The sequence below is a fragment of the Prunus persica genome, chromosome G1, assembly GCF_000346465.2.
Source record: "Prunus persica cultivar Lovell chromosome G1, Prunus_persica_NCBIv2, whole genome shotgun sequence".
Taxonomy (NCBI): Eukaryota; Viridiplantae; Streptophyta; class Magnoliopsida; order Rosales; family Rosaceae; genus Prunus; species Prunus persica.
In genome coordinates, this window is record NC_034009.1 from 21,200,033 (window position 1) to 21,272,121 (window position 72,089).

Sequence of the window (72,089 nt, forward strand, 5' to 3'; positions counted from 1 at the left end):
TTCAATATCAAGGCACAAGATGATGTACGGACAACTCAAAATAGTGGAGTTTATTTACTTGCACATACCATGCAAGTTGCTAGTGCCAAGGATAAAAACCCAATTCTCTCAAATATGGGTTTCTATGGTGTCATTCAAGAAATTTGGGACCTTGACTACCAAAAGTTTACAATCCCAGTCTTTAGGTGTGATTGGATAGATAGTTCTGGTCTTGTAGTCGACGAACTTGGATTTACCCTTGTAGATTTGAGTAAAATTGGACATAGGAATGACCAATTTGTTTTGGCTTCTCAAGTCAAACAAATATTTTTTGTTGACGACCCGATGCATCGTGGTTGGTCGGTAGTGTTATCAATGCCTAATAGAGAATATAATGATGTTATTGGTGATGAAGTCTTAGGTGATGTGATAATTGAGTGTGAGCCATTTACTAGAGGGATGCCAAATGTTGACACATTTGATGAACTGGTGGGTGAGTTAGGCGGTCAAAATATTCGAGATGGGTGTGAAGATATATGGATTGAATGATGCTTATGTAATTGGCAGTGTATGACATTAATTTTGTAATATATTGTAATGTGATTTCTTCACTTTCTACGTTCAAATAAAACACGACGTTATTGTGAACCAGTTATTCAGCATATTTACCGACGTCTTAAAACAACGTAACAATGAAGAACCACGACGCAATTGTGAAGCAATTATTCAGGATATCACGTCGGGGAAGGATTAAGAACCGCCATGTAATTCAAAATAACATGACTCCAATCCCATAATACCGACGTCTAAAAACGAGATATATAATCTGAACGTTAAAAAATACGACGTCATCATACATTTTCCACGTCGCAAGTTCTTTTATAAACGAAGAGGAACGAAATGAATTCCGACGGAAATTCATTATAACCGCCGTCTAATAACAATTAAACGACGTTATTTGTAATAGGCTCTCATCATAATCAACGCCGTCTATATGTTCTGTAATACGGCTCTCATTTATTTGGAACCGACGTTGTTTAGAAGTTCAACGTCGTCTATATTATTAAGTGCGTCGTGAGTAATGATGATAGATATAAATACAACGTCGACTATATAAATGCCACCGACGTTGTTTCGCATTTCAACGTCAACTGTATAAATACATACGTCGTAAATAATGACACTGACAACTATTTCCACGTCATCTTTTTTAGAAAAATCGAAGTGGAAAATTTATTTCACGACGGTTGTTTGTAAATAAGAGACGTAGTATATTTCAATAACGTCGTCTTCTCATGTATTTAAAGGCGTCATATTTTTTCTTGTCGTGTAAATTATATTTAACGGCGTAAAATTTTAGTTGTCGTCTTTGTATGTATATCTTGCGGCCTTGTTCTTTTATATTTTTCCTTTTTAACGACGGTGATTTGTTTGAGTTGGTCGTCTATTCTCATCCTCGACTATTTTCTAGAACTTTAGCAGACTAAACACGTCTGTTTTTATTGTTTTCCGACGTTGTTTTATTTAACAACGTCTAATATTTATCGTCGTTGTTTTTTTCTGAAAATATGACGTATAAATTTTGTAATACGACTCTCATATATTTGTAACCGACGTTGTTTCGTTTTTCAACGTTTACTCAATAAATACATACGTCGTAAATAATGACACTGACAACTATTTCCACGTCATCTTTTATCGAAAAATCGAAGTGGAAAATTAATTTTACGACGGCTGTTTTTATATATGCGACGTAGTAGGTATCAATAACGTCGTCTTCTAATGTATTTAAAGACGTCAAATTTTTTATTGTCGTGAAAATGATATTTAACGGCGTCGTTTTTTTATTTCCGTCGTTGTATGTCTATCTTGCGGCCTTGTTCTCTTAATATGTGTCATATTTTTCCTTTTTAACGACGGTTTTTTTAGAGAGTTGGTCGTCTATTCTCATCCTCGACTGCTTTTTTTGATCTTTTTGCAGTACAAAGACGTCGTTTTGTATTTGTGGATGACGTTGTATATTTTAACAACGACGGGGATTTAGCGTCGTGGTATATGAGGGAAAAGATGACGGTGGATTCCACGACCATTGAAAAATCGAATACACGACGGTGATTTACCGTCGTCTTTTTGCTTTTTTGTAGTAGTGGCACATCATCTTGTGCCTTGATATTGAATTTAATACCTTTAATAAGATAGCTCCTATATAATGGCACTGCCATGTTTGGACCAGCTGCTAGCCACCTTAAATTTTCTGATACGCCATTATTGTCTTCCTCAAGTTCACTTTGAACCTGCAAATTAATCAAATCTTAATTCAATCTAACATAGAAATAAGAATAAAATTAAAAGAGAAATATGTTATTCAACAACATATACCTTGAAGCGTAGCCATTGAATGAAAGTGCTATTGTGCTTATCCTGCAGCCACTTTGTTCTCTTTCTAAATTTTGGATAAGCAGTCTTGATGTGGATCATATGTTGCCTACATGACACGAAAAATTCAAGCATTACGGTCCCAAATATATAAGATAAACATAAGAAATAATTTTAAATGGAAACTTAAAGAATAAAACTCATACGTACTCGATATAAGGTAGGACTTCCTCCGTATTCTCCAAGACATATAGATGTGCTTGATTCAACAGGTCCTGATCAACTACGCTCACTGTGCAACCTGATAATGGCTTTGAAACTCCCATCTTTTGGCTTGAAGGCACTCCAACTGTACTAACATCAGATAAATGCTGAGTACAAAACTCTACCGATTCTTCAGCTATATACCGCTCAGCAATGCAACCTTCGGGACGAGTACGATTCTGAACATACCCCTTCAGCACTTTCATATATCTTTCAAACGGATACATCCACCTAAAATATACTGGCCCACATAGACGAACTTCTCTGACAAGATGTACTACTAGATGAACCATGATATCAAAGAATGAAGGGGGAAAGTACTTCTCAAGCAAACATAGAGTAACTACTACATCTTCTTCCAACTTATCTAGCTTGGAAACATCAACAGTCTTTGCACATATAGCATTGAGGAAGAAGCACAAACGAGTTATTGCATACCTTGCAGGCTTCTCCAAAACAGAACGAATTGCCACAGGGAGCAATTGTTGCATTAAGGTATGACAATCATGTGATTTAAGGCCAAGAAGTCTTGAATCTTGTAAAGATACAAGATTTTTAATATTTGAAGAATAACCTTCAGGGACCTTCATACCATAGAAAGAATTGCAAACCTCTCTCTTCTCTGCTCTTGACAAATTCCAAGGCCCAGGAGGCAAACGAGTACGTCTTTCTCCATACTCGGGTTGCAAATCAGTTTTGACCCCCATGTTCAATAAATCTAATCGAGCAGCAATCCCATCTTTATTTTTTCCAGGGATCTCCAGCAATGTACCAATGATACTATCGCAAACATTCTTCTCAATGTGCATAACATCTAGGGCATGCCTTACAGGAAGGTATTTCCAATACTCGAGATCAAAGAATATTGATTTCTTCTTCCAACAAACTCTGTCACCATTTTCAACCATATGCAGCACTTCTTCTCCGGTTAATGGCTCGGGAGGTATGCCATATTCAGGTTTCCCATTAAAAGCTGCACGTTGCCTCCTATATGGATGATTGATTGGTAACCATTTTCTATGCCCAATGTAACAAATTTTGTGGCCATTTTTCAACCTGTGACTAGGTGTATCATCGCCGCATATTGGACAAGCTTTATATCCTTTAACAACACAACCAGATAAGTTTCCATAGGCGGGGAAATCATTAATTGTCCACATTAATGCAGCTCTGAGTGTAAAGTATTCTCCATTATGTGCATCATACACTCCTCTAATCCCAACCCACAAGGATTTTAAATCATCAATCAAAGGCTCCAAGTAGACGTCTATATCATTTCCGGGTTGTTTAGGACCGGAAATCAATAAGGTTAACATCATGAACTTTCGTTTCATGCACAGCCATGGAGGGAGATTTTATGTAATTAAGATAACCGGCCAACAACTATATCTGCTACTTAGAGAACTGTGGGGATTGAATCCATCAGATGAAAGAGCCAATCTCAAGTTTCTCGGCTCATTACCAAACTCAGGCCATTTATCATCAAGAAGTTTCCAAGACGGGGAATCCGCCGGATGAGACATCTGACCGTCAATTGATTTTCTAGCAGCATGCCACCAAGTCAAACTCTTAGCTGTCTCATGTGATTGAAACATCCTTTTAAACCTTGGAATTGGGGGAAAATACCACACCACCTTCGCTGGCACACCCTCTTTCAAGATTGAATCTTTGCCTTCCTTCCACCTTGAGATACCACAAGTAGGACAATTAGTTGAATCCTCATACTCCTTCCTATACAAGATGCAATCATTGGGGCATGCGTGCATTTTCTCATAACTCAGCCCCAATGCACACAAAGTCTTTTTAGCCTCATACATGGAGGTTGGTATTGTATTTCCTTCTGGAAGCAAATCGCCTTGAAGTATCAATAATTCTGTAAAACAGACATCACTCATCCCATGTTTTGCCTTCAAATTATACAACTTCACTAATGCCGATAACTTCGTGTACTTTCTACAACCAGGGTACACTGGTTGATCTCCATCCCCAATCACATTGGCAAACTCATACGGATCCGAACCAAAATCACCAAAATCATTATCATCCATATCAATTTCTTCAGACACAAAACTGTACCTACTATGGCCATCATCTTCTTCAACATTTCTACTAGCATTAGTAGTTGCTTCCCAAGGTTCTCCGTGAAATGTCCAATTCTTATAGCTTTGGTCAATTCCATTAAAGTATAAGTGATCCCTTATAATTCCAACCCCAAACAACTTCAAATTAACACATTTAACACATGGACAACGGATATGTGTTGTAGTTAGAAGATTTTCTACAGCAAAGTTCAAAAATGCTTCCACCCCAAATTCATATGCCTTCGATCTTCTATCCGAGTGCATCCATGACTTATCCATCTCCGACACTATAACCTATTATCTATAATAAAGTGAAAATACAGGCAATGACCATCACTATAGCAGATTATACAATGATCTAATCGCAAGTAATACACAACAGAGACGACGGGTTTTAAACAAAAACAGACGTATTTGGCATATATAGACGACGGATTTTCAACAGACGTCGTCTATTATAAGTAATACAAACGACGGTTTATGAAAAAACCGTCGTGTATAAGTAATACAACGACGGTAGTTTAAAAAAACCGTCGTGTAATCGTCGTCGTATGCCTTAAAATTCGTCGTGTCTCAGTTTATTTTCAAGAACACAAAACCCATTAAGAACACAACATATATATGAATTTATTTTCAAGAACACAAAACCCATTAAGAACACAACATATATATGAAACCAAGCAAGAAACCAACATATACATGAAACCAAGCATGAAAACAATAAATCCATTCCCAATTCAACATAACAGATAATGTAATCCATGAACCCATTAAACAGAAAATCCATGAACCCATACCTATAAGCACATTATTAACAGATCGCAAAGCATACACATAAAACCCTTTAACAAAACAACCTAATATAACTCGAATCGTTACTAGAATCATCACTCGAATCCCCATCTTCATTATCAGTTTCTTCCTTCGTAGGTACTATTTGCTCCCCATCATTTTCTCCATAGCGGAAAATGACAAGATCAAATAAAGGTGTACTTTTGCTGGAAATCATTTGGAAGTTGGTGATCTGTGTCTTTTTGTGTTGATTTCCAGCAAAGTACACCTTTATTTGATCTTGTCATGAACCCATTAAACAGAAAATCCATGAAACCCATACCTATAAGCACATTATTAACAGATCGCAAAGCATACACATAACACCCGTTTGAACAAACATCCTATATCATTCAATGAATTTACAAGGGGAAGATTTGCTATCTAATTCCATGATCGAACGAGCTCACAGATTCGACGGAGCCTGGAGAGTGCAACTTTTAATTAGAGCAGAAGTGAGAGAGCGAAATGTTATGTCGCGCGAAATCTGAAAATTTTAGGTTTCAGGGTTCGAAGTATAAGAATAAGAGCCAAATCTTAAAAAAATTAGGTCGCGCGAAAATTTTTAGAGTTCGCGCGTTTTAAAACGTCGAAAGAAAAACCAAGGCGAAAGTTCTACACGTACCGACGTAAATTTAATATTCCACGACGGAAACTTCATTTTTCGGATTAAGAACGTAAGGCCGTTCATTTTGAAGCTTCATTTTTCGGATTAATTTTAAATTTATTTTGATTTTTTTATATAACGACGACTGAAAAACCACGTCGGTGTTAAGAAATTAAAGACGTTGTAAATTATATAAACTGACTTACATATTAAAATGACGTCGTTTAAAGAGTAAACCATGTCGTATGTTTTTCTGTACGACGTAAAATATGTATTCCACGACGCAACCACCGTCGTTAAAAATTAATACCCTAAACCCATAAAACTAAATTATACAATTTAAAAAATTAAGTTTATAAAAGGTTTTATGGTTTTAAAGCCTAACATATACCCTAGACTACCCAAAAATTATACTTTAAAAATAAACCCCAGTAAATAACAACCCTAATCTCTAAACCCTAGACTCTAAACCCTAAACCATAAAACTAGAAGTGATTTTATGACTCATCAAAACAATTTTGTTTTGGATGGTCATTTTAAATTTTTGTTATTCAAAATGAATTTTTTCAAGGTTTATGTGGAAGAAAATATATCAATGACTTCATAGGAGTTGACTTTTCAATTTTCTGATTTATTTTAAATTTATTTTGAATATTTTGATATAAAAATAATAAAATATTCTTACCACAACAACAAACCACGTCGGTGTTAATAAATTGTAGACGTTGTAAATTGTAATAGACTACTAAGTCGTTAAAATGACGTCGTTAAAATGAGAAACCGTGGCGGCTATTTACCTATACGACGTAAAATATATATATCAACGACTTAACCGCTGTCGTAACATAAACGTCGTCGATGATACCCTGAACCCTTAAGAAATTGAAGATGTTGTATACCATAAACGACTCAATTGTTCAAAGAACATCGTCTAACTATATTTTTACGTCGTATTTGTTTAAAACACGAAACAACAAAATACGACGGTTTGTGACTTTATTAGGTCGTTGGAAAAGTATTACACGTCGGTTAAGCAATTTGTATGTTTGTTTTTTTTTTAATTTAAGAAAACCTCAACAAATTTTTACATTACATATTATAGAGAAAATTTGTACATTATATATAAATATCAAGTGTTCAATAATTGCCCTGTTTAATAATTTGGAAAACAAACTCTGCCCATTCATTCCGGACTTCATCAATGGCTTCTTGGGGGTATGAAGCTTCCTGGTTTCCCTTGGCATACTGCATAAACAATGACTATTAGGGTTTATAAATAAAAAGAAATTCAATCACAGACGACGATATTTTTCATAACCGACGTAGTATATCCATTCAACGACGTTAATTTTACATGACCGTCGTTGATAATACAAAAAACGACGTGAAATGTATGAAGGTAATTTCTTCTTACCTTATTCTCAAACCCCAAGGAAGGATCCATGATGATGTCCCTCATGAAGCGCATCACATAATACCCGCATTCGACATTGCTGGGTTGCTTTGGTGTGCTTGAGAGAGTTTTCCAAATTACATTTTTACGTCCTGCTCGGCCTATGTGGGTATTATATATTTTTAAAGCACTGTTCACGATGTTTTTCGCCTCTTCGTCGACCACACGATGACCTGGCAGAGGATCCAGAAAATAGACGGTCTCCTTCTTTGCTCTTACAATCAGCAAGATCCAATGACGGCTGCACAAAATTAATATAAAAACGACGGTTATTTACAAAAACGACGTATTATAGTATTTCATACGACGAAATAAAGTAGATAACGACGACATTATATATTTATCACGACGACAAATAAATACCGACGTGGTTAGTAGTTTCAAACGACTAAATAAAATAAAACACCGACGTGGTTAGTTTATAAGCTGTCATTTATTGAAAATCATAAAAACAAAATCCTAAGGAGACTAACCCTGGATTGTAAGGCATCATGAAAAGCTGTTCACCGTCTGTCTTCTGAAGTCGAGCTGCTACCAGTCGTGATCTTTCAGTTATTGTGCCAGAGTTGGCACTAACTGTAGCAGGGTCAATAAAGCCAACCATGCTGCACATATTGGCTTGTTTCAAAACATCGTGTAAGTACCTAAATACATAAAATAATATAAACAAGTCAGCAAAAACAAACACGACGGTTATGTATAAAAAAACGACGTATTATAATATTTCACACGACGTACTGAAATAGATAAGGACGTTATAATATATTTATCACGACGGTAGTTAGTTAAGACGATGTGGTTAGTTAGTTAAGACGACGCAATATATAAACCAACGAGTTATTATCTTAGAAATACAAACCTCATATATACAGCCAATACAGTAGCTCCAATTTCTTCCATGCCTGCAAATTGTGTAATATCTTCAGGCAGGAGGAAGGTATCGCGCTCACCACCAAACACCTCCTTATCAATTGTAAATTGGAGTGTCTTATCCTCAGGCAGGAGTGTCGTTTCCACAAAACGACAAAGGGTTTTTAAAGAAGATGGCGCCTCCATATTTGAATAAGCACCAACTTCAATAACCTGTTTAAAGAAATAAAAAAAATGACGTGGTAATTCAATAAAGACGACGGTTTAAGGAATAAAACGTCGTCTTAAAAGGATTTAAACGACGGTGAAAAAACTGTCGTGGTAATTCAATAAAGACGACGGTTTTATTAATAAAGCGTCGTCTGAAACCATTTAAACGACGGTGCAAAAACCGTCGTTTAAATATTTTATTACGTCTTAAAAAAATTCCGCCGTCTAAGTTGTAAACAAACGACGGATTAAATAAAAATATCGACGTCTGAAATTTTGAAAAACAAATAAAAAAGGCAAAGTTATGTGAACATACCTTGTCGTCATGCTTTTCTTCATCTTCTTTCTCCTTTTCTTCTTCCTACTCTTCATCTCTTTTTTCTTCTTCCTTCTCTTCATCTGGCTGATGTTTCCCCATTTTGGCAGTATCATCCTCCAAATGTAGGGATCTCACATCACCTCCAGAGCAGCTAGCTTTGTCAGACATTGGATTTTTGGGGCTTTGGCTAATTCTTGGTTTAAGCATGCTTGGATCAAAAGTGGGAATTAATTGGGAAAGCTGACTCAGGAAATGCTCCCTCTCAGCCTCTACCAATTGTTTTGTCCTAGCCTCCATCCTTAAGGCCTCTTCCCTTGCCTTAGCCTCCATCTTTTTAGTCTCTTCTTGAAGGAGAACTCTTAAACTGTCCTTCAAACGGTCGTCAAAGCTCACCCTCTGTGGTTTGGGCAAATTGAAATATTGCCTTGGGGAAACACCAGCACCAACTCCCCTCACTCTGCCTGGATGCTCGGGGCCCAAAGCCATGGTCAGCACATCATTGCTGCCATCTACTCTGACTTTGCCTTCCGAGACTTGTTTCTGCAATTCATCCTAAAACAAAGATAAACAAAAAAACACACGACGGTTATTTATGTACAAACGACGTATTATATAATTTCACACGACGCAATAACGTATAAACCGACGTTATTATAACTTATCACGACGGTAGTTATACCGACGTGGTTATTTATTTAAAACGACGAAATGAATAAACAACCGACGTCTTATGCTATAATTAAAGAAAACAGAGTAGTGATTCCTATTTAGACCGCTAACGACGTTTTTAAAAAAGTTTCGACGTGGTAATATCATTCACACGACGCGAAAATGAACCACCGACGTCTTATGCTATAATTACAGAAAACATAGTAGTGATTCCTATTTAACATACGACGTAATAAGAATAATTCACAGTTTAATAAAAATTTAAAACAGAGTGATAGTAGGCTTACAATTAATTTTGCTTTCTCTGCCACCTTTGGATCAGGGATGTTACCATGTTTGTCCTGTCTAGCTCTCTTCCATAAGGTAGATCGATCAATTTCTACCCCAGGCATGGTTTCCTCCAATTGATCCTCCAATCCAGCATATCCTTTTCGAGACAATCGATGATTGTACTCGAGTTTCTCCCTAATCTGTGCATGTTGAGAATGCACAGACTCAAAATCTTTGGATAGCCTTGAAGCTACAAAGGCATCCCATTGTGCTTTCTCTATGAATTTATATGTTTCAGGGGGTTGGCTTAATTTCTCCCTGTCATTGGTGTATGGAAGGATATAATGCCTCGTTAGTGTAGACTTGAAATCCTTCCATTTCTTGGCAGCAGAAGCTAAAACAGAGGTCTTGCCCCCTTGGCCTACGACAAAAGCCATGTCAACTGCTTCCCAAATCTGCTCCTTTATATCCTTGGGGATTTGGGACCATTTCTTGTCCACAAGTGGGATCCTGGAGCGTGCCAACACACCAATATACGACTGCATCTCAATATGTGCTTGGCCAACACCTTTCCCCCTTTTATTGTACTCAACAATTGGCCTCAGTTTCTGAAGCTTTCTCTTCACAACACGAGGCATTGTGCTCATACCTCGACCAGTCTTTGAATCATCAGAGATTGTTGTCTGGCTGGTTGGTTCTGTCTCAGCAGATGATGAAGCAAACTTCATCTTCTTCGAAGACTTCATCTCCTTCGAAGACTTGTCTTGAGGAGCTACCATTCCAAGCTTCTTGGAGCCAGAATCCTTAGTTTGTTGTTGAGAAACCATTTTAACAGACAAAACTGCAAGTGAAAATATTTCAGGAAAACATTAAGAACACAAACGACGTATGATATGATTTTAGACGACGCAATGAAATAATCTCAGACGTAATAAATGTTTAAAACTATTATTTATATAACGTCGTGGTATATATGTTCACACGACGTCAATAGTAATACACCGTCGTGGTAAAACTATTATTTATATAACGTCGTGGTATTTATGTTCATACGACGTCAATAGTAATACACCGTCGTGGTATTAACATTCACACGACGTAAAACAATAAGATATTTTGTCGTCTATATTAGATACCAACCCTAGTTTCTTTTTCTTTATATTTTATCAAATAAGGGAAAAACAAAAACCATTGTTCAGAGAAATCAAACCTGCAATTAAACAAGCATATAAAAAAAGACTATTATTTTAAAAACAACTTTGTCAATTTTCAGACGACGCTAGAACAACTGACGAACCGTCGTGGTCTACCGTCGTCTTATTTAGTTGAGGTAGTTGTCTTCAAAGTTGGAAACTTTCCCTCTTTGTCTGTATATTTTATCAAACTTGGAAAGAAGTAAAATGATTTTGGCCAGAAAAAAGGTAAAAAGATTTTTCAAACAAAAAACGTATGAGCATGCAAAACAGTAACCAAAATAGTGAAAATGAAAGCTTACCTTTTGCGTGCAATGAAAGCAAGAGGAAGATGATCGATGTTTAAGTTCAGAGACGACGAAGAAGACGAGAGGAAGACGATGAGAAACTCTGACAATGCTCTGACAAGGAAAAAAGACGAAAAGGTTTCTCTGGGAGATTGAAATTTTTAATCGGGTTTGGAAACAGTGCATGTGTAAGTCGAAAAGTTGCTTACATATAAAACCATTTCAAAAAAATAATACGGCGGTTACATTTAACTACGTCGTTTTTAACTAACACGACGCAATATTTTTCGTTCGACGTGGAATCATTTCATTTAACGTCGTTAGGTTTAATATAACCGACGTGGATTTTAATTTTTAAATTATGAATAGAATTTTTTTTCCCGTGACCTTTCAGTTTATTTTTCAATTACAGTGCGTTATAAATAGAGTTTTTTTTCCGGAGGAAATTTAAAACGAAGGAAATTAATATTCTGCAATATGTAAAGTTTCTTTTTTGGATGACAGATTTAAATAAAATAAGAATATAAAAACAACGAATGTGTAAGTCAAGTAGACGAAAAGTTGCTTACATATAAAACCATTTCAAAAAAATAATACGGCGGTTACATATAACTACGACGTATAAAGTACAAAATACGACGGTAAATTTAACTTCGGACGTGGTAAATAAATACGACAGTAGTGTTGTAGGTACCGTCGTAGTAAACTCAAAAATTAAAGTACATAAGTAATAACTCGCGTCATGGTAGATTATTTAAGACGTCGTGATTATTAATGTACCGACGTGGAGTTCTGTAATATACGTCAGTAATACCGACGTTGATTTTACAATTTAAACGGCGGTTTTTTGGTAAGGACCGCCGTTGGTTTTAAAAATTTATTCTATAAATTTGTCGCTTTCATTCATTTTCGCGGTTTACATTTAGGGTTCCAAGTTCTTCCTCTCTCAGAGACACTGTCTCTCACATCTCAAAGACAATAATTTGGATGTCTTTCTCAAAGAGAAATTGAGCTTACATTTAGGCTAGTTGACAAGAAGAAGCTTGTCAACTAGCCTTCTCACTTCCTTGATCAAGTCTGATAGGACACTTAGTGCTTCTGAATACTCCTTGCTTTCCATCAAAAGAGATGCAAGCCTGGCCTCCACTCGCTGTCGAAGGAAAGTTCGCTTCTCAGGGAAATCTGAAGATCAGATGTGCCTGATCCTCTGCTTGATTTTTTTGACTAAGAAGATCCGTCAGATTTGTGATAGCCTCTTCCTTTATCCGTAGAGCTTCAGAAGAAGAAGATGGGTTTCAAGAATGCGATAAAGAATAGAAATGGCTTCAGATGGCCTCTAAAGCATGAGCAATCGAATCAGTAGTTGCTGGGAGATATGATGAAGACATTGTCAATGCTTTTCTCGTCGTCTATATTAAGGTAAGATGGCGGTAGATTTATAATTACCGACGTAGATTATTTTGTTAAACGTCGTTAAGTGTAATACAACCGACGTGGATTTTATTTTTAAATTATAAATAGAGTTTTTTTTCCAGAATTCTTTCAGTTTTAGTTTTCAATTACAAAGCGTGATAAATAGATTTTTCTTTCCCGAGGAAATTTAAAATGAGGGAAATTAATGTTCTAGAATTTGTAAACTAACACGACGCAATATTACTAACCCGAGGAAATTATAAATAGATTTTGCTTTCCTGAAGAAATTTTAAATTAATTCAGTTTGAAACAAAACGACGGTTTTTTGTTATGCCGTCGTTTTTAACTAACACGACAGATTTAAATAAAATAAGAATATAAAAACAACGACTGTTTTTGTACTACTGTCGTCGTTTTTCGTCGTCTTAAGTAAGACTAAGACAACGTAATATATTTGTTGAGCGACGTTGATTTGTTTTTAAACGTCGTTAGGTATAATATAACCGTCGTTGAAAATTGTCTCTCTGATTGCAAATTTGCAACGACGTTGATCAACTTCCAAAAAATTGTCTCTTTGATTGCAAATCTGTGTCATCTGTTAAGATTATTTTGTATTTTAAAGCCGTGGATTTGTTTGTAATTATACGGCGTCTTATACGAAAACCTCGTCGTGTTATTTTATGAGTAAAAACGGCGGCTTTTATTGAAATCGTCGTCTTTACTTTCTACGTCGGTCTATTCATAACTTCTGCCGTTCTTTGTTTGCTTTGATTTTACACTGCGGAAATCTGTTTCAAATAGACGTCGGTTGTTTAATTAGGTACGTCGTTGTTTTTGAACGGCCATTTGAATCTCCATTTTTAGTTGTCTAAGGTGGTATTACACGACGGTGTTTTTAGAACCGTCGTCTTTTTAAAAACCACGACGGTTTTCACTTAGACCGTCGTTGTTTTCTGGTCGTCTTTTTCGCTTTTTGTAGTAGTGCCTTTTTCCAACAAAGGTGTTCATTCTTGGCTTGTCCAAGAAATAGTCTTCAAGAGTAAAATCTTATCCTTTCTCTACTATTTTGTGCTCAAAGAGATTAGATCATAAGATACTTAAGTTAAAATGAAAAAGGCTTAGCTCAACTAGAATAAGCATAATTAATCTACCATTATAAATGTTTATATATTATATGTTGTGGCTAAATTTGTTTCCAAGAAAAGATATATAAGTTTCCTTCACTACCTTCACTAATGAGTTTCTTTTTACCTTTCATCACAAGTGCCTCGTACACTTGGTCATCTTCAATTGGGCCAGTTTCCTTCAAATCGCACATCTCCTCAATAATGGGCTTATTGAGTGGGGGAGAGGGGCCAGAATAGGCCTGATGGCTTGAGTTCCTCGAATCCTCCAATATTGCTACACAAGTGGCCTTGTTAAGTCCACAGAGGAATAGTATCCGGGTCAAACCAATTGTGATTAAGAGAGAGCCCCCCGATAGCAAGTCTAAGATACCCATTTCTATAATGAGTGCCAACACTTTCGGGGTCCCACATACTAATATATCTTGATTGTGTCGCTCCATTCTTAGGATTGGCAGCAATGTTTGTCCCAAGAACCACTGAGGCAAATTGAGACGAGGCATAGGTATGAGACATAGCAAGTGACACACGAAGCATGGAGCCTGTCTTTTGGGAGAGGGCAGAGGTGTCAGTTGTCTCATTAATTGGCAAGTTGACTGAGTCAGGACCATTGCTTTTCCGATTGCAATCCTCGTCAGAAAATACAAAGAGGTCGCCGTCCTCTTTCTCCAGCCTATGCCTCCAGTGGTTTTGTTCAAAAACTCCAGTTAATTCGCTACTCATTTTTGGTTTAAAGAGGAAGGTGGACCTTTTCGAAATCGGTGGAGCTCACATTCCATCATCATAATTCAAACCATCCATCTCCAATCTTGGATTAGGATTCAAAAGGCAGTCTCTGGAGTGTCCCAATCTACCACATCTTATGTAAAAGTCTTTTAAGCCTTCATAACTCAGCTGAATTTTCCTTCGCACCTTAACTTGACAAGACATAGATAAACCCCGGGGGAAGAGGTTTTGATGCATCAATGTCAATGTGCATTCTTAAAAATCCTCTAAAACCCACTTCTTCAACGATTTCAACTTCCAAAACAGAGCCAATCCATGTGCCCAGTTTTCTTGCATTTCCTAATGAGCACAAACTTCTTGGGAGACACAAAATAAAACTTATCCTCCTCCCATTTCCTCTGGTTTCTCTTCTCTAGCCTGCTTCCTACTGCTTGTGGATCTCCTTGTGGAGATTTGTGGCCTGTTTTCTCCCCTTCTTTATGGGTGTTTTTGCTTTCCCCTTTTGTGGGTGTTCTGCTCTCCCCTTCTATGGGTGTGTTGTTCTCCCCTTTTGTGGGTGTTTTGCTCAAGCTCTACTTGAACTCTTAAGGCTTTATGCCTTCGGTTTCCTTTATTTACCCAGATCCCCCCTTATTTCTCATCCCTTGTATTCAGTTGTCCCCTCCTCCATCCATTTCATCTTATCTCCCTCACACACTCCATTCAAATCCCTTCTCTATGGTCTTGGACCTTCCCACCAAAATTTTCTCCTCCTTTTTGATCTGACTTCACCTTGTGGTTGCTTCGGCTAGCCGAAAACGTGGTTTCTCGGGCACAACTTTGAAGATGTGTAGAGTTCGAGCTTTTGCTCTTTCTTGGGTGCCTACACCACCTCCTTCTACTGTGTTGATATTTGTTTGGTTTTTGTGTTTGTTCTGGTGCTTTGTCAGGTTTGATTTGGGAGGTGATGATCTTCTTGTGGCTGGCTTCTTTTTACTTGTTTGTGTCTTTGTAATATGTGAGATTTTAAGGTATTTGGGTGGATCTGTGGGTCATGCGATCTTTTCGTTTTGTGCCCCTTGGGTGTAGCAGCTCTTCCCCTCAACTTGTCCTGGTGATGTTGTCTCAGGCGGCGGCTCTGTTGAATTTTGGTTAGGGTTTGTTAGCTTTCTTGGCCTTGGTTTGGGCTTGTGTGGGCTTAATGCCTTCTAGGTTTTTAACTTCTTGTTGGTTCTTTTGCATTTTATTTGGGCCTCTGGCATTTTTGCTTTGTTGTTGAGCTCAGTTGGTTGGGTCTCACTTTTTGGTGTATTGTTATACCATTTTGTAGGTTTTTAATGAAATCCACTTCTGACCAAAAATAAAAAAATAAAACTTATAAGACACAATATTATTGTACAATTTAAGTAGGTAAGTTCTAGTAAACATCGGACAAGACATTTGTCCAATTTAATTTGGCGAATCCTAGTACGTATCGAACAAGACCGTAGTCCAATTTAATTAAAATTTTCCAATTCAATTCGAGCAACCATAGATTCAGATCTCACTACCTGGATACTAGTTAATGTATGTGTCTATGCAGCATTAATATTGTTTGGTCGTTACACATATTTTGACCTTAAATTCAGCAAATTCCATCACCGTATGACCACTGTCCATTTCCCCTTTTATAGTAAGCTCTTCATTCCAGTCCAAACTCCAAAGTGGACAAAATGATTTCCGTGGTCTGCATCATGAATGTACAAAAGCAAAAGATGATTGAAACCACCCTGGACACTTTTGACCCCAGAAAAAAGCATTTCTCAAATTATTTACTCTTTTGCCTACAGAGTTCATACTAAAAACCTCAAGAGTGCTGATTTCGAGCTCTAAAAATATACTACTCAAGTATTGTCATGAGAATATGAAGTATGAACACATATATGTCATGTGTACGAGTTAGGAATAGGATTGCAATTTACAAATATTGAACCCAACTTTATAGTAAGGGCTTATAACTCAAATAGTTAAAAGTATTTATTCATGTACCCGAGATTTTTGGTTCGATTCCCTCTTTCTAATACCATATGTATTAAAAATATAAAAATAAGAAAAAAAAAACCTCAGTTCTGTAAAAGTAGGTTGGAGCTATCCGAGTGACACAGATGAACAATTTTTCTCCCTAAAATTCATCGAACATTGATATTAACAGAGGATTTAATAGTAATCAAATGGGGGCAAATCCCAAATCCAACATCCCCAATCATCATGTCTTTTTCTCTATGCAGCAGCTTTTGGGTTCTGGATATAACACCACCCACAAATGAATCATGATGCCATCCATTGGCAAATTATTTATCAACACTCTGGATAATAAAAGTATGCCCCTCACATTGGATCATTTTGCTCTCTCTCTCTCTCTCTCTCTCTCTCTAAACAGACATACAAATTTTTTTTTTGAGGGAAAAAAAAGAGAGATATATATACAATTAAAATTAGGATTCAGTTGAGGATTTTCTTTGAAAAAATAAAATACCAATTGCATAGTACCATTATGAGCTCCAACTATACTAATTAACAATATCTAAAGTAATTATGAGCTCCAACTATAGTAATTAATAACATGTAAAGTAATTAATAATTTAATAATATCAAAAGGTTTTTGGTAGGGTTGAGTGATGCATATACATTAACCTGAAAGCATGAGGCATGCCAGAAGAGGTATGCTTTGATCCTCTATGATTCATGTGTCACAAAGGCAGGCCAGGCATGTTTAAACATATTAATGCTCTAACTATCCTCCATGCTAACAATCATAGATATTAGCAAGTAACCATGATGACTGACCAGCGTTTAGGTAGATAGATACTTTTCTATTCTATGCCATAGAAAGCAAGGGTATTTCATTTTTTATTTTTATTTTTTTATAAGTGATAGTTTAAATTAATTTAATTTACTAAAAAGAAGACTCCAACTTGGATAAAATACGACGAATTGACTGCCCCGACCAATTGTGCTAACTAGCCTCTGCTTAGAAAGCAAGTAGTTTGATAGAAGTTGTTTGCTCAAAAGTTGTCAAGGGCACTTTGGTAATTGCAACAAAAAGCAACAATGACTTTGCCTTTGAATTTTGAAACTCTCTCTCTCTTGCTCTGTTTTATTCTCTCTGTGAAAATGAAGAGGAATCGCGCATGCCAAGTGCCAAAGAAAAAGAGGGGGGGTTGGGTTGTAAATTGTAATAAATAAAGAATGGAGAAAAAGAAAAGAAGCACATTGCCAACCCCATCCCCATCTTTGAGTCAGAAGTTGCAGCAAAAGGCTTCTCATTCCTCTCAACCCAAATGAAACTTCCTCCTCCTCTTTCTTCACCTCTCTTCTCGTCCTACTCATACTTCACCTGGATTTGTTCATGCAAGATCCAAAGAAGTCACAAGCAAGGTATGCAAAACTAACACACACACTCTCTCTCTCTCTCTCTCTCTGTGTGTTCAATTATATTTACTTTACACAATATATATATATCCCATCATTCTATATACTTGCATATATGGAACAATTCAATATTGAGTTCAGAATATATATATATATATATATATATATATATATATATACATATTTGGTGGGTTAAATTGCTCCCTTATTTATATCAACCGGCCGCTAAGTTTGAGATTATTAAAGCCAGCTAAGATTATGTTGTGACAGGCTTTCCTGTAAGTTTGAGATCATTGTCAAGCTTAAGAACACCTTCTCTCATGAAATTCCAGTCTTCTCTTAGAAATGTGGTAACCAAACCAAAAAAAAAAAAAAAAGAAGAGAGAGAAAAAAGAAGAGAGAAAAGTTCAGTACTGCTTTGATCTTTAGGCCCAGTAGATGATTTGCCTTGGACTTAGGCCTTGTTGGGTTTGGGCTGTACTAATTCAAAACCCAATAACTTGCCAGGAGCCCACAATGGTGTGGTGTTCAAAACAAAACCCCTTAAATATAATATGCTATATTTAACACAATCATCCTTTTTCGTCAATAAAAATGTAAAATATCTGTTTTGTCATTAGGAGGTGTTTGGTTCGTTGAAATGAATTCATGGAAAACCAATTTCCATGTCTTTCTCTATGGGGTCGAAAATGGAAAATTCATTTCCCATTTTGATATGTATTTATTTTATTTCACATGTTTAATTTGTGGGGTATTGTAAACAAAATTTGTTTATGGGGGGGGTATTGTAAACAAAATTTGTTTGCTTTTCAGTTATATCTAGAAATATGCAAAAAAGAAAACGCTAAGAAGTATGACCAATAGACTTCATACTATTAATTATTAATGGTGGCAAATTGGTTATATAACAATATAACTGCAGACGTTGGTTAAGTCAGTTAGCGAAAGTAATGGATCCGTCCTCCTTACACCCACGTTCGAATCTTCCTTCCCATAATAATTGAGTATATTCGTAATGCTTGACCAAGGCCAGGTAAATTCGTAATGCTTAGAGAGTCTAAGATTTGACCTTTGAAATTTTAAGACTTTTACTTAGCCCTTGTACTTATCTGTTACGACAAATAAGTGACTCCTCTGGTTCAATTCGTTAAATCTATAAACATATTAAGACAATCAATGCTCGCTGAATATGTCAAAGATAAGTAGGTTTCAACTTTCAATCCAGACTTAGCAATTTCATCTTTGAAAAAACCCCCAAACTTAGCAAATGGGCAGTTGTCTTCGACAACATTAGAATTAAATTGGGTATAAATTAAATGAAGTAGTAGTCTTCAAGAGGAAATTAGAATCCACGTTCAACCAATCTTCTTCAAAATATGTACATCACATTGGCTCCATTTGTGCGTAATTATTATCCTTGTGATTTCTTGAAGCATGTAGAAAAGCAGAAGCAGAGCCATGACGTCATTATTGTTGACATGCACTTGTTTTTGCTTAGGAATAATAAGCCTTGGTATCAAAGAGCAAGAGAGATGGGCATGGGCAGTCTATGGAGAAGCATCAACAATAACAATTCAAAGTCCACACAAGTTCCAGCAGCAAATTCCACGCTATGGAAAACCCTAGTCAATGCCAAAAGCAGTCCCGGCACAAACCCTAATAATTTTCCTGCACCAAATTCCAACTCCAATTCCAATTCCAATAATGTTAGGCACAAACTGAGAAAATGTACCTCTCTAAAGGTTGCCACGTCATTTACAAGGGTGTGTCTTTGTGCACCAATATCTTCCTACAATGAGGTTTTTAGGGCTGAGCTTCCCCCAAGAAGAAGCAATAGCTACCCAAGAATGGGGTCCTATTCCAAGCCATTGGGCACAACAACTACTTCTAGTGCCAGCATTGCGCAAGCACGGCTTAGCACTGATCATCCAGGAATTAGAAGAGTGTTTCGGGGAAAGTCGCTGACCGACGACGTTTTGATGAGAAGGTTTGTGGTGGAAGAAGAAGCAATGATGCAGGTTAGAAGGAGAAATCAAATGGAAGTCATAAGGAGAAGAAGTGTGATGAGGAGGAAGAGGCTTGGGCCTAGTCCTCTTTGTAGAATGGTTTTGGCTGAGGAGGATTAATTAATTTTCAGCTTTTCCCTAAAATAATTTTCAGCTTTCCTCTCTCTGGTATATCTTTCCCATAAAATTAAATATTTTTTGATGGTGTAGCATTATTGGTTGGTGTACAAGTTTTATGGGAAATATTATGGTCTCTAAATTCTAAATGCTAACGAATGATTCAATTTTTGTTGTTGTATATAATTATATATATGCAACTGATTGACAGAATGGTGGAACTATTGCATTTTTTTGTACGAGACACATTCCATTTCAGAGTGCCATTTTTGTTTTTGTTTTTTTTTTATAATTTTTAACTGTAACTGAATGAAATAAATTATGTGGGAATTTTGTTTTTAGAAAAGTTGATATAGATCCAAATTCGCATTAAGGAGTTAGGTTTAATCATTAAATTTGGTGACTTTGATCCAAGTCCTTTACTCTTTTGCCACATATGATTACATTCCTTTTTTAATATTATCTGATGTAATCTTTTTAGTTTTTAATTTATAAAATTATTTTTTGTTCCAATGATGCCCCTTATGACTTGAATCGGGTAATAGTTATTTATGTCATAATAATTAGTCATTTACAATGTTTGGCATTGAATAGAAAAGGCAAATACAACAGACATATCACAAAAATCACGTTTTTACCTACAATCATGCTTCTTCCATCCCAATCTACTGATTTCTTGCTTCTCTCAGCTACCTATTCGACAAGTATCTCATCCTATCTTTACCTTATTGACTTATATGTCGTATTGGTACATATGAATTATCTGTTGTACAGTTATAATATGAGCTACCTAATCAACATGATGATATAGGTACAATATGATATGAATCAGCTACCTATTCGACAGGTATAATGAGATACACCTGTGCTATTGGTATAATATGACTCATCCTCGGCGTTAGGTATATATTTTATATAGGTATTTCTATGGGTAGAAAACACTTGTTATAGGTATATTATGAAATGCCAGGTAGGTGTTTATGACAACCCTTTTCTCATGAGAGGCTTCTGAGCCTTGTGGTTGGAAAAATTGTAACTTTTTCAATCATGGCATATGTGTATAGGCAACAGAGCTATAGGCTATAGATTAATCTGGTGCAAGTATTTCTCTGTGTGTTCACTTGTTTTTGGCTTTTTGGTTACTTTTTTCCAAGTTCAAGTCTTTCTTCTGAGAGCAATTCTTGCAAGAACATTTATGATGTTTTAAGCTTACTATGGTAATGCTACCAAGGCGATAGGTAGGTGTTTTCCACCAGGTTCTTATCATTTGTATACTAAAAAAACTCCATTACTGATGCAAGAAATCTGTAGAGCTTGGGAATGAGCATGATTTGTAGGAGTCGCCATGATTGCTGGGATGTGTTGCTTTGTTTTCCTTTTCTATTTAATGATACTGGAAGTAAATATGTTAAAAGGAAAGACAAATCAATTGCTTATCTATCCACACGCTGGCTTGAAGGACTTCTATTGAGGAGTTAATATTGATGTCTTGCATCCATTATATCTTAACAAAATTGGACCTACATCTTAGAAGTTCTTTTATTTTTCACATTAAGTATAATTATTTATGCACTTGTAGATTAGATCATCTATAATTGATTAACTCCTTTCTACACGAGTCTCTTCACTGTAGAAAGCAATTAATAAAAACATATATTTATTTTGCGAAGTATTTTAATTGGTTAAGAGTTTTTACCTCTATATCAAATCATTCATTCTCTGCATAGGTACAATATATAACTCATCCATGGTCACTGGTGGACCTAGTAAGGCGCAAGGAGGTGCAGATGCACCTCCCCTCGCTGGAAAAACCATTGTAGGTGCTTCAAATTACCCTTTTGCTCAACTGGTGTACAGATTACCTTATTTCCATTTTCAACATTTACGTAAATGGAGTAATATAAAAATAAATAAAAGTAAAAGGGTAAATGTCTTTAGTTTACAATGTAAATAAGGAAGTACCCTCCATTTGGATTCAAATAAAAATACTAGAAAATCAAATTCCCACCAAATCAAAATATGAAAATTCGGTTTGAGTGCAAAATATGATTTAGGCTAAAAATGATAGCTCATTATGTCAATATATACTTCATACTAAAATCCCATAAAATCAAGTTTTCTTATTTGATGTGTAAGGAATAAAAGCCGCCAAAAATTATCTTGAGAAAATGATTATTTCGAAAAACCATTTTTCATACCTAGTCAATATTGCACATCCGTTAAAAAATTTTTGTGTCCGCTGTCCATGATATAGGTATAATATGAATTAGCTACCTATTCGACATGTATAATGAGATACACCTGTGCTATTGGTATAATATGACTCATCCCCAGCCCTAGGTATATATTTTATATTGGAATTTTTATGGGTAGATAACACTTGTTATAGGTATAATATGAAAATGCCTTGTAGGTGTTTATGACGACCCTTTTCTCATGATAGGCTTTTGAGCCTTGTGGTTGGAAAAATCGCAACTTTTTCGATCATGGCGTATGTATATAGGCAACAGAGCTATAGATTAATCTGTGCAAGTCTTTCTATTTGTTTCACTTGTTTTTGGCTTTTTGGGTACTTTTTTCCAAGTTCAAGTCTTTCTTCTAAGAGCAATTCTTGCAAGGATATTTTTTCACGTTTTAAGCTTACTATGGTAATGCTACCTAGGCGACAGGTAGGGGTGTTTTCCACCAGGTATTACTGATGCAAGAAATCTGTAGAGGTTGGGAATGAGCATGATTGTTGTTTGTTTTCCTTTTCTATTTAATGGTACTGGAAGTAAATATGTTGAAAAGGAAAGACAAATCAATTGCTTATCTATCTACACGTTGGCTTGAAGGACTTCTATTCAGGAGTTAATATTGATGTCTTGCATCCATTATATTTTAACAAAATTGGACATGCATCTAAGAAGTCCTTCTGTTTTTCACATTAAATATAATTATTTACTACTTTCTACGACGAGTCCCTTCACTATAGAAAGCAGTTAATAAAAACATATATTTATTCCATTAAGTATCTTAATTGGTTAAAGAATTTTTACCTCTATATCAAATCATTCATTCTCTTCAAATATCGCTTAAAAATGGTAACATTTTGCAAAGAGACATAAATTTACTTTTTATTATTAACTTCCACCTACTTGACAGTTGGAACATAGACAAAGGTTGTAGAAACCCCAGCTGATAGCTAACTTACGGCCACATCAAAGAAAATCATTGGTTTGCTTATAAGCCACTCTAAAACAAATATATATATAAAAACTTACAAAGCAAGGATAGTGGTTATCTAATCTGTATCTCACTTATGCCTTTTCAGGCGAGTTAGGTTGTTCTATGACACTACTAATGTCAACTCCATACAAACGTAATATGACCCATCACTTATTTTTTTTCCTCATCTTTGCCAACCACCATATATACTTTTAATTATCTGCTTCAATTTTCTCTTCTGTAATCATGTCATTAAACGAATTTTTATTACACTCTATTTACAATCTGACAACGACCACAATTTAATCTTAACCGTCAGACTTAATTTTTCTTGAAAAAATAGACATTGACTCAGGTATACGTGTATGGCACCTCTTTTTGTAATTAAAAAAAGTGTTAAAATACAGTAATTGTTTTTAACTACTTGAGTTACAAGTTCCTTTTATTGATTATATTTTAACTCAAGCTTAATTAAGGGGAAATTTTTGTACACGACTGTACCACCACCATGTTAAAAGGGAAACCAGCTTATGAAAAATTGACTTAAAATTCTTATTTTCATTAGTAAACATTCTAGACATATATGCACTATCCTCCATATCTTTATTTGCATTCTTATTAGGCTTCAACAAATTTTTCAGTTGACTTGCTCCCAATTTGATATAATTCTCCTATTTATATATTAAGACATAAGTACTTTCATTGATTAGTATGTGGACACACGCGTCAATAGGTTTTTCTTCATTTTATTTTTTATGTATATAAATATTTTTAAATTATGTTATTCTTACATGTATATAGAATTTTTTAGACACGAAGTCTTATTATTATTATTGTTATTATTATTATTATTATTATTATTATTATTATTATTTCCGTATTTGTCTCTTTAAAATGAAGTAGATGTGTTTTAACATAATTTGTTAAATAAAAGCAGTTTTGAGTTATTTGATGAATAAGCAAGTGTGGTTCTATGGTAGCTTAACTATTTCACCCTTTTACTGATGAAAATTCAGCGCACCAAACATTAGCTGAAGTGGCTGGCCTCATTCATTTATGGCATCTTGACGCTTTATGCTTCACCATCTCAGGTTTGTTGAACAATATAGTTGCCCTAGGTAACAAAATTAATTTATACACTTAGAATATTTCTTTTGGTTATTTATTATTTAATTTAGATGAATAAATACAATATTGCTCTCTTAATTTTGTTAATAAGGAGATGTGAGAAACTCACACACACGGGTTTTATGGAGACTTGAACCTAAACCCATATTTAGGAGCACACAAAGACTTGTCACATGTGCCAGCCCAACTAACACCTTGTATTTTCATGTTTTATGTTTTTTTAAGAAGAATAAAAAATACTACGGAATAATTATTGCTTTCTCTAACTTATTATTATACACAAGAAAACAGAACAAAGCTTTATCTAATAAAATGTTTGTGACTTGTATTTAACTACAAAGTTTTGAAACACAATCATGTCCGCCCAACTGGAAGGCTGAGATCACATGGTCTGTCAAGTGTAGTTGGGTCCACATCCACCAATGTCCTATTATTGTTCTTTATCTTTTGCCTCATTCACAATGCTAGCAAGTGGCCACCGTGCTTCTGCTAATGCTATTGCTTTGTACACTTCAAATTTAAGGAAGGCGTGGCATTAAGAAGGGGTGCCACAAGTTCACAGCCGTCAAACTTGAAATTGCTTAAAACACCTGGTATATATATTATATTGTAAAATAAATAAATTTTTTTTTTCTTTCTAATTTCTACTTTGCGTTTTGAGTTTAATTAAGACCAGGTCAAACAATGGAATTTAGGGAATAAATAAAAATAAAGAAATGAATTATGCTGCAGATGCACTTGCTAATTGGAGTTATAACTTAGCTTTGGGAAGTTGCATACTCGATGAGACCTCTACCTGGATGGGAAACATCCTTCTTGATGATCGGGAATCGCTAGATCCCGTTTGATTCTTGTTGTTTAACTTTCTTTGTTGTGTTGGGGCGTTGAACCCCCATCTATCACTAAAAAGAAAAAGAAAAATTACTTTTAGAAACTTTATTTAATGTAATCGTTCACGTGTTATAAGATATGAAATATTTTTACTCACTACTTGAACACAAAGTGTATTCTCACCACTCTTCTTAATACTTGACACGTATTCATAAGTATAACCATTATTAATTTTTTTTACTTTATATTTATTGACTCTCTATGAAATAAAGTATATATATCAAATACTAGTATACCTTAAAAAGTGGAAAATCTAAACCTTGTACCCCACTTATATTTTTAACACATTGAAAAATTATATCGAGTGGCTGTATTCCAGTATCGCACTGTAATTTTTTTAAAAAATTGGTGATTAGTTGTGAATAGATAGACATTGTCTTGCAATCCAAAATTGCAGCGCAGTTTGAACAGTGTAGAGCTCCTTGACATGGGTTTCCAAATCGTACCTCTACAGCTACTTCTAACTTACTAACTTCTTCAGATTCAACCAACCCAATTCCTTCTAATATTAGACATTGCATGATATGTGGGCAGGTTGCAAGTCTTTCTAATTTCAACTTGGGTAAATAATTGGCAGATGCACATATGAGCAACTGGGTTCTGTCTCCACCAAACAAAATATTCCCCATTATTTTGGCTTAACAGCTCAGTTTATTCATTAATGCTTTCTTTAAGGCGAGGCTAAGGTTCTCGATTTGATGTTTCAAGGAGTTTGAGATAGGCAGATTTTCCATGGTAGAAAAAACATGTGCAATGATGGATAACTCAAAGCCACATTCTAGCAAAATATATGCATATTGAACACCAAAGGAAAAAAAAAAAGGTACATATATATGTTAGGAACTGTAATTTTTTTAAAAAGTGATTCGTAAATATGATACAAATAATATTAATTAAAAAAAAATATTTTAGTGGGGGAATTTCTACAAATGCTATTAAGTGGAAGATGATAAATATATAATTAATTAAGGCCAAAAACTAAAATAAGAAGATAAAAACAGAGTACCAAACTCAAGTACCCAAACGTGTAATAAGTGGGAAGATAGCTGCTGCACAAATAGTCTTCCCATTCAAGTAAAGTTAGTTGAAGTTGGCCACATTGAGTGAGAAAGTAGCCAACCTCTCTCTGTCCCTCTCTCTCTCTGTCTCTTTCTCTCTCTCTCTCTCTCTCTCTCTCTCTCTCTTCTCATCATCATGACCAAGAAACATAGTAAAAGAAAATTATAAATCCCACAAAAGGAGAAAGGTGGGAAAGAAGGAAAGGTAAATTCATACAAGCAAGAACCAGATTCAAAGTTGTAGAGTGAGAAACAAAGGAAACAGAGAAAGAAGGTCATTAGCAACAATTTTATGTAAAAAGCTAGGTGGAAAAGAAGCATGTGGTATAACAAAGGCGAGGGAGGCTAGAGCCAAATAGAAAGAGAAGCCCTTCTCTCCTCCTGCTTGCTCTTTCCTTTTGCTTGTAGCAGCTTTTTCTAGGGTCTTTGGAAGCTGGGTTGGTCTTATAAGGTACAAATTAAATTATCTCAGTTTATTATCAGTTTAATTATCTTTATTTATTCAACTTTTTGGGTTTCTGTTAAATTTCTTGGAGATATAAATGATCTGAATTTTGAGGAATTTAATTTTAAGAACGAAAATAAATGGAAGCTTCTTTCTCTCGGGAGCTAAAAAAAAGCCTTACTGTCAGAGCAATTGTCCTGTTTTTCTGAGGTAATTTTCCTATGAATTCTTTGTTCTTGGGATCCCTCTTGAGTTCTTGTTTGTCAGATGTTGGTTCTTTGAGAATTATTGTCTTGTCTCGATACTTTACTTGTAGCTCCTCTCTCTCCGGTCTCTGTGTGTGTGCCTGAAAAAAAAAGAAAAAGTTATATATATATATATATATATATTCTAGGTCTTCTTTGGTTTGTGTTTTGGTCATCTTGTTTTTTATTGGGGTGGATTTTGGTGTCTTTTTTTCTTTCTTCAGTATTATATCCCTACTACAAATTTGGCGATGAACTGATTAAATGCACAATAATGACCTTTCATGGGTGTTTAACCATACAACTCTACTTTGTTCTCATATTTTTATTTGGAGATTAAATACGCTCGTATATTATTTTTAACCGGGAAACTGAGAGGCCTTTTGGAAGCACCATAGTCAGGCCTGCCTTCTTATTCTAATGTCTACACTTGGATGTAATCTTCTTTTGCTTTGGGAGTTAGCAATCTGAGATAGAGAGTGTTGCCGATCGATCTAGCAAGGTTCATCTTTTAATATTTTTTCATTTTAAGTTGATGAATGTTATGGAGACGAACTGATGGTTGATTTCGATAATTATTTATGTCTTAATTATTAATTTGCGGGGACATTAAGCGTAAACAAATGTCTATGAAAATAAGAGAGATGGTTTGTGTGACACATGCGTTCAATTCTTTTTTAAGTCAAGCATGTTTGATTGGTAAATGGGAAAATGCAACTTGCAAGCACCTGCAAATCCTGAATTGCTCTTTCATTTCCCTTTCAGGTAGAAACAGTAATGCTAGGAACATGGGAAAGAAAGGGAGTTGGTTTTCTGCCATAAAGAGGGTTTTTTCACCGCATTCCAAGGAGAAGGTAGTCAATGTTAGACAATAGTGGCTTAGTTTTTCTGTTTCAAATGGAGTTTTGTTGAATTATTTCACAATTTGTTTGGACTTCTCAAATAAGCAGATGATTCAAAGGTTAACCTTTTGTTTTAATTTTGATCTATATGAAATATTTTTCCCAAAATTTAAACTTTTATGTACCCCACACTAGATTCCATTGCTGGCTTAAATGAAGGTGCGGTGTTTTCGTATAAACTATGATGGTTTGTCGTATATGGTGATTAACAATCATAAATTCATACTAAAGAACCTCTGCTTAGTTTTACAATCATATGTTCAGTTGAGTTTATCCTATGTCGGAAACAAAAAGAAATTTTAATATTATGGGAGTGGTATGCATTTTACTTAAATTTCCGCACTGCATGGTTAGTTTTTGTTGGAGCACAAAGGTTCAATTTGCTTTAAAAACATGCAAAACACTTGCTAGTTCAAACTAATTCTCATTATTAATCATATTGCAGGGTTCAGAGAAGAAAAACACAAAAGAAAAGAAGGGGCTTGGGAAACTAAAGCATGGAGAGACCAATTCATTCATTCCCCTGTTCAGGGAACCAAGCAGCATTGAGAAAATTTTTGGGGATTTTGAAAGGGAGCAGCAAAGAGTAAATTTTAGGCCTCCTACCCCCGATGAGCAACCAAGGACACCGCCTTTTGTGCCTCCTAGAGTTGCTTCACCCAGGGATCCTTCCCCAAGGGTTGGCTCACCAAGGGCTGCTTCTCCAAGGGCTCCTTCTCCAAGAGCTCCTTCCCCAAGAGCTCCATCTCCTAGGATTCTTCATCATCATAAGGAGATTAGATACAGACCTGAACCAACTCTAAGGAACCACCATGCTTCAGCTACTAAAATCCAAGCAGCTTATAGAGGTTATATGGTAAGCTCATACTTCCCATTGTTAGCATTGAAGGGTGGGGGATGTCTAGAGATGTGCAACGACAAGACTAGAAAATGTGAGAGTAGAATTCAATACTGGAAAATAGAATTCAATGCAAATATATGCCCTATCATCTGAAAAGCAAAAGGTTGAGTTTTGGAGAATTTGTTAGGTAAAAGCTGTAGATTTTCCAGTTTTCACAAAACGCAGCTGTTGGTATAATATAAGGTCCTGTCTAGAATCTTGTGTTTCGTTTGCTGACTGTATATCATACAGTTGCAAATTTTATGTGCATAGTTATTCTTTAGAAGCACAATAACAGTTCAAAGTAATTGGTGTGCAAAAGGGTATGCAGGGGTAGGCATTTGTCTGGTCTGTTTCTTTTTGTCTATCTTACACAATGATAATTTATTCCGAATGTACATCATCTTACAGCAGAGTTGCAAATTTTAGTTGCATTTTGTCTATCTGAATTACTGAACTAGATCTCATTCAAAAGGAGTTCTTCAAAAGGCTTTGATACCCTAGGTGTCGGTAACTACAAGTTAGGAACTGTGTGGGGCCCTGTTTAATGAACATACTCTATATTCATGAAAAAACTTCAACCCAGACGAGATAATGTGGTACTTGTTGTGCAGGCGAGGAGAAGCTTTAGAGCTCTAAAGGGTCTAGTGAGGCTTCAAGGAGTGGTGAGAGGACAAAATGTGAAGCGCCAGACATTGAATGCCATGAAATACATGCAACTCTTGGTGCGGGTTCAGTCTCAAATTCAGTCACGCAGGATCCAGATGTTAGAAAATCAAGCAAAACATCAAGGTCAATACAAGAATGATAAGGAAGTGGAAAGCACCTTTGGCAAATGGACCTTGAGCCAGGCAGTAAGTTCCCATTCATCTGTTTTTGATTCCATTCCTATCTGTTTAAGGATTCACCATTTGACCCCAGGATAGGAGGCATAGGATTTATTCAAACGTTTGGTTATGCTGTTTGAAAATTAGTTGCTATACAAATCCATTATGGGTTTCCTTCTTGATGTAGTTTGGTTGTTCCAAAGTTTAAGCTGTTAGCTAGGTATAAAGTGGCCTAAAAATATATCAAGAGGATCACGTAATGCTACACAGACACACACCCACACATTAACACTTCCTCTTTTGTGGGTATAGCCACTAATTTGTGACAAATGTGGACCTTACCCGTGTACTTAGAACATAAAATACAAAATACAAGCTATTATCACAAAGAACAATAGCTAAGTTCCTGGAAGAGTTTATGGGAAATGAGCCAAACATGTGTATCAAGCAATGCACATTGATATAGCTCTCAGTTCAAAGAAAACTCTTCTTTGTGGTTATATTTCGAAAAGATGAAGTCAGCTCATTGGTTACTGTGTTGATTGTTATAGGCTTCTTGAATCTTCTATGACTTGTTATTTGTGTTATTCTATTTAATGAGTTTGGGTCTCTGAACCCTGCAATGGTGAATTCTATTTCAGTACGTTCTGACTTTCATGAATTGTGTGCTAGACAACAATTGTTTCCGAAAGCTTAACCTATTAGGGAAAGGGGAAATGTATATCAACCTTACACCCTCTCTCACATCTCTGATACCATGTTAGACAGTCACTGGCCCCAAAATCTTAAGCTGTTAGGGAATGGGCCAACAGTGTATATTAATCTCACATTATGAACCAATATTACTTCTTTAGGCTGCATTAGTTCTCTAGATAGATAAGTGAAATCGCCTTTTGAACTATGACACATTTGGACCAACATCATTCTAACTTTCTGAAGTGGAAAAGAAGACTACTCTACCTTTTCTACTAAAGAAAACAGAGGAAAAATACTCTTTGCTGTTATGTCTGTCAAATAATTATGACTTATCTTTAAAATTAAGTAATAATCCTAACAACTACTATAAAAATAAGCAATCCTAACAATCGGATGCACTGTGATGTAGTCTGAGACAGGCAATAATGATGAATGGGATGATAGTTTGCTAACTAAGGAGGAAGTGGAGGCAAGGTTGCAGAAGAAGGTTGAGGCAGTTGTTAAAAGAGAAAGAGCAATGGCCTATGCATACTCCCACCAGGTATTCTTTCTCCACTAGTAATTCATGAGCTGCCCGTCTTCACTTTGTGTTCAGATAGAAAAGAGAAATCTTCATTTTTATGTTAAATTTCAATTTTCTATGGTATCAAATTTCAAGTACGAATCTGATAACTATGATCTTTTGTGTAAAATGTTAGACTTAAGAAAACTAACAGATGCAATATTAATAACGACATAGGTAGAAATTTGGAGTATACAAAAATACTCTGACAATTTAGAAGAACTTTCACCTTTGAAGTATGTAACTTTATATCATATTTATTTTTATGATTAAGATTTCCCTATTGAACAAGGTTTAACCCGCCCCCTAATAGTATTTTAATGGGTATACAATTTGTTCCTTGCACATGATGGTATATAGTATATACTAGAATGAGAAATTAAAGCAGATTATTGCAATTGATGGTTTTCTTATTTTTTGTGTGCGCCAAAAACAGCTGTTGAAAGCTACTCCTAAATCAGGTCAAACACCTATAGCTGATATCCGGTCTGGGGGATTCCCATGGTGGTGGAACTGGTTGGAACGTCAGCTCCCCCAAAAAGACCCTCCTACAGAAACCAATGCATTGAAGAACTTTCAACTTACTCCTCCGAGATCACATTCAGAAATGAAGCCAAGCCCGGTGCCACAAGCAAGCAGTCAGAGGCAACATCCCTTTTTATTTGATAACAATCTGGACACGCCAAAATCCTCAAAATCAACCATAAATCTGACAACACTAAAACAAGCAGGAACCCCGCCTCCGATTAATATGAGTAGTACTCCACAAGCAAACAGCTTGGGGCTATCAAAGTACACAAGACGACCACCAGCTGGTGGAGCTGAATCCCCTTTTGGTTTTCCACTGAAGGATGATGATAGCCTCACAAGCTGCCCCCCGTTCTCGGTTCCCAACTACATGGCTCCAACCATGTCAGCCAAAGCCAAAGCGCGAGCTGGTAGTAATCCTAGGGAGAGATTTGTGGGGACTCCAAGCAGTGAGTCCAAAAGAAGGCTCTCCTTCCCTTTGACACAAGGCATTGGGTCTTTCAAGTGGAACAAAGCTTCTTTTTTCTCTAATAATAAGGATTCCAGCTCTCAAAGGATTTTAGACAAGAACCAGCCCCCGCAATCTCTAGGAAATTTGAGCATAGATTCCACGGTTTCTATGCCTGCAGGAGTTGGAAGGAGGCCATTTAATAGATTTGTGTGATTTATTTTCCTGTACTTTTTAACCTTTTCTTCTATCCCCTACTGTGGTGTTTATTTTCCTTGATTGATTTGTATGGTGATAGCTTTGAGTTGCAAAATAGTGATGTATAATAAATATATTATATATAGGAACTGATTATGGTTTGGATATTATTTGATGCAACGGAATTTGGGTTTTGATATCATGACAATTTTATTTTGTTTTTTCTTGTCTGGCTTTGCTTCAGTATCCTATGACTCTCTACGTAATAGCAAGACGAGGGCAAACACTTCAGATCCTCTCTACCCCGCGTCTCGTAATATATCTAATTGTGACAATATCTCTCATTTAAGGCAAAAAGTCACTTTGTCCTTGTGATTTACCACTTTTATTATTAAGGTTCCTTGGTTTCAATTGAGTTTTTCTATTTAAATCCTATACTTCTCTCTTTTCACCCCATATTCTAAATTCACTCCAACTTTTAATTCAAAATTTCACAATTCCTAAGAAAACTCCACTATTTTCCTAAACTACCCTTAAATAGACATCTAGCATAAAAAAAAAACAAAAAAAATTCATCAACTTTACACCCCACACTCCACACCCCATACCCCACACCATGTTATCTTGCCCCTTACCATTCTAAGTTCACCTCAATCTCACATTATTATAAAAACACAGTTAAATTGATATATAAGTTGAGTTCAATATTGTAACAAATATATACATATATATATATATATATTAAAATTTAAAATTCAAAACTTGCCTATTCATCTTCTTCCTCTATCCATCCAAAAGGAGCCGCTGCCACCGTTGGGAAGTTGAGGAGCAGTAGTAAATCGTTTGTTGATGGTTGTTGAACTCTTGTTTGGGTCTTTCAACTTCATTCAAATTAAAATCATGGCCAATTATTTCTTTGGCAATTAGGTCTGTTTCTATTCTTCCTGTTCTCCCAAATTTTAATTATCTTTGACTTGTTTTATTATTAAGACCCCGGAAGAATGCCAATTTGGGCTTTATCATTGGTTCAAGTTCTGAAAGAATTGTGAGCCATTTGAACTCTGATCGACGAGTTTTTCTAATTGGATGATTAGAATGCCAGAGGAAGAAGATGAAGAGTCCATAAAAATAAAAGGGTTTCCTTTGATCAATATTTGTTTTATTATTCAATTGAAACAGGAAGGCCCAGGAAAATTGCTCTCATATAAGTTACCATAATCAAATATGAAAAGTGGGAGCGTGGGGTGTGTGTATAGATGTATTAGGGTTAAGTATTAAGTTGGATGTCTTTTTTATCTTTTTACACAATAATAGAACTTAAGAGCTTAATGATTTAGGTATTGGGGTGAACAAAGAAAAGTGTGGCGTTTAAATAGAAAAACTCTTTCAATTTGATCATTTTTGCCCCAGTGGTTTCAATTTAACCAAATTTCAAATTTTTGTTAAATTAGAGTAAAGGATGTTAGATGTTGAGAGGCATTTTGGTCCAAAAGAAAAAGCTGGAAAATTAGAAATTAGGGGGTCTATTCAATTGAGATTTTAAAAGACTATTTTGGGATAACAAAGTCTTGTGGTATTCAATCAAGACTTTTTAATAATCTAAACAAGTCTTGTGGTATTCCAACAAGTTTTGGGTTCAATCAGAAATCAATCGGTCAAGGAAATTGGACACTTCAAGTTCGTATGAAGTTCAAACCGTAAATGGAGTGGTTGGAATGTTGCAAAGTTTTAGTGATTGGATTTCACTAAAAACTCACCAAATGACTCCCTCCCATTATATTATGATGTTGCCCACATTTTGGGCTTGATCCGAAATCAATTGGTCAAAGAAATTGGACACTTCAAATTCGTACGAAGTTCGTACCGTAAATGGAGTGGTTGGAACATTGCACAGTTTTAGTGATTGGATTTCACTAAAAACACACCAAATGACTCCCTCCCATTATATTATGATGTTATCCACGTTTTGGGCTCTATCCGAAATCAATTGGTCAAAGAAATTGGACACTTCAAGTTCGTACGAATTTCGTACCGCAAATGGAGTGGTTGGAACATTGTATAGTTTTAATCATTGGATTTTATTCAAAACTCACCAAATGACTCATCCCACCAAATTATAATGTTGCCCAAGTTTTGAGTTTGATCCGGAATCAATTGGTCAAAGAAATTGGACACTTCAAATTCGTACGAAGTTCGCATCGTAAATGGAGTGGTTGGAACATTGCATAGTTTTAGTGATTGGATTTCACTAAAAACTCTCCAAATGACTCCCTCCCATTATATTACGATGTTATCCACGTTTTGGGATCGATTCGAAATCAATTGGTCAAAGAAATTGGACACTTCAAGTTCGTACGAAGTTCGAACCGTAAATGGAGTGGTTGAAACATTGCATAGTTTTAGTGATTGGATTTCACTCAAAACTCACCAAATGACGCATCCCATCATATTATGATGTTTCCCAAGTTTTGGGTTCGATTGGTCAAAGAAATTAGACACTTAAAGTTCATGCCGTAAATGGAGTGATTGGAACATTGCATAGTTTTTAGTGATTGGATTTCACTAAAAACTCACCAAAAGACTCCCTCCAATAACAATATGATGTTGCCCACATTTTGGGTGATCCGAAATCAATTGGTCAAAGAAATTGGACACTCCAAGTTTGTACGAAGTATGTATTGTAAATAGAGTGGTTGGAACGGTGCATAGTTTTAGTCATTGGATTTCATTAAAAGCTAACCAAATGTCTCCTCCCATTATATTATGAAGTTATCCAAGTTTTGGGCTTGATCCAAAAACTTGGTCAAAGAAATTGGTCACTTCAAGTTCGTACTGTAAATGGAGTGGTTGGAACATTGGATAGTTTTAGTGATTGGATTTCATTAAAAACTCACCAAATGACTCCTCCTGCTATATTACAAAGTTACCCAAGTTTTGGGCTTGAACCGAAATCAATTGGTCAAAGAAGCTGGTCACTTCAAGTTCGTACAAAGTTCATACCGTAAATGGAGTGGTTGGAACGTTGCATAGTTTTAGTGATTGGATTTCATTAAAAACTCTCCAAATGAGTCCTCCCGCTATATTATGAAGTTACCCAAGTTTTGGGCTCGATTCGAAATCAATTGGTAAAAGAAGCTGATCACTTCAAGTTCGTACGAAGTTCCTATAATAAATGGAGTGGTTGGAACGTTGCATAGTTTTAGTGATTGGATTTCACTCAGAACTCACCAAATAACTTATCCCAACATATTATGACGCTGCCCAAGTTTGGACTCGATCCGAAATCAGTTGGACAAATAAGTTGGTCACTTCAAGTTCGTACTATAAATGGAGTGATTGGAACATTGCATAATTTTAGTGATTGGATTTCACTAAAAACTCACCAATTGACTCCTCCCATTACATTATGAAGTTTTCCAAGTTTTGGGCTCGAACCGAAATCAATTGGTCAAAGAAATTGGACACTTCAAGTTCGTACGAAGTTCGTGCCGTAAATGTAGTGGTTGGAACATTGCATAGTTTGAAGGAAACATGCATCTAATTCTTAGGAAATGAACTTTAGCCACAACCTATACAACTTAAACATTCTACTATGGAAGCAAAGTATCTTAGATCCTAGGTCAAATAATTAAGCCAATCATTCTACTATGGGAGTTATTTGATTTAATTGGGATTTATTTGATTCTTGCCCTAATTACATCAATATCTCCAAATCAGGGAAGAATAATTCCTTTCCATCTGTGGAATTATTCTTCTGAAACCCTAGCCTCCGAGGCTCCTATAAATACATGGCTATACCAAGGATTGAAGGTACGTCTAAATTTATATCTAAAATTCTGCAGAAATTCTCCCTCACAAACCCTAGCCTCCATACTCTGACTCTCTCTCTCTCTCTCACACACACACACACACACACACACACACACACAAGGCTTCGGTCACCACACACGGCTCCGGCCACCCGGTTCTCAACCTAGAGAAATCTCCATCCTATTGTTAGCTATTGTTTTCCTACAAACACTCGACCTAACTTAGGCATTGGAGGGCCTTTGGCCAACGCCCCCCGGTTGTGGTCCTCTTATTCCGATTTTTTTTTGCAGGGAGAAAGAGAAGCGACAAAAAAGATGAAATATTAGACAAATATTCTCGTAAGCCGAAAATCGCTCCAACAAATTGGTGCTTTCATTGAGAGCACGAAATAATACTCAAAGTGTGTTCCAAATCCATTTTCCACACCTTGTTTCAAACAACCATGGTTGATACAAGATGTACGAAGAGTAACAACACCACGACGGGTCCATCTCATGGTTTCATGATGGAAACCTCATTGCAACCGCACAGAACCATGGCTGCCAATACCCGCGCTGTCAAGTGGACCTTAACTCACTAGTTGATCAACTCACACAGAGGGTCGACAATCAAAACAACCTGATTGGCCATTCAGGCATATCAATTTGAATCAAGGCCCTGGCCTTGGATCCCGTGACGAGGAAAGAAGGACGCACGAGCAGGCCGTCAAGCAGTTAAAGGTCCCAGGTTGGTCAGACAGGGACAAACGGGAAGGGAGAGAACGAGATCATGCTGACGAGACGCAAACATCTGCAAGCCATACTCTGAGCCGGTCGATGATCCGTTCAAGGTTAGGTTCAAGGACCAATGTGCACAAGAGGTTGAGCCCACAGTCCAATGTCCACGATTGCTTGGGCCCACAAGGAATCATCCAATCTAGGCTAGGCCCACAAGGAGCTAGAGTTTGTGAACAACAACGTGATGAAGGCAACGACTGACGCTCACTAACCCGCTCAAGAACCAACACACGGCAACAAGTTGTAGAGGAATCCTCACAAGCTCAGTCTCCTAATCTGCCCCACGGGCAGAACAACCAAGGGGATCGACCCTTGGAAGTTGAGGAGGAAGTTAAGCAGTAGCACTCAAGGCCCCAAAGACATTGACCCGAGCCACCAGCCCTACAGGCAGAGGATGTTGAGAAGCTAGTGAATGACCGACTCTAAGGTCTCCAACTTAAAGGAAGCACAAAGGAGGCCCTGGGCAAGGAAATTGATCGAGTCGACTGCTCGCCCTTTACAGATGAGGTGGAACGAGTTGCAGCACCGAAGCGGTTCACAATGCCGTCCATCATTTCATTCAAGGGGGACTCTGACTCGAGAGCCATTTGAGGCACTTCAAGAGTGCCATTATCCTGTACAAGGCAGACGACGCCCTGATGTACAAAGTGTTCGCGATGACTCTGCGAGGAGCAGCTTAAGATTGGTTTCACACTCTATCGTCAGCCTCGATAGGCAACTTCAAGGAGTTCGCCCTCATTTTCACAAAGGAGTACACCTCCTACCGGACGATCAGAAAGCATGCAGACCACTTGTTCAACTTACACAAGTAGGCAAACGAGTCTCTTCGAAACTACCTCAGACGATTTAAGGCTAAGAAGGCGAACATCTTAGGATGCAATGACCTAGTTGTAGCCTCAGCTTTGAAGAAGGACTTGCCAACTGAACACGAGCTTTCAAGAAGTCTTTGAGATGGTAGAGTGCTACGCATTTTGGGACGATGACCGTATTGCCACGAAGAAAGCCAGCAAGCAAGCTGATCACCTAACAAGGCATGCAAGCCAAAATGGCAACAAGTTCGAGCACAAAGCCCGGGACAAGCGCAGATCAAGGCCTCAAGAAGGAGGCTTAGAAACAGGAACCTTCACTAAGTTTACTATCTCGATCCACCAGATCCCGGCACAAGTGAAGGACAAGCCATGGGTGAGGAGACCGCTGCCTCTGAGGGAAGACTCATCTCAGAGGGACACCAGTAAATACTGCGTATTCCATGGGGAGCATGGTCATTACACCAATAACTGCAATGCATGGAAAAGACACCTCGAGGAGCTGGTCAAAGACGACCATTGCATGAAATTCATCGCAAAGAAGGCCATCTAGCAGATCGAGGACCGTGATGCAACTGCCAAGGAACCTCTCCAAAAGGTCATACGGATCAACACCATTCTAGCTGACTCCTAGGAGTCTGAGCTGACCACAAAGGAGCGCAAGAGAAAGATCGCGTAGGCGACTTATGCCTCCCAAGTCACAACTAACGAGCCAGTCATTAAAGACGCACCCGTTATCGACTTTCAGAGGGGGCTTGATAGGGCTTGATCTCCTGCATAATGACGCCCTAGTCATCTGCATCCAAATTGAAGAAGCTGTGATCGAGCAGGTTCATGTGGACGAGGGTAGCGTAGCTAACATCCTGCAACTATATGTTATCCAATAGATGGGATTGGCGCCCAAGATCAACAAACTAGCCAAATCATTCACCGGCTTTAATGGGGCCACGTCAATCACTGTGGGAATGATTGATCTTGACATCCACTCACCCCGGGTGGTCTGCTTACAGACCTTCATGGTTATCGATGAGATCTCCCCTTACCACGAAATCTTGGGTCGACCATGGATCAGCAAGATCGAAGCCGTCATATGCTCTACACCAAAAGATCCGCTACCCCATCCCTGGGGGTAGGAACGAGTATATCGACAGTGACCAAACCATGGTGAGGAGATGCACAGCCTAATGGCTCAAGAAGAGCAAGTAGTTGCAGTTTACACTAGTAATGTAGGCTGTTGACGTGGCAGGATGTGCTCTCATTAGCCAAGCAAGCCCTAACGGGAAGGGAGTTGCTACTTCAAAATAGCAATTAAGGAGCCAGGATCAAGGCTAGGGAATCCTCCCGGAAGACTCCCCTAAAAAGAGTTGGAAGTTTGAGGATGACGTTGAGTTAGTACCCCCTAATCCTGGCCCGCCAGACAAAGAAGTGCAGATCAGCTCTCTCCAGAACCTAAATGAGAAGGGTCGAGATGAAGGAATCCGGCCGAAAGGCTCCCTTGAAGAAGGTTGGAAGCCTGAGGAAGACGTTGAGTAAGTACCCCTCGATCCTGACTAGTCAGAAAAAAAACACAAATCGGCTCGTGCCGAATCCCATACGAGAAGGTGGAGCTGACCACCTTCCTCCAGAACAACAAAGACATGCCTGGAATCGATCCGAACATCATCTGCCTCCGGCTCCATTTCAACCCCGTCAACAAGCCAGTGACACAGAAGAGATGCAACTTCTCTCCCTAGCGATCCGTGATCATTAAAGCCGAGATCGATAAGCTCTTAGCTGCCGACTTGATCGAAAATGTCTCCTACCCAGAGTGGCTAGCCAACGTTATTCTGGTGGCGAAACAAGAAAAGGGCAAATGGAGAGTTTGCGCCGATTACACCGACCTCAACAAAGCATGCCCTAAAGACAACTTCCTATTGTCAAGAATCGACCAGCTCGTGGATTCAACTTCCGACAATCAGTTGCTCAGCTTCATGGACGCTTACTTCGGTTATGATCAAATCCTGATGCACGAGGATGGCAAGGATGCCGTAGCAACTTACCAAAGGCTCGTGAATAAAATTTTGAAGGAGCAGATCGTTAAAACCATGGAAGTCTACGTGTATGATATGCTGGTCAAAGCCTCTGAGTGCGCAGACCACATCAAGAACCTCATTGAGGCATTCAGCCTGCTCCGCTAGTATCGCATGAAGCTAAATCTAAGGAAATGCACGTTCGGTGTATCGTCCGACTGATTCTTGGGATACCTAGTCACACAATGAGGTATTGAGGCAAAACCCACGCCAAATCGAAGCCATTGATGAAATCACCTTCAACATTGAAGGAAATACAAAGTCTGACGGGCAGAGGCAGCGACCCTCAACCTATTCCTCTCAAGATCTACCGACAAGTGCATACCCTTCTTCAAATTGAAGAAGGGACAAAAAGACAAGTGGGATGAGGAGTGCGAAGTAGCTTTCTAGAATCTAAAGACTTACCTCACCTCACCTCACCTCCCCTGCTCTCAAAGCCAGTTCCTGATGAAGACTTGTTCTTGTACCTGGCAGTGTCCGACTTGGCCGTCAGCTCAGTTCTCATCCGAGAAGAATTTGGGGCCCAACATCCGGTATTCTACACGTCAAAATCTCTCTTCGGTGCAGAGACTCACTACCCGAAATTGGAGAAGGCTACGACCTTACTACCAAGCTCATTGAGTCATCGTTATGAGCGACTTTCTTTTGAGATCAATCTTCCACAGCCTTTATGCTTCTCAGCGACTTATGAAGTAGGCTATAGACTGTAATAAAAGCCTAGGCTTTAGCAGACTTTGTCGCAGAATTCAACCCATCAGCCGAAGAAGAGAAGTTGGTCAACAAAAAGAAGGAAAGTTCAAGGGTAGACAAGACCTCTGCTGAACCTGACCAACCCAGAGACATGTGGTAGTTGTGCGTGGATGGAGCGTCGAACCAAAAAGGAGCTGGAGTTGGCGTCGTCATCATCATCCTGGATGGAACCCTGTTAGAGAAAGCTATCAAGCTTGGCTTCTCAGCCTCAAACAACGAGGTAGAATACGAGGCATTGCTCACTGGCTTGCGCTTGGTAAAGGAGCTATCAATCAAGAAGCTGGCCATTTACTCAGATTCCCAACTGATCATAATTCAAGCCCTAGGAGAATACATGGCGAAGCACCCAAGGATGATCTTGTACCTTGACAAAGTCCTAGAGTTGTTGAAGGCGTTTCCTACCTTCACCATCCAACAAATGCCCGAGTAAAGAACCAGCACGCAGATGCACTAGCACGCTTAGGATCTGAACTGGATACCTGGTTTAGCGGCTCTATCCCGGTCGAGCACCTTGACCAGCCAAGCATAAAAGAGGCAGAGCACCCAGACTTGATGTAGATTGATGAGGATCCTAGCTGGCAAGACCTCATCATTGACTACCTAGTTAACGAAAACTTACCCAAGGACAAGTTCGAGGCCAGGAAAATCAAACAGAAGGTTGCAAGATACTACATGAAAGGCAACACGCTTGTTCGCAGATCGTACTCCGGCCCTCATCTTACTTGCATCAAATACCCGTAAATGCTCGAGGTTCTCTTCAAAATACACGACGGCGAATGTGGAAATCACAGTGGGGGCAGATTGTTTGTCTAGAAGGCTTTTAACATAGACTATTTCTGGCCTACCATGTGCCAAGACTCCAAGGAGTATGCTTGAAGATGTGATCGATGCCAATGCTATAAGCCGATCCCTAGCCTGCCAGCTGAGGAATACCATCCGTAGAACAGTCCATGGCCATTCATGCAGCGGGCCATTGACTTGGTAAGACATATGCCGACGGTACCTGCCAAGAAGGAGATGACAATCGTCGCCACTGATTACTTCACCAAATAGATCGAGGCCAAGGCTTTATCCTTTACCAAGGAAGCTGATGTCGAACATTTCATCTGGAAGAACATCATTTGCCTATTCGTTTGGCCGTAGTCGATAGTCACCAATAATGGTACATAGTTCATGGGCAGGCAGATCATCGCATTCCTTGTGAAGTATGTGTTTACCCATTTGATATTTGTTCCTGTGATGGTAGGGTAAAGTTCCCTATTGCCTTGAAAACCATCGACTGGTCAACAAGTCAACTTTCTTTAGTGTGCGAGCATGCCACTGCTAGCAATGAGAATTCTAGCAGACTTCTTAAAAATAGATTACTTGCGCCCCAAGTTACTAGTTTCTAAGCAAGCGATTGTGAATTTGAGTGAGGAATATGTCCCAAGTAAGTTCTTTTCTTACCTCAGACTGGTGAGGACTTCACAATTTTTCACAGTATAAAATTGGTAGTTTTGGCCAGAATAAATGATGAGAAAACGAACCGTTTTTAGGCAGAATTGCCTTTTACAAAACTCAAAAGGGAAAAACCAACTCTAGAAAGACAAAAAGAAGGCTAGATTTCCAACTCTGATCCGGGCTAGACTGGGCATGCCTGTGCTTGGCTGGACTGTTAGCAACTTCAACTGCTAAGTTTTAGCTATCATAGGATGTCATAAAATGTTTTTGACTAACATTCAACATACAAATGTCAAGTATCAAATAAGATCAAAAAGCATGCTTGACAAGAACCCCTATGAACATATCATGAACACCAAGAAATTTCAAGAACCTTTTTCAAATCTTTATGACTCTTCATAAATCACACAAAAATCCTAAATTCATGCAAAAATCATATACATGCTTAGAATTTCAAGACTAACACAACCATGTAAACATTTCACACATGGACACACACAAGACCCAAAAAGCCTCTCCTTGCCATCACCCCCATTGGTGTCATCTCTTGATTTTTCTTTTCGTACTCCTATTCATTTGTCCTATCTCCCATATTTTATGAATAAGTGACATGAAAAAGAAAATCTAACACATATATCACATAAGTTTGAAAAGAAGCCCATATTAAAACCAATAACCAAAATAAAAGGCTCAAAGAGACTAGACCTTGGCTCTTATACCACTTGAAGAAAACATGCATCTAATGATTAGGAAATGAACTTTAGCCACAACCTATACAACAAAACATTCTAAATGGCTTATTCATTTTGTTTATACTAGTTGAGCTAAACTTTTTTCATTTTAAACCAAGTATCTTAGCCTAGTCTCTTTGAACACAAATAGGAAAAGGAAAAGGAAATAGATCTTTACCCTTGATGACCTTTTCTTGATTTCTCAAGAATAAACACCTTTGTTGGAAAGGCCTTTTGTTTCTCTTGATTTTGACTCACTCACCTTAAGGCTCCAAGATTGGAGTCCTTCACCTCACCACACCAAATGCTCTTAGAAATGAAGAAAAGGCAATCAAGAAATATGGATGCTAGTTTACTTCTAGATTGGACCAATTTTTGGTTTATGGAAGATGAGATACAAAAATGATCACTTCTCAACCAAAGTAGGAAACCAAAAACCCTAGCTAAGTTTTCTCTAAAGTTTAGCTTATATATGACAACACAAAAGGCAAGGGGAGAGCTTCCCCTTAGTTGCCTAATTTTGGGTGGGTATTTGGGGCTCCATTTGGTCCATGGGTCATGTCATCTTATGTCACTTATCCCTTGGGCCCGAAAGCTTTTTGGGCTATTTTGTCCCTTTCCTTTTAAATCATATTTAAAAGCCCAATTCAATATTTATATATGTCAATATTAATTCCATAATTAATCAATTAATTATAATTTAACTATTAAATTATAATTATAGTCTTACTTAATTGACCCGGTCGAACTATTTGACTTTTGTCAATTGCTCCGGTCAACATGTTGACTTTTGACTGTTGACTTTGACATTTGATTATCAACCATTAACTTGTGTCTCCTCATTTCATTTCTCCTCATTTGTACCTCTAATCACATTCTTTGGGGGTTCAGATCTGTAAGTTCCCTTTAACAACGTAGTGGGTTGACTCAACTCCTCAGAGATGATATACAAATTAAATTCTACAATTAAATTCTTCCTATTAGTAAAGGTTAATTGAAACCTTTTAGGACATCCACAAACCATGGTTGTCGCCTAGAGCAAGTGACGGTTATCCGAGCTAAATGAGACGTTGTGAAAGAACCTATTCAAATTGGAATGACCGTGCAATTGAATCCTTCTCTTATGTCAATAATCCTTATTCACATTTTTAGATCATGGATTCCGATTGTCAATATGCTAATGTGAATCATTCCTTTTATATGATTATCCTGGTAATATTTGAAGACTTCTTCTTTCAAGTCTTATCCACTACTCTACGTAGAGATTTGACCAATTATATCTTGGAGTATTCTCTCTCCTTTACTAATCGTAGAGATTCCTTGTTGTACATTCATTTGCTTCCATGACTCTATTGCGAATCGTGATGAGCACCTTTAAGCTATGCCTAATTTAGCATGACCGTATAGTGCCCTCAGAGATTAACAACATAGCCATAAAACATCTATGATGCCTCAAGTCTAAGGATTAGTTTGCACCATTGGAATATATGAGTTCCAACTTGACATTTGAATAAAGACTTCGATGCTGTAACTCATGTGTTAGATTGCGTTCAGTGTACTTGTTCTTCTACAAGCACCTACATACATATCAATGTATCTACACATTTAATGACTTGAGACTTTACCATTCCCTACATATAAAGACAATACTGTGTGTACTGGTCTTTGCAGAATATTGACGCCCAATCAATATTCCTATGACTAGGAACATATTCAGGATATAGGGATGATGAGAAGTCTCCATGTATGAAATCTCATTACATAGCTCTCCTATCCACTTGTGTATTCCTTGGACTATGGTTGTTCTACATATTGATAGATAATATAGGATGATTTAATGTATAAAACAACCTTTCTTGCCCATTGATATCATAATATGTCTTTTTATCAAAGATGTCCTTAACTCTAACTATTACATAATTAGTTGGCTTTAAGGGCATATTTCTAACATAGTTTTAGTGATTGGATTTCACGAAAAACTCACCAAATGACTCCCTCCCGTTATATTATGATGTTGCCCAAGTTTTGGGCTCAATTTGAAATCAACTGGTCACAGAAACTGGACACTTCAAGTTCGTATAAAGTTTGGGCCTTAAATGGAGTTGTTGGAACATTGCGACCTCCCAATATACTATGATGCTGCCTAAGTTTTGGGATCGATCCGAAATCAACTGGTCAAAGGAATTGGATACTTCAAGTTCGTATGAAGTTCATACCATAAATAGAGTGGTTGGAAAGTTGCATAATTTTAGTGACTAAAAACTCACCAAATGGCAACATCCCATTTCTTATGATGTTGCCCATGTTTTGGGCTCAATCCGAAATCAATTGGTCAAAGAAATTGGACACTTCAAGTTCGTATGAACTTCATAACGTGAATGGAGAGGTTGCAACATTGCACAGTTTTAGTGATTGAATTTCACTCAAAACTCGCTAAATGACTCCCTACCATTATATTATGATGTTGCCCACGTTTTGGGCTCGATTCGGAATAGATTTGTCAAAGAAATTGGACACTTCAAGTTCGTACGAAGTTTATACCGTAAATGGAGTGGTTGGAACATTGCATAATTTTAGTGATTGGATTTCATTAAAAAAATCACCAAATGACTCCCTCCCATTATATTTTGACGTTGCCTAAGTTTGGGGATCGATCCAAAATCAAATAGTCAAAGAATTTGGACACTTGAAGTTCGTACGAAGTTTGTGGTGTAAATGGAGTGGTTGAAACATTGCATAGTTTTAGTGATTGGATTTCACTAAAAACTCAACAAATGACTCCCTCCCATTATATTATGATATCACCCACGTTTTGAGCCCGATTCTTAATCAATTGGTTAAAGAAATTGGACACTTCAAGTTCGTACCATAAATAGATTGGTTGGAACATTGCATAGTTTTAGTGATTGGACTCCACTGAAAACTCACCAAATGACTCACACCCATTATACTATGATATTGCCTAAGTTTTGGGCTCGATACGAAATCATTTGGTCAAAGAAATTGGACACTTCAAGTTCGTGCGAAGTTCGTACCGTAAATGGAGTGGTTGAAACATAGCATAGTTTTAATGACTGGACTCCACTCAAAAATCACCAAATTACTATCTCCCATTATATTATGATATTGCCAAAGTTTTGGGCTCGATCCGAAATCAATTGGTCAAAGAACTTGGGCACTCAAGTTTGTACGAAGTTCATAACGTAAAAGGAGTGGTTGGAACATTGCATAGTTTTAGTAATTGGATTTCACTAAAAACTCACCAAAAGACTCCCTCCAATAACAATATGATGTTGCCCACATTTTGGGTGATCCGAAATCAATTGGTCAAAGAAATTGGACACTCCAAGTTTGTACGAAGTATGTATTGTAAATAGAGTGGTTGGAACGGTGCATAGTTTTAGTCATTGGATTTCATTAAAAGCTAACCAAATGTCTCCTCCCATTATATTATGAAGTTATCCAAGTTTTGGGCTTGATCCAAAAACTTGGTCAAAGAAATTGGTCACTTCAAGTTCGTACCGTAAATGGAGTGGTTGGAACATTGGATAGTTTTAGTGATTGGATTTCATTAAAAACTCACCAAATGACTCCTCCTGCTATATTACAAAGTTACCCAAGTTTTGGACTTGAACCGAAATCAATTGGTCAAAGAAGCTAGTCACTTCAAGTTCGTAACGCAAATGAAGTGGTTAGAACATTTCATAGTTTTAATGATTAGATTTCATGAAAAACTTGTCAAATGACTCCCACCCATTATATTATGATGTTGCCAACGTTTTGGGCTCGATCAAAAATCAATCGGTCAAAGATATTGGACACTTCAAGTTCGTACGAAGTTCATGTCGTAAATGGAGTAGTTGGAACATTGCATAGTTTTAGGGATTGGATTTCACTATATATTCTCCACAAGACTCCCTCCCATTATATTATGATGCACATTTTGGCTTGTTGCGAAATCTGTTGGTGAAAGAAATTGGACACTTGAAGTTCGTGCGCAGTTCGTAACGTAAATGGAGTGGTTGGAACATTCCATAGTTTTTGTAATTGGATTTCACTAAAAACTCACCATATGACTCCTCCCACCATATTATGATGTTGCCCAAGTTTTGGGCCTAATCCATAATCAATTGGTCAAAGAAATTGGACACTACAAGTTCGTACGAAGATCATACCGTAAATGGAGTGGTTGGAACATAGCATAGTTTTAGTGATTGGACTCCACTAAAAACTCACCAAATGACTCTCTCCCAATATATTATGATATTGCCCAAGTTTTGGGCTCGATCCGAGATTAATTGCTCAAAGAAATTGGACACTTCAAGTTCGTACAAAGTTCGTGCCGTAAATGGAGTGGTTGGAATATAGCACAATTTTAGTGATTGGACTCCACTCAAAACTCACCAAATGACTACCTCCCATTATATTATGATATTTGCCAAGTTTTGGCCTCGATTCGAAATCAATTGGTCAAAGAAATTGGACACTTCAATTTCGTGCCGTAAATGGAGTGGTTGGAGCATAGCATAGTTTTAGTGATTGGACTCCACTCAAAACTCATGAAATGTCTCCCTTCCATTATATTATGATATAGCCCAAGTTTTGGGCTTGATCCGAAATAAATTGGTCAGTGAAATTGGACACTTCAAGTTTGTACGAAGTTCGTAATGTAAATGTAGTGGTTAGAACATTGCATAGTTTTAGTGATTAGATTTCACTAAAAACTCACCAAAGAACTCCCACCCATTATATTATGATGTTGTCCACGTTTTGGGCTCGATCAGAAATCAATTGGTTACAGATAATGGACACTTCAAGTTTGTATGAAGTTCGTATCGTAAATAGAGTAGTTGGAGCATTGCATAGTTTTAGGGATTATATTTCACTAAATATTCTCCAAAAGACTCATGTTGCCACGTTTTGGGCTTGATTCGAAATCTATTGGTCAAAGAAATTGGACACTTGAAGTTCGTACCGTAAATGGATTGGTTGGAACATTTCATAGTTTTAGTGATTGGACTCCACTCAAAACTCACCAAATGACTCCCTCCTATTATGTTATGATATTGCCCAAGTTTTGGGCTCGATCCGAAATCATTTGGTCTAAGAAGTTGGACACTTATAGTTCGTGCGAAGTTCGTACCATAAATGGAGTGGTTGAAACATAGCATAGTTTTAGTGATTGGACTCCACTCAAAACTCACCAAATTACTATCTCCCACTATATTATGATATTGCCCAAGTTTTGGACTCGATCCGTAATAAATTGGTCAAAGAACTTGGACACTCAAGTTCGTACGAAGTTCATAACGTAAAAGGAATGATTGGAACATTGCATAGTTTGTTTTGACAGAACTCGACCCAAATTCCATTTTGGAATTTGAGCCGAACCCTGTGCATGTCCGACACCTGGCAGGTGCCGGGCACAATTGACCAAAATGCCCTTAAACTAGAAACCAAATTTCCTTAAGTTTGACTTCTGCTGAAAATTCGGCAGAGCCTCCTCTGTAAATTGATCATTCCCCAAAATACCCACCTGTCAAAATAAGCATATACATATATAACCCAATTGTTCAGCATGCATGAAATTATATCAAAGAAATCAAACATCATATCATTATGGCCAGGCCTCAACCAAACAAATAAATCACTCTGCTAAATAAGTTCATCTCAACTTTCAGAACATCAATAGAACATTAGCAATCTCAAACTCTCAAACTCGTGGCTACACCTTGTAACCTTAGGCTGCCTACGTATCCTTACTGAGGGATCAAGCCACACGTAGTTCTTTCTAATACTCGTATCAACCCTATACTGAATATAAATATATCATAAACTAAACTCCCTTTATTTTAGTTTAAGAATATCTAAGAATTGAAATTCTCTCTACCTAGGCGTACCCACATTCTTGATCCGTCAATTCCATTAATACCATCAATTCCATCCTCGCGGCCGAGACACAATCCTCGCAGGCCTCGGAGATACCACTTCTATCCGGGTAGCAATCCTTTCAGGCCAAGCTGCAATCCTCGCAGGCCTCGGAGATACCGCTTCTATCCGAGCTGCAAATTCTTGCAGGTCTCGGAGATACAGCTTTTATCCGAGCCGCAACCTATAAATAACTATCTATTCACATCCGTAACCTGACTTAGATAACTCATTTTCGATCAGGGCTCGTTACTATAAATCTAGAACTAGGGTTGGCATTTCTAAAGCACCAGGGACTCCGTTTTACGATCCATCAAATCCTAAACGATCCTAGAATTACTTAGATCAACATATATAAAAAATGACTACGATCCAACGGCTCAAACTTATCGAACCCGAAAATCGTAAAATAGGCGAGATCCGTTCGAGGTTCCAACGTTATCCAAATTGAAATAAGAGAGTACGTACGCACTCGAGAGGGCCAAGGGAACATTCTAGGACTGAATGTGATCCCCACCATGCTGCCCACGTGCCGCCACACGAGCTTGCAGCGCGTGGGTGGCTTGATAAATTTCTAACGGTCGGAAAAACTCCAAACCGCCGACCCAAACTCCTACGCGTAAAACCTTATTTGGAACCACTTTTGTTCTTGGACCTAGCCCAAAAAGTCGACGGAAATGGCCGGAATTGGAGGCCAAAAACCGCCCAAACTATTATCGCTTAATTACCCTTCAAAACTCAGAAATTTCTCCTAAATACCACAACCAGTAGCTAGAGCACCCCGAGAGGTTGAGAAAGCATACATGGATCACAAGATTTGGTGCATGAAATCATTCGAACAAGCCAGAGAAAAACTCACACAAAACCGGCCTGATTTCTTGAATTTTCGGCTGCCTGAGAGCGCGGTGGAGGTGGCGACATGGTGGGGTAGGACGGCAGAGTCTGGCCGGTCATTTTGGGACCGGTCCCAGCTCCTGTGGCGGCCTGTGCAAGCGATGGTGGCTTGGAGGGCCTTACGGCTGAACAAACAGTCGGGGGGGGGGGGGGTCTACTTGTGGAGAGAGAGAGGGTTGTAAAAACAATATGGTTTCCCAAAATTACCATTTTGCCCCTCAGTGTATTTTAATCATATCTCCCTCAATACAACTCAAATTTGGGCCCACTATGTGTCTACGGACTCGTTTCAACATGTTCTATGCAATGGCACAATCGAAGTTCTCAAATTCGTTCCCGGTCAAAAAGTCAACTTTAAACCTAATAAAATATTCTGGGGGTATTCTAGTCCTTTCCTTGAATAAAATAGTAATTAAGAATTAATTAAGGATCGGGTTGTTACAAACTACCCCTTATAAAAATTTCATCCTCGAAATTTACGTACCCGTCACTCGAAAAGGTGAGGGTACTAGGCCCGCATCTGCTACTCGGGTTCCCAAGTATGCTCCTCCAGAACTTCACTCACCAATCGCATCTCAATATCCTCGAAGCAAATATCCACATCATGCTTCTACTAGTATTATGTCATTCTAAGCCTTGCCAACAACATCCCCTATATGAATATCACCAAAATACGTACTTAAATGCCAAGACTCTAGTACCTCTCCCGACATTTGTTTTCTAATAAGGACTCTGGTCCCTTGATCAACTTCTGAGGAAACTACATTTGGAACCTGTTGCGTTTAGAAACAAAGGGCCAAGCAACTAATCAGCATGAGGAAAATTTTAGATTATGCATTCAAAGCATATTCTAATCAGGAAAGGGTGTTGGCTCATGCTGTGAACATCTACCTCATGCGATACTGTATATATCCTTTTGCTTCTAAATATTTCACATTGCTCAAAGGTTTTGAATACATCAGCATCAAGGTCTCCCTCTGGAGTTAAGAGAAGTCACAATCATGTTAACAGCCAAATCAAAAGCTCTGACTAAGCAAACAGAAAAAAGAGAAGTCTACCTCATCCCTTGATGGCTAATATAATGCTTAATCTTCCTCTGAAAGCTAAACGCTTCCATTTGTGATTTGCTTACCTTAATCCCCTTAAACTACAAGTTCCCTATTCCAGGGGCCCACAATCAGTGTGACCTCTTATTGGCTCAAACATAACCACGCACATTCATATCTATATCTATAAGCCAATCATACTCTTAGTTAAACATTAATTCCTTGAAAGCATTCAAAACAACTTTAATGTACGACCTAGGTGTACCCATTTTATTTCCAACAGTTCCTTGATTTTTCTTCAATTCCCTCGCATCACCATTGGTGACACGCCCTCGCAGGTCTCGGTGACACAAGGTCAACACGAGCCGCCTTTCTCGCAGGATTCAGGGAATCTGCATTCCTCGCTCCGAAGATCGCACTTATACTACTTTGAGAGAATAAAAATGGATTTGATATAGTTATTAGTGATGTTCACATGGTTTCTACTTGGCAGGGGAACAAAAGTTTGGAGAGACCGATGATGATATGTCTATAGAAGAAATTTTGGATATTGAAGATGATGAAGAAGATAATGATAAGTCTGTAGAGAGTTTGGAGTTCTTTCCTATGCCTCAAGAGAAAAACAGAAAAAATCATCGGTCTTCATCAAAGCCATCATTTTCTTCATCTAAATCTTTGAGTCTCTATATTGGTGAGATTGTGTGCATTTCAGTTACTAATTTTGAAACAAAATATATATCATATATTTTTGTCATTTGTTTGAGAGGACCATTTGAGTAATTAACCCTTTTGTTTATTTCAGTATAGGCCTAAACGGAAGGGCAAGTACACAGAAACACAATTGGATGAGGTTCGAGAAGAATTGGCAAGTCATGTCCTAGAGTGGCCTTTTGTTTGAAATTAGCGTTCTCCCTTTATTTTATTATGTATTTTTGTTGCTAGTATTTTGCTTATAGACAAGTATGGATCATATGTAGGGTTGGAAAATTTGTGATTTACGGAAGTGTTGGATATATAATTTGATATGGAAATATTTAAATTTATATATATATATATATATTTTTATGTGCAATGGACAACACTACATGATATTGTTTATAACAACCTCAATTTTGCACAAACAACAGAAGTTAAAAATTTAAAATAACAACAACACTCTCATAAGACAATTGATGCCTATAACTGGAGGTGGCATCATCACTATTGTATTATGTGATGTTGTAAGTAGGAAAAAACATCAATGTAGTATAGAATTCTAATGTTGTAAAGAGCATTTAGCATTAGAATTATTAAAACTACCGAAGTCGTTGCATGTTTAGGCATCAGAGGTCAACGATTTTTTGGCACATGGAAGGCACTTGAGCATCGGTGTTTAGGACATAACTAATGCGGTAGATATATAAAGGCAATGGATAATATCTGAAGCGTATGACTATATAATAGGCATTGGTTCCCAATACATCGGTAGGTAGGGGTCTTTAGCAACGGATATTATCCAAAGCTAAAGGTCAAATTTCACATAGTGGGATTTCACTAAAAACTCACCAAATGATTGCTACCATTATATTATGATATTACCCAAGTTTTCGACTCGATTCGAAATCAATTGGTCAAAGAAATTGGACACTTCAAGTTCGAATGATGTTCATACCATAAATGGCGTGGTTGGAACATTGCATAGTTTTAGTGATTGGATTTCACTAAAAACTCACCAAGTGACTCCTCCCACTACATTATGATGTTTGCCAAGTTTTGGACTCGATCCAAAATCAATTGGTAAAAAAATTAGACACTTCAAGTTCATGCGAAGTTTGTACCGTAAGTGAAGTGGTTGGAACATAACATAGTTTAAGTATTTGGATTTCACTAAAAGCATATAAAGTGACTTCTCCCACCATATTATGATATAGCAAAGTTTTGGGCTCGATCCGAAATCAATTGGTCTAGGAAATTTTACACTTCAAGTTCGTACGAAGTTCGTACCATAAACAAAGTGGTTTGAACATTGCATGGTTTTAGTGATTGGATTTCACTAACAACTCACCAAATGACTACTCCCATCATATTATGATATTACCCCAGTTTTTGACTCGATTCGAAATCAATTGGTCAAAAAATTTGGATAGTTCAAGTTCGTACGATGTTCATACCCTAAATGGCGTGGTTGGAACATTGCATAGTTTTAGTGATTGGATTTCACTAAAAACTCACCAAATGACACATGCCACCATATTATGATGTTGCCCAAGTTTTAGGCTTGAGTTGACATCAATTGGTCAAAGAAATTGGACACTTGAAGATCGTACCGTAAATGGCGTGGTTGGAACATCGCATAGTTTTAGTGATTGGATTTTACGAAAAACTCACCAAATGACTCCTCCCATTATATTATGATATTACCCAAGTTTTGGGCTCAATTTGAAATCAATTGGTAAGAGAAATTGGACACCTCAATTTTGTATGAAGTTCGTACCATAAATGGAGTCGTTGGAACATTGCATAGTTTTACTAATTTGATTTCCCTCAAAACTCGCCAAATGACTCATCCCACCATATTATGACGTTGACCAAGTTTTGGGTTCGATCTTAAATTAATTGGTTAAAGAAATTGGACAGTTCAAGTTCCTATGAATTTCATACCGTAAATGGATTTTCTTGGAACATTGCATAGTTTTAGTGATATGATTTCACTAAAAAGTCGACAAATGACTCCTCCGAAATCAATTGGTCATAGAAATTGGACACTTGAATCTCATACGGTAAATGGAATGGTTGGAACATTGCATAGTTTTAGTGATTTTATTTCATTTAAAACTCACCAAATGACTTATCCCACCATATTATGATGTTGCATATTTTTTGGGCTCGATCTAAAATCGATTGGTCAAAGAAATTGGTCACTTGAAGTTCATACGAAGTTCGTACCGCAAAAGGTGTAGTTAGAACATTGCATAGTTTTAGTAATTGAATTTCTCTAAAAACTCATCAAGTGACTCCTCCCACCATATTATGATGTTTGCCAAGTTTTGGGCTCGATCCAAAATCAATTGGTAAAAACAGTTAGACAGTTCAAGTTCATGTGAAGTTCGTACCGTAAGTGGAGTAGTTGGAACATTGCATAGTTTTAGTATTTGGATTTCACGAAAAATTCACGAAGTGACTCCTCCCATAATATTATGATATTACCCATGTTTTGGGCTCAATCCGAAATCTATTAGTCAAAGAAATTGGACACTTCAAATTCATACAAAGTTCATACTGTAAATGGAGTGGTTAGAACATTGCATAGCTTTAGTGATTATATTTCACTAAAAACTCACCAAATGACTTATCCCACCATATTATGATGTTGCCTAAGTTTTGGGCTCCATCCGAAATCAATTGGTTGAAGAAATTGGACACTTCAAGTTCGTACGAAGTTTGTATCGTAAATGGAGTGGTTGGAACATTGAATAGTTTTAGTGATTGGATTTCACTAGAAACTCACCAAATGACTCCTCCCACCATATTATGAAGTTATCCAAGTTTTGGGATTGATCCGAAAACAATTGGTCAAACAAGTTCATCACTTCAAGTTTGTACGAAGTTCATACTGTAAATGGAGTGGTTGGAACATTTAATAGTTTTAGTGATTGGATTTCACAAAAACCTAACCAAATCACTCCTCCCACCATATTATGAAGTTATCCAAGTTTTGGGATCGAACCGAAAACATTTGGTCAAGCAAGTTGGTCACTTCAATTTCATTAGAAGTTCGTACTGTAAATGGAGTGGTTGGAACATTGTATAGTTTTAGCAATTTAATTTCACTCAAAACTTACTAAATGAATCATCCCACAGTATTATGATGTTGCCCAATTTTTGGGCTTGATTTGAAATCAATTGGTCAAAGAAGTTGGTCACTTCAAGTTCGTAAGAAGTTCGTACTGTGAAAGGAGTAGTTAGAACATTGCATATTTTTAGTAATTGAATTTCACTAAAAAATCAACAAGTGACTCTGCCCACCATATTTTGATGTTTGCCAAGTTTTGGGCTCGATTTGAAATCAGTTGATCAAAAAATATAGACACTTCCAGTTCGAGCGAAGTTCGTACCGTAAGTGGAGTGGTTGAAACATTGCATAGTTTTAGTGATTGGATTTCACTAAAAACTCAGCAAATGACTCCTCCTATATATGATGGTCTTGCCCAAGGTTTGGGCTCCATCCAATATCAACTGGTCAAAGAAATTGGCCAAGTTTTGGGCTTAATCCAAAATCAATTGGTCAAAGAAGTTGGTCACTTCATGTTCGAATGAAGTTCGTACCATAAATGGGGTTGTTGGAACATTTCACAATTTTAGTTATTGGATTTCACTAAAAACTCACTAAATGACTCCTCCGATTATATTATGATGTTGATCAAGTTTTGGGCTCGATCTGAAATCAATTGGTTAGACCATTGCATAGCTTTAGTTAGACACTTCAAGTTCATGCGAAGTTCGTACCGTAAGTGGAGTGGTTGGAACATTGTATAGTTTCAGTGATTGGATTTAACTAAAAACTCACCAAGTGACTCTTCCTATTATATTATGATATTACCCATGTTTTGGCCTCAATCCGAAATCAATTGTTCAAACAAATTAGACACTTCAAGTTCATACGAAGTTCGTACCGTAAATGGAGTGGTTGGAAAATTGCATAGTTTTAGTGATTGGATTTCACTAAATCACCAAACGACTCCTCTCACCATATTTTGATGTTGCCCATGTTTTGGGCTTGATAAAAAATGAATTGGTCAAAGAAGTTGGTCACTTGAAGTTTGTATGAAGTTCGTATTATAAATGAAATGGTTGGACCATTGCATAGTTTTAGTTATTGAATTTCGCTAAAAACTCACCAAATGACTCCTCCCATTATATAATGGTGTTGCCCAAGGTTTGGGCTTCATCCAATATGAACTAGCAAAGAAATTGGCCAAGTTTTCGCTTGATCCAAAATCAATTAGTCAAACAAGTTGGTCACTTCAAGTTCGGACGGAGTTCATGCCTTAAATGGAATGGTTGGAACATTGCATAGTTTTAGGGATTAGATTTCAGTAAAAACTCACCAAATGACTCATCCCACCATATTATGTTGTTGTCCAAGTTTTGGGCGTGAACCGAAATAAATTGGTCAAAGAAATTGGACACTTCAAGTTTGTACGAAGTTCGTACTGTAAGTGGAGTGGTTGGAACATTGCATAGGTATAGTGATTGGATTCCACTGAAAACTCCCCAAGTGACTCCTCCCATTATATTATAAGATTACCCAAGTTTTGGGTCGATCCAAAATCAATTGCTGAAAGAAATTGGGCACTTCAAGTTCGTACGAAATAGGTATCGTAAATGGAGTGGTTGGAGCATTGCATTGTTATAGTTATTGGATTTCATTAAAAACTCTCTAAATTACTCCTCCCACTATATTATGATGTTGCCCGAGTTTTGGGATCGATCTAAAATGAATTGGTCAAAGAAGTTGGTCATTTCAAGCTTGAACAAAGCTCGTACCGTAAATGGAGTGCTTGGAACATTGCACAATTTTAGTTATTGGATTTCACTAAAAACTCACCAAATGAGTGCTGCCTTTATATTATGAAGTGGCCCATGTTTTTGGCTCAATCCGAAATCAATTAGTCAAAGAAGTTGTTCACTTCAACTTCGTACCATAAATGGAGTGGTTGGAAAATTGCATAGTTTTAGGGATTGAATTTCACTAAAAACTCATCAAATGACTCCTTCCACCATATTATGACGTATCCCTAATTTTGGGCTCCATCCGAAATCAATTGACCAAAGAAATTGTACAATTAAAATTCATACGAAGTTTATACCTTAAAAGGAGTAGTTAGAACATTGCATAGTTTTAGTAATTGAATTTCAGTAAAAACTCACCAAATGACTATTCCCATTATGTTACGATGTTGCCCAAGTTTTGGGCTCATTAAGAAGTCAATTCGTCAAAGAAATAGCACACTTCAAGTTCGTAAGAAGTTCATAGACAATTGCGTAGTTTTATTGATTGGATTTCACTAAAAACTCACCAAATGACTCCTCCCATTATATTACGGTGTTGCCCAAGGTTTGTGCTTGATCCGATATCAATTGGTAAAAAAAATTGGACACTTCGAGATAGTACGAAGTTCATGCTGTAAATGGAGTGGTTTGAACATTTCATTGTTTTAGTGATTGGATTTCACTAAAAAAATCACCAAATGACTCCTCCCATTATATTATGATATTACCCAAGTTTTGGGATCGATCCAAAATCAATTGGTTCAACAAATTGGACACTTCAAGTTCGTACCGTAAATGGAGTGGTTGGAACATTGCACAGTTTTAAGGATTGGATTTTACTAAAAACTCACCAAATGACTCATCCCACCATATTATGATGTTGGTCATGTTTTGGGCTCGATCCAAAATCAATTTGTGAAAGAAGTTGGGCACTTTAAGTTCGCACAAAGTTCGTACCATAAACTGAGTGGTTGGACTATTGCATAGTTTTTGTGATTCGGTTTCAATAAAAACTCACAAATTGACTCCTCCCACCGCATTTTGATGGTGCCCAGGTTTTGGGCTCGATCCAAAAACAATTGGTCAAAGAAACTGGATACTTCAAGTTCGTACGAAGTTCATACCGTAAATGGAGTGGTTAGAACATTGCATAGTTTTAGTGATTGGATCACTAAAAACTCACCGAATGACTACTTCCATTATATTACGGTGTTGCCCAAGGTTTGGGCTCGATCCGATATGAACTGGTCAAAGAAATTGGACACTTATCACTAAAAACTCATCAAATGACTCCTCCCACCATATTATGATGTTGCCCAAGTTTTGGGCTCGATCCAAAATTAATGGGTCAAAGAAATTGGACACTTCAACTTCATACCGTAAACAGAGTGGTTGGAACATTGCATAGTTTTAGTGATTGAATTTCACTCAAAACTTATCAAAGGACTCCTCCCAGCATATTATGATGTAGCCCTAGTTTTGGGCTCGATTGGAAATCATTTGGTCAATGAAATTGGATACTTCAAGTTCGTATGAAGTTTGTACCGTAAATGGAGTGGTTGGAGCATTGTATAATTTTAGTGATTGGATTTCACTAAAAACTCAACAAATGACTCCTCCACCATATTATCTTGTTGGCCAAGTTTTCGACTCGATCTGAAATCAATTGGTCAAAGAAACCGGACACTTCAAGTTTGTACGAAGTTTGTACCATGAAAGAAGTAGTTGGAACATTGCATAGTTTTAGTGAATGGATTTCACCAAAAACCCACCAAATGACTCCTCCCGTTATATTATGATGTTGCCCAAGTTTTGGGCTCCATCTGAAATCAATTGGTCTAAGAATTTGGAAACTTCTGGTTCATATGAAGTTCATAACGTAAATGGAGTGATTGGAATGTGATCCATAAACTTGTATTTGAATGTGATTGAAATATTCGTAAACTTGTATTTGAATGTGATCCATAAAAAAAAAAGGGTGGCTACCCATTTAAAATAAAATAAAATAAAATAAAATGCCATCCATAAACTTGTATTTGAATGTGATTGAAATATTCGTCCCTGCCTGTTTATCAAAGAATATAAGTTTTTGCCAAGTATCAAACACTAAAAGATAAGCATCCCAGCTAAGAAGTGGCTATTCACTTCAACTCAAATTCCTCACATCAAAGCCTATAAAAAGGGCTAGATGGTTGGGAGAAAGGGGGAGCCGAAGGAACGGAGGAGAGAAGCAAGCACACAAGGGTGCATTCCGCATTCAAAGACATTAGATCGTTGGGTCTCTTCACGATGCCTTCAAGCATCCCAAACAGCAAGCAAGACCATTGGGACTCTCTATGATGCCTTCAAGGATCTCAAACACAAGTTCAATCTGTGGGGATTGTCACGATGATTTCAATCATCACAAAACAAAACCAAATCTGATGTCTTTGCAAGGAAATCATGAGCAGAGGTTTACCTCTGACTTTGGGTTTTCGGCGAGGAAGATGGGTGTGGTGATGAACCCGCTGTTGAAGTTTATCCTGTTTTTGGTCTTATGGCATACGACAAGCAAACAAGAGAAAGGGACCCTAAACCCTAAAGTTTATCCCTTTTGGTCTTACACCACTCGCACAGCACCAATTTAAAAGCAATCAATTCACAAGAAGACAAATTTCTTTGTCTTGCTCCCTGCAGCAAAAAAAATAAAATAATAATAAGGCAACTGGGCATGCAATTCCAAGTTTTCTTTACCTTTACGGCCCCCACAACAAGAAGTGCAGCTGAAAGATTTGTTTTGGTAGTGAATCTACTACATGAAGGCATGAAGAGCAATATTGTTGCACATAAAAAAAATATATATGTGAAGCTCCAGAAGGGAGGCTGCTACAGAATATTTACAGAAAGGGAGAAGGAGACAAAGGATCAGTCGGCAGGCGGTGGAAAGATACGAAAAATGAAAAAAAGGAAGCTGCAAGGCTTGGGAAAGAATGGAGCACAACCATGCTGAAGAAAAATGAGAGAGGCTATCAAGGTTCCTCTTTTGAAATCCCCTATGTTTGGATATAAAACCCGCAAATCAAACAAATGGATACGAAATCCATTATTGGGTGAGAAACCCTGAAATTTATTTGGATGAGAAATCCATTTTGGACGGAAACCCCATAAATTCTCTCTGGATGATGAATCCATTTTGGCTATAAAACCCACAAACTAAATGGAACCCCATGTTAGTACCATGTTAGCTTTTGTACAAATTGTGGAAGCCATGATATGCTGCACAGAAAAAAAAAATGATGAAGTACAGCAGTGCAAAAGAGAAAAAAGTGTTGCAAGGCCAAGTTATCATTTTGGCACTATTATCTAATTGCACCCACAAAAAAACATCAATTTGCTGGCAGTGAGAAGATGGGTGTTTAGCCAAAAATAGCCAACTGATGATCTTCATCATAATCCAAAATGAGCGATGTTCAGAAAGTATCAGCCAAAAAGAAGAAAAAGCAGCTCATGAATGTTCAAAGGCTCCAAGACATGAGAAGTCAACAAATTGGTTTTTACCAACAAAGAAGTCAGCAAACTCAGTGACAATGGTGAAGCTTCATTAGCAATAAATAGAAAAATAAAATAGATAACAAAAAAAAAGGAAAGAAGCATATGTATCAATTGTCAGAGAATGCAAGCACACCTCCACGTCTTTTATGTCCACAAAGTGCCAGCAAGAAGATGAGATTTCTCAGCTTTGAAAGCCAACTCAAATGACAAAGCAAGAGGGGTGAAGGCAAATAAATTTTTTTTGTAGAGAAAGCTTTTGTGGTGATTAATCCACCACGTGAAAGATCAAAAGGAAAGAAGCAGCACGGTGCCTTCCTTTTGTGATACAGCTTGTCTCAAAATTTCACAGGCTCGCATACTCAAGACAAGTTCGAGAGAGCAAAACACCAAGGCTTCATGCCTGAAAGATCTCAACATTAAGTCTATTTGCAATAGTGTGGTTCCACTCAAATTCAAAGCCGAGTCAATTAGGGACTGCCAAATCAGCTAAGGTGGGCTACATTTGTTTGTTGTACAAAGTCTAAGTTATGCCTATTAAAATATTGGGCTGTCAAGTGAAAGCAAATATCTCAAGACCCGACGTCTCCAATCTCGCATCTCAAGATTTGATGGTATTAAATACGATGAGCTTATTCCATTACAAGAGTGTCAAGCCCAATGGAGTTGTCAATTGAAAATCCGATTGACGAACAATTGGTCCAAGTTCTTAAATTCACAAAGCATGGATTAGTGGGTTCAAATCCAAAGCGCCCATTAATTCCCAAGGCAGTAAATGAAAACTCATGAAGTGCTGTAAAATCACATCAAAAACTCCAGCGGTGTAAAACCACATCAAAATTCTAAGTGGTACAAAACCACTTCAAAAGCCCCCCTAAGAAATGTGGGAATTAATCACTGTGGCAAAGAAACTATTCAGAAAGGAGTGCCAATCGACTCAACCATGCTGTGACATTGACTCTAGTCTCAATAAATGATTGGTCATGCTCTGAGCATCAAGCTCACTCTCAAAAAATACCAAAGGAGCATCAATATGATTAATGGGTTTGTCAATCACAAGAACCTATTAATTCCAAATCATGCATTGATACAAATGCATGTGTTAATGATGAAATTAAATTAGTGGGTTCATAAAAATATTGCCCATTAGTTTTCTTTGACATTGACAATAAAAAATGGTACAAAACCATTCCAAATTTTGTCATGGGTCATCTACCCATGTAAATTTCAATGAGATTAAATTCAAATATCTCAAACACAAATTCTCAATTAGTGGGCCACACTTACCCATTAATTTTCAATTTTTCCCATGGGTCATCTACCCATGCAAATTTCAATGAGATTAAATCCAAATTGTCTCAAAGACACAAATTCTTAATTAGTGGGCCACACTTACCCATTAATTTTCAAATCTTAAATCCGAACAGAATCCCTGGTTTATTCTTAACCAAATTCGCCCCCAAACATAATTCCACATCCCTGGCTTATTCAGCTAAATTCACTCAAACACTTTTCAATACAATTCAAATCAAATTTCCCTCGCAATGAGTCATTTATTCATTTCAATTCTTTGAACTGTGAGTGGCTTGATTCCCGCCAGGGATACGTAGTCACCTTGAGGTTCGACTTAGGGCCAGCAACAAAACCAAACACACATGTTCTGTTTCTTTTTTATGGAATCAAAGGGTGTTCCCTTGAAGCAAGGGATTGTAATTAAGAGACACCATGTCTCGAATAGGTCGAACCTAAAATACTAAAACCCCATTATTTAATTAGTGGTGATGAAATTATGTTGGGAAGATCACATTTTTCTTCAACAGTTTTAGTGATTAGGTTTCACTAAAAACTCACCAAATGACTCCTCCTACCTTATTATGATGTAGTCCTAGTTTTGGGCTCTATCCGAAATCAATTGGTCAAACAAATTCGACACTTCAATTTGGTACAAAATTCATACTGTAAATTGAGTGGTTGAAATATTGCATAGTTTTAGTGATTGGATTTCTCTCAAAACTCACCAAATGACTCATCACACCATAGTATGATGATGCCCAAGTTTTGGGCTTGATCCGAAAATAATTGGTCAAAGAAATTGGACACGTCAAGTTCATACAAAGTTCGTACCGTAAATGTAGTGGTTAGAACACTGCAAAGTTTTAGGTATTGGATTTCACTTAAAACTCACCAATCCAAAATCAATTGGTCAAAAAAATTGGACACTTCAAGTTCTAACGAAGCTCGTACCGTAAATTGAGTGGTTGGAACATTGCATAGTTTTAGTTTTTGGATTTCACTAAAAACTCACCAAAGGACTCTTGCCACCATATTATGATGTAGCCCTAGTTTTGGGCTCAATCCAAATCAATTGGTCAAGCAAATTGTTCACTTTAATTTCGTACGAAGTTCATACCGTAAACGGAGTGGTTGGGACAGTGCATAATTTTAGAGATCGGATTTCACTAAAAACTCCCCCAAGTAACTCCTCCCACTATAGTATGATGTTTCCCAAGTTTTGTGTTCGATCTGAAATCAATTGGTCAAATAAATTGGACACTTCAAGTTCGTACCGTACATGGAGTGGTTAGAACATTGCATAGTTTTAGTGATTGAATTTCACTAAAAACTCACCAAATGACTCCTCCCATTGTATATGATGTTTGCCCAAGTTTTGGGCTCGATTTGAAATCAATTGGTCAAAGAAATTGGACACTTCAAGTTCGAACCGTAAATTGGGTGGTTGGAAATTTATATAGTTTTAGAGATTGGATTTCACTAACAGCTCCTCAAATAACTCCTTCTGCTATATTATGATGTGTCCTAAGTTTTTTGCTCCATCTGAAATCAATTGGTCAAAGAAATTGGACACTTCCAGTTTGTCCGAAGTTCTTACCATAAATTGAGTGGTTGGAACATTGCTTATTTTATTTGACTGGGTTTCACTAAGAACTCACCAAATGAATCCTCCCATCATATTATGATGTTGCTCAAGTTCTGTATTTGATCCGAAATCAATTGGTCAAAAAAATTGGACACTTAAAGTTTGTACAAAGTTCGTACTGTAAATTGAGTGGTTGGAACAGTGCATAATTTGAGATATCACTTTTTGCTATCTCCGGCCAATAATACAATGAAACGTGGGGTAACTTTTTCACGTATCATTATGTTATTGATCAGAGATTAAAAAAACAGTACTAAGAAATTTTTTTTTCTTACAGGACAAGGGAGGAGGATACATAGTACTATAGGGGTCGTTTGGTATAGCGGACTGTTATGGAGAAGACTAAATCCTGGGACTGTCTTGGATTAGCTCGGATTGGCCTTAGCTAGATTAAGTACTGACCTATGTTTGGTACTGCATCGGACTAAGAAACTAAAAATAGTGAAGACCTATGTTTGGTGTAGTGTGGGACTAAAAAATAAATATTTAATATTTAAATTTATTTTAAAAAATTAAGCTATAAATAAATAAAATTCTAATATTTTTTTTGGTTAATTTATTATTTCATTGAACCCATGCACAACAAGGAAAGAGGGGAATAGCCTAAATTCTAATATTTAATTAGTGAAGCATTTTCTTCTTCTTTTCTTTATCTCCTCTCTTTCTTTTACTCCTCCCTCTTCGCCATCTATTTTCTTTTTTTCCTCTTTCTTTCCTTCTTTCTTCTCTCTATTTCTAGTTTCATTATTTTCAGTTTTTCTCTTTTCGGAACTTCTACGACTTGGAAATGATTTTCTCTTCCTTTTTTATTCTCTGTTTCGGGTTTCTTTATTTTATGGTCCTTCTCTTTTACTAATTCCCTGAACCCTTTCTAATTCGTGTTTTTTTCATGTACAAACAGAGATGGCTTTCTGGGTTCTACGGGTGGCTGGGGTGGCAAAGAGAGATGGTTTTTCTGGTGGCTTGGGCTTCTCGATGCTGGATTTATGCATGGCTTGCGGGTGGTGGTCATGAGGGAGAACTAACACTTCAAGGAAAACAAAAGAGTTGAGAAATTATGTTCATATTCCCTTTGGTTTATCTTAGCTTTAGTGGTTTGCAGAGGGGAAGAAAAAGGAAACAAGTTCATGGTAACAAATGAAGGATCATAAAGTTCTTTTCCACACTTCACAAATATAAATCTATAAATCTCTCAGGGTAGAGCTTGTGGATCGAATGAATCATAGTAATCAAACAAAAAAAAACATGTGGAACAGAGGTGGAGATTCTATATAGTATGAAGCTCATAGAAAACTTTCCTTCTTAATGCTAAAACTAGTCTCAACCATAAGCTGCTATTGATGGACATATTTTATATTATATATTTAACCTCATTCTTAATATATTTTGGTTAATATTTTGGAAGAATTTTGATACTTTGAATTATATTTCCAATATAGGACTTTCGACACTCTCTGGAGCAAAACATAATCAAATTGAGGAATTTTGGAGTAATTCCAGTTGGAGGACGTTCTTGAGTCACTTAGCTTGATCGTATCAAATTTCAGATTTTTCTTCCAAGCGGTTATTTTCTGGCAATAAAATAAAGGAGCAGTGCGCGGTGCTGGAATAGTGACGTGTTGGGCTTTTATTACGTTTTTGGAGCCCAAGATGACCTCGGATGGGTTCGTAGCCTTCTAGAGAAGTGTTCAAAACATTTTTATCTTTAAAACAAGCTATCTTGGGCCAGATTAGGAGGAGATTTGTGGCCAAAACATGGCTGGGCAGATTTTGGGCAGATTCTCCTATTCGAATTTGGACTTTATTTCCTAGTATTATTTTATTTTAATTAGTTTCCTTGTGGGGATAGAAAAGCTGTACATTGGCAACTAGGTTTTAAGGGGTATTTAAGCTCTTTCTCACAAGGAATTTAGGACTCCCTTTTCACTTTTGAACTTTGCATTGTGGAGAGCAATTGCTAGGGTTTTGGGTTTTCACAACTTTCAGGTGTTTTCGTTCTTTTCTTCTTAATGATATTTTCTTGGATTTCAATTATGAGTATGCGTAACTAAATTTCTTTTGCTAGGGTGAAGCCTTGAACCTTAGCATGAATATGTGATTTTTATTTAATTGCTTATGATGAGTGCATGCCTACTTGAATTGTTAATCACTGTTTTAAACTATCTAATTGTCTTAATGCCTGATCACCATTAGGATCTTTAGAAAAGTAATTGGACGCAATTTTGGTCGGAAGGTTCCCTGAAATTGATGCTAGCTTCTTGTGATTAATAATTGTAATTTCACTTAAGATGAATACTACGTCTTAAGGGTTGCATGGTTTTTCAAAGGGTTTTCACAAAACTTAATGAATTTTTCATGTTCAGATTTGATCCGAAAGTCCGGACGGATTGCATATTAGATATACGTTCTGTGTTGGAGGTTCCAAGTAGAATATAGATTAGGAAAATCTAACCTTCAAAGTGGCATGTTTGCAAATCATAAGTAATTGGTAAAAGTTCATAGGATTGCTAGGTGATGGTGAAACCCTAGTGCTTTTATAAATTGATATTCAAAACTCTTTCCTTCAATCGTATTTGTTTTTAGAATCAACCAAATTCATAATCATCTTTCTTGACCTTTTATTTTAAGTAGTTATTTGGAATTTGTTTTTACATAAATTGCTAATTAGTCCTTGAGAAAAACGACCTTGCATGAGCATCTATACTACAATAGCCTTGTATTCTTGCAAGTATTTTATGTGATTTTAACTCTGTTTGCATAAGTACTAAAAATCCTATCAAGAAATTGGCGCCGCTGCCGGGGACTATTTTAGACAATTTTTGTTTAACCTTTTTCTGATTTATTTTATTTTATTTTATTTTTAATTTTCGTCAAAAAAAAAAAACAAAAAAAAATGAAATTGAACAATTTTGTTTCTGTTGCAGATTTTGCAGACTGCATGGTCCAGACCAGATTAGGAACTGCACAGATTGTACAATTTGATCCAGAACCAGAGCGCACACTGCATAGACAGCGGAGAGAAGTTACTTGGGCTTGGGACTGTTCACTGCAGGGCACTTTTCTGCAGAATCTGTTTGCAAACAAGAGTAACATGGCGTTAGAATTACCTACGGTAGGTAGACCACTCAGGGAGTCATTGGAAGCCCGTGCCACTGATGTTCCTAATTGCATTGTGTATCCTGAACAAGAAGAGGGTGATTCGTTCGAGATCAGGCACCATATGCTTGAAATTCTACCTACTTTTCGGGGGTTGCCTAATGAAGATGCAAACATACATATTGCAAAATTTATTGTGGGTTGCAAGAATATTTTGATTAGGGGTTTTTCTACTGAGGCTATTAAGTTACGTCTTTTCCCTTTCACTTTGAAGGACAAGGCAGAAACTTGGTTATTCACTCTACCAACTAATAGCATTACTACTTGCCAGCAGTTACACACAAAATTCCTGAACAAATATTATCCAGCATCCAAGACATTGAATTACAAGAGGGAGATTTTGACATTCACACAGAAGCCCAATGAAGAGTTTCATAAAGCGTGGCAGAGATATACAGAGATGTACATAAAGTGTCCACATGTTAAAATTGATTCAGATACACAAATGAATATTTTCTTTGATGGGCTTAATCCTACATCTAAGAGCCATGTGAATGCATCAGCTAGAGGATCATTGTCAAATAAATCTGCAAGAGAGGCATTTGAACTGTTTGATATAATGGCTACAGAATCTCACCAATGGGCAGCAGAACATTCACAGAAAAGGGACATTTTTGAGTTATCAGTAGGTTCTCCCAACATGTCTGCACAAATGGAAAAAATGGATAAGAAAATTGATGCAAAGTTTGATATGCTTCTACAACATATAGCAAGTTCTACACAACAGCCACCTACATCAACAGTTTGCACTATATGCAGTATGGCTACACATGACATAATGGGCTGCCCACATAAAAACTCTTACCCAGAGCTTGTTGAACAACATGTCAATATGATGAACATCTATCAAAGGCTGAGGAACGATGCATATGCAACTCATTACAATCCTGGATGAAGGGATCACCCTAATTTCAAATGGGGTGACAATCAGACTAATGCCAAACCATTCCAGCATGCACAAAAACCTTTTGTTCCCTCCAAACCATCTCTGGAAGATCAACTTGCTAAACTGGCAGCAACAACTCAATCATTCATCGAGGGCAACAATCAAAGATTTCAAAATGTTGAAGCATCAATTAAAAGTTTGGAGCAACAATTTGGACAGCTAGCTACACAGATTTCAGACAGAGAAAAGGGCAAATTTCCTAGTCAAACAATTCCTAATCCAAATGGACGTGAAGATTGCAACGTTGTTCGGACTTTACGATGTGGAAAAAGCTATGACAATCGTGAAAATAGCATTGAAAAGGAGCAGCATGCAGAGGAGGATAATACAGAAAAATTTGCAGCAGCAGAACCTGCCAAACCTGCAGAAAGACATAATATGGCAGATCTAGAAACTGTTCCAAAACAAGTTCCTGAGCGTGTTTATGAGGCCCCAATTCCATGTCCAGAACGTTTGAAGCCAAAAGCAAAAGATCAGCAACTCAAGGACTTTATGCAGACATTATCCAAGGTTCAAATCAACATTCCATTACTAGATGCAATCAAGAAAATTCCATCATATGCCAAATTTTTGAAGGAAGTTTGCAGCAGCAAAAAGAAGCTTTCAGATTTGGACAAAGTTATTTTGACAGAACAGTGCAGTGCAGTTTTGCTACACAAACTACCACCTAAGAAAAAAGATCCAGGGAGTTTTAATATTTCTTGCACTATTGGAAATTCTAATTTTAAAAGTGCTTTAATTGATTTGGGTGCAAGTATTAATTTGATGCCTTTTTCTGTTTTCCAGCGATTGGGGCAAGGAGATTTAAAGCCTACATCATACTTCAACTAGCTGACCGTTCAATCACTTATCCAAGAGGTGTTATTGAAGATCTAATTATTAAGGTTGATGATCTTTATCTACCGGCAGATTTTGTGGTTTTAGACATGGATGAAGACCTTCAAACACCTATTATTTTAGGGAGGCCGTTTATGGCAACAGCTAGGACCTTAATTGATGTGGAAGCTGGAACATTGACTTTACAGGTTCAAGACCAATCTGTGGTGTTTAATTTGTTTGAGGCAGCAAAACGTCCTGTTGAACAGCAAGATTGTGTGCGTATTGACATGGTAGACAGTATGGTGCATGACAGATTTTATGCTAATTCAAAAACAGATCAGTTGCTGCATGTTTTACAGGGGGAACTTGAGACAGATTCTGAAGATGAAGGTGTTCATGAGTACATACACGCATTGAACAGTCTGCCCACAGTGTTGCCAAAATTTAGGAATGTGTATGAGAGTTTAGGGGAGCCCAAACAGCCCCTTAAACCATCTAGACAACAGCTGCCAAAATTGGAGCTGAAGCCTTTACCATAACATCTTAAATATGCATATTTAGGAGTTGAAGAGACGCTGCCAGTTATAATTGCAGCAGATTTAACACCGACAGAGGAGGATAAATTGCTTCGTGTGTTGAGAAAATATCAAGATGCATTGGGATGGACAACTGCGGACATCAAGGGAATCAGCCCAGCACTATGTATGCACAGAATATTAATGGAAGACGACGTAAAGCCAACAGTTGATGCTCAACGCCGTTTTAACCCAATTATGAAAGAGGTGGTCAGAACAGAGGTTATGAAATTACTTGATGTAGGTATGATTTATCATATTTCTGACAGTAAATGGGTTAGCCCGACTCAAGTTGTGCCTAAACGAACCGGTATTACAGTGGTGAAAAATGATAGTAATGAGTTAGTTCCTACACGATTAACTACGGGTTGGAGAATGTGTGTAGATTATCGGAAGCTTAACACAGGGACGAGAAAAGACCATTTTCCATTGCCTTTTATTGACCAGATGTTAGAAAGGTTGGCTGGGTGGGCTTTTTACTATTTTCTTGATGGGTATTCTGGGTATAATCAGATTCCAATCGCACCAAAGGATCAAGAGAAGACTACTTTCACTTGTCCATTCGGTACTTATGCTTATCGGAGGATGCCATTCGGATTATGCAATGCACCTGCTACGTTTCAACGTTGTATGATGAGTATTTTTTCTGGCTTGGTCGAAAATATTGTGGAAGTTTTTATGGATGATTTTTCTGTTTTTGGGGATTCATATGATCAGTGCTTACAGAATTTATCATTAGTTCTTCAGAGATGTCAAGCGACGAATTTAGTGCTAAACTGGGAAAAGTGTCATTTCATGGTTGAACAGGGAATTGTCTTGGGTCATTCAATTTCTAGCAAAGGCATCAAGGTTGACAAAGCAAAGATTGAAGTTATTGCAAAGCTGCCACCTCCTACATCAGTAAAAGGTGTGAGGTCCTTCTTAGGACACGCAGGTTTTTATCGTCGGTTCATCAAGGATTTCTCCAAGATTAGTCGACCTTTGTGCACTTTATTGGCTAAGGATGCACCATTTAATTTTGATAAGGCCTGTTTAGAAGCATTCAACAAGTTGAAAGCACTCCTAACTTCGGCACCCATCATTGCTGCACCAAATTGGGATTTACCATTTGAACTAATGTGTGATGCGTCAGATTATGCTGTCGGGGCAGTTTTAGGGCAGCGAAAAGATAAGCTTCCCCATGTCATCTATTATGCAAGTCGTACTCTAAATGATGTACAACTTAACTATGCAACTACAGAGAAGGAATTGTTGGCAGTTGTGTTCGCACTAGAGAAATTTCGGTCTTATTTGGTTGAGGCTAAAATAATTGTCTATACGGATCATGCTGCACTAAAATACTTGTTGTCTAAGAAGGATGCAAAGCCTAGATTGATTCGTTGGGTTCTCTTACTTCAAGAATTTGACTTAGAGATTAAAGACAAGAAGGGCAGTAAGAATGTTGTGGCTGATCATTTATCTAGATTAGTTATTCCAGCAGCTACAGAGGCAGATTCTCTACCATTGAGTGAAAGTTTCCCAGATGAACAGCTATTTGCTGTCATAATTGACACACCTTGGTTTGTAGATATTGTCAATTATTTGGCTAAGGGTGTGGTGCATCCAGATTTTTCCTACCAGCAGAAAAAGAAGTTTTTATCTGATGTAAAGCACTATTTCTGGGATGAACCGTACTTATACAAGTATTGTGCAGACCAGATTATTCGCAGGTGTATTTCGGAGGTTGAACAGGAAAGTGTTTTAAAGTTTGCTCATCACTACGCTTGTGGAAGACATTTTGGGCAGAAAAGGACAGCAGAGAAAATCCTACAGAGTGGGTTATTTTGGCCAACACTTTTTAGAGATTCACAGAATTGGTGCAAGGCATGTGATAGGTGTCAAAGGGTCGGTAATCAATCCAAAAGGAATGAGATGCCCCAGCAAAGTATCCTAATTGTTGAACTATTTGATGTTTGGGGTATTGATTTCATGGGACCATTCCCATCTTCTAATGGGCACCAATATATTTTAGTGGATGTGGAATATGTTTCAAAATGGGTCGAGGCCATTGCAGCACCAACTAATCAAGGATCAGTGGTCCTGAAGTTCTCCAAGGGGTTATATTTCCACATTTTGGAATACCACGTGTTATTCTTAGTGATGGGGGGAAGCATTTTATTAATAAACCATTTGCTAACCTACTGGCAAAATATGGGATTAATCATCACGTGGCTACACCATACCACCCACAGACATCTGGTCAAGTTGAAGTTTCAAACAGAGAAATAAAGCGTATTTTGGAGAAAACAGTGAGCTCTACACGCAAGGATTGGAGTTTCAAACTAAATGATGCTTTGTGGGCATACATGACGGCTTATAAAACTCCTATTGGGATGTCACCATTCCGACTTGTTTATGGGAAAGCCTGTCATCTACCTATGGAGCTGGAGCATAAAGCTTACTGGGCCATTAAAGAGTTAAATTTTGCATATGACTCAGCTGGGGAAAAGCGAAAATTGCAGTTAAATGAGCTAGAGGAAATTCGTCAAGGTGTTTATGATAGTTCTCGCATCTACAAGGAAAGAACTAAGGTATTTCATGACAGTCAAATTTTACGGAAGGAATTTCAGCCAGGGTAAAAGGTTCTGTTATTTAGTTCAAGGCTCAAGTTGTTTTCAGGGAAATTAAAATCTCGCTGGACTGGACCCTACCTAGTGACTCAAGTTTTTCCTCATGGAGCAGTTCAAATCACTAATGAAGATAAAGGCAACACGTTCAAGGTGAATGGTCATAGGCTGAAACCCTACGTGGAGACACCCTTTGACATTGCAGCCGAGTCTTTGACTCTGAAGGAACCAGTGATTTGACCACCAGGCTTCTGCAAAGTCTAGCTACAGACTTAAAATAGCGCGCTTATTGGGAGGCAACCCAATTTTTCTAAACTCTTTACTTCTTTTATTTTCAAAACAAAAAACAAAACAAAAAAAAAAATTTTGTTGTTTTCTTTATCTAGTTTTTTTTTTCTTTCTATTCCTAACACATAATTGACTCAATGCAGGACACAACCATCAGCAGCAAGCATGAGAAACAGAAAATCCTATACTGGAATCTTACACCCAGTAGCATCTGGAATCTTGCACCCATCAGCAGCTGGAATCATGCACCCAGCAGCAATCCTATATTAACATCACCACATTTACACTATACTAGAAGTTAAAGCAATTCACATGAGCTCGAGCTCACTCAAAGATGCAAGTTTGGGGGTAGCTGTTGCAGATCCAGCACATATATATCATTTTGAGCAGTTATCCACAACCACACAATTTGCAGGCATTCGAAATTATACTCACCAGATGCACGGGTCCACCTTTGGCACCCCCATGTGATTCCATGTCCTTTGAGCTCGTGTGTTGACTGCCCTCTCATGGATCTGCATTTTTCCTACACAGTGCACATTAATGTAAGTATTTGCAGGGACAAAGAACTCACATCTATACATCAACCACAGCTCCCAAATCAGGACCACAACCAATTCTGGAATTAATCTTACCTTCAGATGGATATTGGATCTTGAAATCATCCTTGCAAGATTATTGGTCAAGTGGTTCCTGGGTGACTCAGTGTTCTCAATATTGCTGAGAGTGAAGGTCTCTCTTCTAAGACCAATTTGGAAGCCTTGGGAATTCTGTAGTTATGGTTTTGATCTTGTGAAACACACGAATGACCAGCAGCTTTTTGAAGTCACCAATCTCAACTTCAAGCTTGGCCACATGGGATTCCAATTCTTTAACAATTCAAGTGAGCATCCAATAGCTGGCATCCTTTCCCATCTGGGTTGGGAATCAAGCAGATGGTGTAATTTCATTTTTTTAAAAAAAAAAAAAAAAAAAAATAGTTCTGGGGTTCGAAAGTTTACCTATGAGATGCACAGATTTGGGGTCCTTACTGGTGGAGAATAGACTCTTGTTCGGCTTCAGCTTGTTTTCATCTTGGAACAAGTTAGCATCTGGTGACATGGATGGAGACAAATCTGAATTTGAGGAATCCAGGGACTCCAAAACCATCCAAAAATTCAAGTGCATCAGATAATTCAACCTCACTGGTTGTGTTCGCTGCAAATGTGGCCTCCTCACGCAGATGAAAACTCTGGTGTAATTGGGTTGAAA

The 72,089-nt window shown here is 37.4% G+C and overlaps 2 protein-coding genes across 4 annotated transcripts; both read left to right on the forward strand.

The window, feature by feature from the left end:
- LOC18788524 lies at positions 17,817 to 20,352 on the forward strand. The gene is made up of 2 exons (XM_020561180.1): positions 17,817 to 18,068; positions 19,561 to 20,352. The coding sequence occupies exons 1-2, from the start codon at positions 18,040 to 18,042 to the stop codon at positions 20,186 to 20,188; spliced, it is 657 nt and encodes a 218-aa protein (XP_020416769.1). The 5' UTR covers positions 17,817 to 18,039; the 3' UTR covers positions 20,189 to 20,352.
- Positions 26,558 to 32,421, forward strand: LOC18788617 (protein IQ-DOMAIN 14). 3 transcript variants are annotated; one of them, XM_020566706.1, is made up of 7 exons: positions 26,558 to 26,920; positions 27,044 to 27,124; positions 27,925 to 28,022; positions 28,507 to 28,917; positions 29,556 to 29,795; positions 30,874 to 31,005; positions 31,463 to 32,421. In XM_020566706.1, the coding sequence occupies exons 3-7, from the start codon at positions 27,948 to 27,950 to the stop codon at positions 32,216 to 32,218; spliced, it is 1,614 nt and encodes a 537-aa protein (XP_020422295.1). In that variant the 5' UTR covers positions 26,558 to 26,920; positions 27,044 to 27,124; positions 27,925 to 27,947; the 3' UTR covers positions 32,219 to 32,421. The 3 variants fall into 3 exon arrangements, with proteins under 3 accessions (XP_020422295.1, XP_020422292.1, XP_007222397.1); XM_020566703.1 differs by lacking the exon at positions 27,044 to 27,124 and having other exon boundaries at positions 26,559 to 26,920; XM_007222335.2 differs by lacking the exon at positions 27,044 to 27,124 and having other exon boundaries at positions 26,560 to 26,920; positions 27,925 to 28,013.

Bases quoted from the DNA above. Each gene is read 5' to 3' on its own strand.
- LOC18788524 (XM_020561180.1), top strand. From the start codon at position 18,040: ATGCAAGATCCAAAGAAGTCACAAGCAAG. The intron at 18,069-19,560 runs GTATGCAAAACT...GTTTTTGCTTAG, and splicing joins CCAAAGAAGTCACAAGCAAG to GAATAATAAGCCTTGGTATC.
- LOC18788617 (XM_020566706.1), top strand. From the start codon at position 27,948: ATGGGAAAGAAAGGGAGTTGGTTTTCTGCCATAAAGAGGGTTTTTTCA. The intron at 28,023-28,506 runs GTTAGACAATAG...ATCATATTGCAG, and splicing joins CCAAGGAGAAGGTAGTCAAT to GGTTCAGAGAAGAAAAACAC. The intron at 31,006-31,462 runs GTATTCTTTCTC...CGCCAAAAACAG, and splicing joins CCTATGCATACTCCCACCAG to CTGTTGAAAGCTACTCCTAA.